Source organism: Aedes aegypti, chromosome 1 (genome assembly GCF_002204515.2).
Source record: "Aedes aegypti strain LVP_AGWG chromosome 1, AaegL5.0 Primary Assembly, whole genome shotgun sequence".
NCBI lineage: Eukaryota > Metazoa > Arthropoda > Insecta > Diptera > Culicidae > Aedes > Aedes aegypti.
In genome coordinates, this window is record NC_035107.1 from 158079025 (window position 1) to 158132721 (window position 53697).

Sequence of the window (53697 nt, forward strand, 5' to 3'; positions counted from 1 at the left end):
CAGTACAGCTTCTCGATGATTTTGGCCTTGCTTATGTACTTTCATTTTTTCGATGAATATCTGCCGAAGAACCATCCGCTAACGGATAGATTCGTCGTGACTCCGGGTAGGAATTTGAATCATTTTTGTTCTGGTCAGCGCAGAAGATTTGCCCAACAAAGTTACTCGCTTATCTGTGATGGGGAACCAGTCAGCAGGATCACTAGATACTGATTCAATCAAGGATGTCGAAGTCCCAGGTTCCATTTTATCAACACGTTCCAATTACCATCCCAGCGGTATCTTCACTACAACTGTGCAGGTTCTGCTCTAATACCGTTGGATCGTTACATGAGACAGCGTGGTTCTCAGGTAAAGGGAGCTTTGAATCATGTTCGGATTTGAACCTGCAGAGAAAAACTCGAAAGACGAGGAGTTTTCGCGAGCACTGCTGCATCCTTGTCTGCCTTTTGCTTGGCAGTTTTCCTTTTCTGTGCACCGGAAAGTTGGATCGAACGAGACATCGTTTGCAAGGAGCTAAAACAAAATCATTTGAAGAAACATGCTAAAAGCTGGTGTTAGGTTTATGATCTTACGGAACTATCTTTACGCTTTCAATAATTTTGATGAATCGCCGTGTGGAACGTAGTTTTCTTTTAAAACCTATTTCAAACAAAAAAGAATGAATCAATTATTCTGAAGAAAAAACTGTTTTGTTGACAAATAAACGAACTTCTGGATTGTTTTCATGTTCATCGATAAACTGACAGATGAACACACTGAAAAAAAAACAGTCATATTTTCTTGAAAATATAAGACAATTGATTTGCACTTGCACTAAAATAATGTTTAAGGAGATGACCGGGCCCGCCTAGGAAGCAGTGTTACGATTGACGGGGGATACCTTCGAGGTGGTGGACGAGTTCGTCTACCTCGGATCCTTGTTGACGGCTGACAACAATGTTAGTCGGGAAAGAAGAAACTGCGGTCAAGAAAGATTCGCCCCCGCACCAAATGCACGATGTACAAAACGCTCATAAGACCAGTAGTCCTCTATGGGCATGAGGCGTGGACTATGCTCGAAGAGGACTTGCAAGCCCTTGGGGTTTTCGAACGCCGAGTGCTAAGAACGATCTTCGGCGGCGTGCAGGAGAACGGCGTGTGACGGCGAAGGATGAACCACGAGCTCGCTCAACTCTACGGCGCACCCAGTATCGTGAAGGTAGCTTAAGCTGGAAGGATACGCTGGGCAGGGCATGTTGTAAGAATGCCGGACAACAACCCTGTAAAGATGGTGTTCGCCACGAATCCGGTCGGAACAAGAAGGCGTGGGGGCGCAGCGAGCTAGGTGGATTGACCAGGTACACCAGGACCTGGAGAGCGTGGGTCACAGTCGAGGATGGAGAGAAGCGGCCATGAACCGAGGGAATTGGCGAAATATTGTTGGCGAGGCTTTATCAAGATAATTGATGTAAAGCCAAATAAGTAAAGTAAGTAAGTAAGCACATGTCATTTTTATTGGAAAATGTATGTTTTATTCCATAGTCCAATCTACTGGTACATTACAACCATTGGTACCGGCACTCTATATAAATTGTCTGTATCCACTTTTTAAAATAAAATCAAAAATTTGTCTGAAGACAAAGCTTTTGATCTTCAAACAAATTTTAATTTTTCTTGTATGCTGTATCAATTGTAGTTGTTATATAATACCAGAAATAATACTTTGCAGAGGATTCAAAAATTGAATTTAAAAAAAAATCCTTCCTCCGTGGTATTGTACTAATCGGTTGCATAGATTATCGAATGTTGGAAAATTGGAACAAACGTCTAATACAATTATTAATAATTTTAAACAAATATCGTTGGCATTTTCAATTGCCACGATTAATTCTTTATATATTTAGGTTGAAATCGTTCTATTTTCTCTTATACGCAGGTAAATTCTAAACTGATACAGTAAATATAATGTTATATGTTGTTAATAAAATGTAAACTACAATTTACTTTCATTTTACTGAATTAGGATGAGTGTTTAGATTAAAGAAATGAATGTGATATTTGAATTGATGCTAGTTAAAAAAAAAATCTGAACCATCCGTTACATAAACAACTATGGCAATGGAGATAATTTTCTGTTATGTTACTCCATTCCCAGAAAAAAAAACTGGTTGTGTTGTATCCCATTCTACAGCTACGAATGAACCTACCTGATTGGCTCTGTCCTTTGCCAGGACGCGCAGCTGATATAAACTTTTCCTTTCATAGTCTAATGAGCCAACTAATCGTAAAATCCCTTTTCCATAGGTGGTTGATATAGTGAACACATCGTTATCCCCGTCCAATTCTTCCAAGTAGTAAACCACCTGGCCATATGCTCCTTCGTCACGGTCCGTTGCCTCCACCGTAGCAATGATTCCCGGTTTGCTGTCCTCTGACACTTCTACAGCCGATGTGTATGGCTAAATATTGGTTCGTTGTCGTTTATATCTTCCACAAGCAGCAACATGCTTTGGGTAACGGAAAATTCACCCAAGCGCCCATCACTTAGCGTTAATATTAATGAGTACTCATCTTTGGTTTCTCGATCAAGTTCTTTGTTTAAGTAAACATTAGCCTCATTCACACCACTTCGTTCCACTCTTATCACATCACTGTCCACCGCTTTACGGACTCCAAATGTTAAAGGATCCTCATCGGGATCGTAACCTTTCAATTTGTATATCAGTGAACCGACTGGCGTGTCGGGCCCTTCTTTTAGCCTAAGCACTATTTCTGAATGACCGTCGATCAAAAACCGAGGTGGACGATTACATGACACTATTGGAATGAACGTTAATAGCAATACTGCAACACACGGAACACTGCTGAGAATCCACTTTAATCGTACTCTTCGAAACTTGTAAGATGATGCCTTTCGTTTTCTGGTGGCATGTTTGCAAAAATCTGAAGTGCATGAGTTCCGTGTGAAATTAAGGCTGGTGGAATCCATTGTTGATCGTCGTTCATTGTACCACTTCCAATATAAGCGATGATAACTTTATCTGGAAATAGAAATGTGATACGTAAAGGCATTAGTTAAAACCTATTAGTGAAAGCAGAGTGATACGGGTTGAGAATAATTTCCGGGTGTTGGGAAATTACTATTTCAGTTGTAGGGGGAGATCCCCCAGTATCGGACCGCACCCAATACCGGACAACGTCGAACAATGTTCCAAACTAGATGGTGTATTAGAAGAAAAGAAAACTATTATCGAAGGCAATGTTTGTGTAGAATAACACATCCTTGTCATGTGAAAACTGTAACATATCAATGGCCGAAATCGTGAAAACATATTTTAGAACAAAATACTGAAATTATATCTAATTTTATCAGTCTTAGTAATTGGTGATAAACTTTATTGTGAACCTATAATAATTTAGCTGCTCTGCAGACGTCCTTAAAAAACAAAAAACGCCCGAGATCATCTAGAGTTCGTTGTTGTGCACGACCGTTGGAATATATGAGAAGGATCTACTGCTCCTCAAAGAAATGTAGGAGAAATTTTTTGATAGATTCGAAAGTTTACTTTAGACAAACTGCTGAGAATTGCTGTAGTAATTTTTGGTTAAATTCAAGGAGGAATGCTTTGAAAAATCTATGAATATCTTCAGGCGTATCCCTTGCGAGGGTGAGGGTGCTGGGATAATTGCACTTTAGGGACAAACGACTTTTTAGGGTTTAGATGATTTCTGTATAAATCACGCAAATTGGTAAAGAAACGTATGTTGCAACGTATTTTTTTTTCTTTAAAGTGTTTGCATTTGGTACACGTAAGGTACTGTGGGGTAAGTGGATACAGAAAAATTAATAGTCAACTTCATTGTAATGCACAGCTAACATGAATTATGTAATTCTAACTTTTTTCTGTGGATAACAAATGAGGGACTAATATACTTCAAATCGTCATTTATTTCGATTTTTCTGATTGTTATGTACTGAGTATGAGAGACTTCAAAATTTGCGCCAAATGATCCACTTGCCCCACCGTGGTGGGGTAAGTGGATCACCAATAAAAAAAAATCTGTTCTCAAACAAATGCGGTGTAATTATGTTTAGCAAGAATGATATTACTCTCGTTCTTGTTATTGCTAGTGCTTGTAATGTTACATTTAAAAACTTTAAAATTAAAAAGTATCTTTATTTAATTAAAATATAATGAAAAATTTGTGTACATTAATTCACACTAATTCGAACATAAAAAACATTGTAACTAGAATAATTTGGCGAAAATTCATCCATTTATACACATAAGTTATACAGAAGTATTGTAGGATTTTTCCTAAAGATGTTTTCGAAGAACACTCATAGTTTAAAAATATTAGTTACATTTACTTTTGAATAACGAACTGAAATCCTTCTATTCTATTTATCAATATATTTGTATCAACTGTCTAGAACAATTTATATAGTCAAATAAGGTACGATAATATGATTTCAATTGGAAAATTAGAATATATTGCACTTTTGCAACTCAACTTAGATAAACCACGAAAAGTTTCGTGTGAATTTTGAAATTTTTATTTTTTTATTTATTTTTTTATACCAGAAAGGTTAAACAAACATTTAGGTGGATTAATTCATATTTTCTATGGTCAATTTGACAAATTCAAGCTGGGAATGAAAAAAGTTATAGGAAAACAATATTTGCGGATATTAAAACTTATTAAAATTCTTGTAAGCAGTCGGCCAATAAATGAAAATAATACTTGATCCACTTACCCCACCCCAGTAAAAAGAAGGGGTAAGTGTACCATGTATAATATATCTGTATTTATTCATAAAAATCACATATTTCTCATTGTGATTCATTCAATTAGAACTGAAATGCTCACCATGTGTCGAAAAAAGTAATAGTTTTCGATTATAGACAGAGATACAATAAATTTTTGATTGATGGAAAACAATTTTAAAATTAATTATTTTTTGCAGCTAACAAGTTTGTTTGTGTTAGTGTGCGTGTAGTACCAGTTTTGCAATAGTATCAGTGTGGGCGTGAGAATATAACCAAAAACGAAGCGATGGTGCGAAAACATTCAACATATTCAAGGATTTATGCTTAATAATGACAAATGATCCACTTACCCCACTGATACACTTCCCCCACTGTACCTTATATTTTTTGCCGTTCATAGCAAAATATATTTTTGTAAAAAAATGTGCATTACCAAAGACTAAGCAAATGTGTTAAAAAAGGTGAGTCAATAGAAAGTGCCCATTAGGTATATCATTCCTTTATCAATATTTCTGGACAAACATTTGAAAAGGGCCCAAGAGGTCTTGAGCCTTTTTTTAGAAACGTTGCTGTTGAGCCCTTCTTAGCCCGCCCACGCAAACTAACACCACTATCAGAGAGATTGGCGTTTGCTCTTCCTGATAGTGATATTGGTGAGCGTGATCGAGTTGAATTGGGCTCAACAGTGTCTTGCAAAGCCAATGTTTACCAATGTCGATGTGCTATTTTGAAATGTTTGTCCAGATTTTACTACTATTTAATTAAAATTGTTCGTCACAATTATATTGTTTTAGCTAATTAATACTTTAAGGAGTTTCTCTCAGTAGTGCTACTATAGGAACAATAGGTTTACTTTAGGCGCAAGGGATTTCAAAATTTAAGCAAAACTAATTATTTCGATTATTTTTTGAACAAAATCAAGCTGTGTATCAATGGTACTTAGATAAATAGCTCCTGACCTTCATGTCAAAAAATATTTTGAAAAGATTTATAGCAAAACGGCCGTAAAAGGCCACTAGTGCAACTATAGGGGACTGTCCACTAAGGGAACACCGACCCTACTACATCACTATCTAAAACAAATTGAAAACGGTACGGTGGGATAGTTGGATACAGAATAATCAATAATTCACGCAATTCTAACATTTTCAGGTGGCTAATATACTTCAAATCGTTATTTGTTTCGATTAGCCTAACTGTTATGTCTTGAGTATGAGGAACTTGAAAATTTGCACAAAATAATCCACTTGCCTCACCATGTTGGATATGGTCATTATGTATCCATAAATACATAAATACCGTAAAACGAGGTATCTTTGATAATGCGGGTATCTTTAATAGTGCGTTATCCGCCATCTACTAGATCAAATATAATAATTTCTGTTAATCGGTTAAGTAAAACGCATGCAAAACTAAAGAATATTAGTATGACACTTCATGTAAGAGCGGTTTTCATTTGAATTGAGAACATTTGACGCTTTATACACGAATTTTTAAAATTGAAACGATTTTAGCATTTTCGAAACGCTTACAAACAATCTGTTCTACAATCACTATTTGATGTAGTTTTGAATAGTTCGTCACTTATCTTTGACAGCCTAGTTTTCATAGAACATGAATATGGTCTCAAATCTCTTAGCGTGAACCATTTTCACAAACTGGGATCATTTTTGTAATCTATGTCAGAAATTTCCATATAATGTTAAACGCCTAGAGGTATGTAATGCCCAATAAATGTTACATCATTCATTCGAGCACTCGTCACTGAAGAAGTCTGTGCAGACGAAATAGGCCTATCTGTCAAGATAAGCAACACATATTAGAGTTTAAAGGTATTTGCTCGCCTTACTAGTGATTTTAGTATACAAAAATATATTATAAAATTATAAATATATATATTTTTTTTTTGTAAATCGAGCATTTTCATGTGACTCGTCTGTAGGTCTCAGGTCTGTAGTCATTGTCGATCAAAGTAAGCATGCATATTTTAGATGTCACCCGTCGACTGCCATAGTAATCTAGTCACATTAAGTGACAACTGTCGAAAAACTCGAGTGACAGAGCCGTGTCGAGCGAATTTTTCGGTCGACAGTGACTCCAGTCGAGTCATTTTAATCGACTCGACTTATAAAATAGGGCCCTTATTTTCTGCAAAAAGTGAAGTGTTAATGTTCAATTAGTAGTTTTAAACATACTCTAATAATCCCTCCCCTAAATTCAATATAAAAAAGTGTAGTGCCAGTACTTGTTTTATAAATATAAACTATAATTCTTTGAAACAGCATGCATAAATATTCAAGTTTTCTTCGAAAAAACTATCAAAGTTACCCCTTTTTACGGTACTTCTACTCTTTCAATTTCAGCGCCGTCAATTTCAAGTTCGAATTCGCCGGAATGAAACAAAAGTTAAAGGAAAACAACATTTGAGGATATTGAAAGTTATTCGAATTCGCGTAAACAGTCCGCCAATATATGATAATATAATAATAGGGAAACCTGGACTAATACGGACTCTGTTCTAATTCGGACCATCAAGCTGCCGTGAACGCAAGTCAGTCCCATCTGTATAACATAGGCATTGAGAAATTGGCCTGAGAAGTTCATAAACTCGTTTTCATACGAATATTCAAAAAATTCCAGAAGATTGAAACATGTTTGAATTTTAATGAAACTTTCACAATTTGCTTCTCACACCGATATCCTTCGGAGGAAAATATAAAGATGACCAAAACATGTCTCAATGTTGTGTTACACAGTGCAGAAACATGTAGTGGGACTGACAATCTGACTTGATGTTTTTTTTTCTAATTTTACCGACGAAAAAATTAGATTCATTTCTTATATATGTTCAATGTTAGACAACACTATCATCCTCATTTGGTATAACAAAATTAAGCTTTTATTAACACTTTGTTAACAACAAATTACATTTCATATGCCGTAGCAGTTACGATTTTTTACAAGTGAGTTGATTTCACCTGCTTATGAGAGAAAAGACGCTTTCAATTTATTTAACTTAACTTAACCTAAATATATAACGCATTAATCGTGGCAACAAAAGATTGCAACGATTTTTGTCTAAAATTATTGACTTTTGTATTTGACATTTGTTCCAATGTTTCAACATTGGATATTCTATGTACAGTGTGGTCTTGGGGGCCCGGGTCAGATTTAGCGAGGGGGACCCCATTGGCGAACAAAGTTCAGTGATATTCTGAATGAAACATTGCACCAGCTTTCATGTTGTTATTGTTTTATTTCAAATATAAAAGTAACAAAAATAAAAAAACATACAAAATCAGGCAAATCGTTGTCTTCTTCATTTCGCGTTTGAAAAGTAGTTGATAAATTCTTCAAAATCAAGGGAGGTACTAGCGGCTCTTTATTGCTACCCCAACGTGCTGCTGGTTCTAAAATGTAAACAATCATACAAAATAACGACCAAACAATGGTGATGGTGTAATCAATTTTCTCGAAAACATCAATTTTGGGAATTAAGCAGAATTTGCTGATTAAATTGCCAACAGCGCACTACAATAGCACGTAGCAAAAAAATGCTTGCAAACGATATGTTTCAAGCACATTGATTACCTGTAATTTTGCGAATAATTATTTCTACTTTTCCGCGTTAAGCCTCAAAACTGGTTCTGGACTTGGGTTGGCGGCTTTTCAATTTTGCTCCTATTTGACAGCCGCCCTCCACCCTTGTTCAAAATCAATCGATTTTAGAACATCGCTTTCGATATTCAGCAAGCAAAGTGAAATTAACCTTTCGTCAGTCATAGTTGTCCGTAGTTTATTTTTAATCAACGCTAATTTGCTGAAAGATCTTTCTCCGGAACAATTAGTAACCATTAAGCTTATATATATCCGCAAAGCAATACATGCGTTCGGAAACGTATCAGCAAGATCTTCATCGTACAATAAAACTGCCTGTTGAGATGATGTGAGACACTTCCTTATCTTCCTTATCCTTTGCGAACGCAGCAAATTGAACAATTTCATCCGCCAGCAGATTCGTTGCATCATGGGGATATGTAGAAACCAGCTTCATTGCTCTGCTTCCGAAAGACTGCATAGATCAACAATAGCTTTGAATTTGTCATACACCGTTTGGTACGCTTTCCTTCTGTTTTTTTAATGCTTGTTGAAGTTGTTGAATGATGACATTGAACTTGAGGCGCTTAAAGTTTTCTTTACTAGATCCTTCAGATAGATTACGGGGTCGTCCTTTGGATGGTCTGTATTCTGCATTATTACAGAGCGCAATTGCGGATTGCTCCAAATCGTCGAAATGGCTTTGTTCTCCTTGCAGAAACACATCTAGCGAATCATACAAATCAACCACCTTTTTCAAATCGACCTGAACGCCCTGCATGGCCTTGCTTGTCTCATTGAATCGTAATAGTATTTGACTCCAGATTTGAGTCAGTAACGCAGTTTCAAGGCGATCCATTCTTTCTCCAAGAGATCGTGCCTCGTATTTTGTTGTGGGGGACTGGTCTTTTGTATCTTCGATGTGCTTCAAAGCTTTTCGAACATTACTGTATCCTTCCAATAAAGCTTCTGCTGCATCGGCACGTGCAGACCAACGAGTATCAGAAAGGGACTTGATGGTAAGATTCCTTTCGTTGTCTTACAAATTACTTTCCAACACAGTCCAACGCCAGGTAGATGCAGAAAAGAACGTATACAGTTTCTGAACAAAGCCAACGTAACCAACAGCATCTGTACAGCAAGAGACAGCCGCATGACCTACTAAATTTAACGAATGTACTGCGCAAGGCACAAAAACAGCACTTGAGTTTCTCTCAAGAAGACGAGCCTGCATTCCTGAATATGGACCAGCCATGTTAGAAGCATTATCTTAAGATTGTCCGCGACAATCATTGAAATCAATTCCTTGTTTTTCTAAGTATTCCAACAAACTGGTAGATAAGTCTCCAGCTTTATGAGAATTTGACTGCAAAAATGTGAGAAATCTCTCCACCGATTGTCCAGAAATGACATACCGTAAAATTACTGTTAGCTGATCGGTGTGCATCAAATCTGGCGTAGAATCCACAGATACAGAGAAGTACTTGGCTGCCTTCAATTCCATCACAATATGATTTTGCACACGCTTTGCCATCAGCATCAAAATTTCTTCATATACTGAAGACGACAAATATGATTCTCGTCCACTTCCAGAATTTCCAAAGCTCTGTAAGTGGCCCATCAAAAGTGGGTCGAATTGTGCAATGAGTTCAATAATCCCCAAAAAATTACCGTTGTGTTTAGAACCGATAATCTCGTCACTTCCTCTGAACGCCAAGCCTCTCTCCGCCAGAAAGGTGATAACTGCAATAGTCCGGCGCAGAATTTCTCGCCAGTACTTCCTCTTTTCGTTTGTTTGTTTTTCTAGATCTTTGTCAACGCGACATGAATCCGAACATCGAAGATTGAAGTTCAGTACAGCTTCTCGATGATTTTGGCCTTGCTTATGTACTTTCATTTTTTCGATGAATATCTGCCGAAGAACCATCCGCTAACGGATAGATTCGTCGTGACTCCGGGTAGGAATTTGAATCATTTTTGTTCTGGTCAGCGCAGAAGATTTGCCCAACAAAGTTACTCGCTTATCTGTGATGGGGAACCAGTCAGCAGGATCACTAGATACTGATTCAATCAAGGATGTCGAAGTCCCAGGTTCCATTTTATCAACACGTTCAATTACCATCCCAGCGGTATCTTCACTACAACTGTGCAGGTTCTGCTCTAATACCGTTGGATCGTTACATGAGACAGCGTGGTTCTCAGGTAAAGGGAGCTTTGAATCATGTTCGGATTTTGAACCTGCAGAGAAAAACTCCGAAAGACGAGGAGTTTTCGCGAGCACTGCTGCATCCTTGTCTGCCTTTTGCTTGGCAGTTTTCCTTTTCTGTGCACCGGAAAGTTGGATCGAACGAGACATCGTTTGCAAGGAGCTAAAACAAAATCATTTGAAGGAAACATGCTAAAAGCTGGTGTTAGGTTTATGATCTTACGGACTATCTTACGCTTTCAATAATATTTGATGAATCGCCGTGTGGAACGTAGTTTTCTTTTAAAACCTATTTCAAACAAAAAAAGAATGAATCAATTATTCTGAAGAAAAAACTGTTTGTTGACAAATAAACGAACTTCTGGATTGTTTTCATGTTCATCGATAAACTGACAGATGAACACACTGAAAAAAAAACAGTCATATTTTCTTGAAAATATAAGACAATTGATTTGCACTTGCACTAAAATAATGTTTAAGGAGATGATATTAATGTTGTGTAAGATATAAACATTAATGTATCGTCTTATTCTTCAAGCCCATGTATTTTATAACTACGAAGAAGTACTAAAAAGGTATTGGAACATTTTTTTTATTTGAAATATAAAACTTCAATTCCACGGGGGGGGGGGGCTTAGCGAGGGGGCCCGGGGAAATTCATGTCTACTTGAAGGTTTCAAATAAAGTGCTTTTGGTTTATGTGGGAATATTATTAGTTGAGTTTTGGAAGCATTAGGAAAAATATTCGATTTTTGCAAGTATAAAGAAAAAATATCCAAACTTTTTTGCAATCTACTGCAGATGACACGCAGGTTTCGTCCTTTGGCGGAGAGTTCTGTGTCATCAGTAAACAAAGATTTTTGACATCCCTGAGGTAACTCAGGTAAATCAGATGTGAAAATATTGTATAATATTGGTCCCAAAATGCTGCGTTCTGAAAATTAACCTGAAGTGTACAATTTTAAAGATAACTTTGAATTATTCTAATAATAAATGTTGAAAAATTAATGTTTTTTTTATTTTACAATCATGCCTTCATGCCAAACACTGTGGAATGCTTTTTCTATGTCTAGAAGACCAGTTGAATAGCCTTCAGATCTGTTGGAACGGATCAAATTTATTACACGTTCCTTCGGAAGGGAAGTAAAGCCGTTGGTCCCGAGATGAACTAGCCCAGGGCTAAAAATCTCGTTAATAAAGATAGAAAAAAAAAGAATTTTCGTTGATGTGGACCATCAATCTGTTCAAAATTACCTTTTCGAACAGTTTCGAACTACTGGAGGAAAGCAAACTGGTTGGACGATAGCTAGAAGCTTCTGTAGGATTTTTGTGTGGTTTTAGAATCGGTACAACATTGGATATTTTCCATTTGACAGAAATATATGCCAACTGTAAACATTTGTTAAATATATCAACCAAAAATGATAAGCTACTCTCCGGAAGTTTATTGATGAAGAAGTAGAAAATTCCATCAACGTCAGGGGCTTTCATATTTTTGAATGTTTAATAATAGTTCTCACTTCTTCCAAATCAGTCTTCAAAATCCTGAAATTCTTCCAAATCAGCCTTCAAAATCCTGAGTAACTTGATTTTCAATTGTATTAGTTAGTCCTACGTTAAAATTATGCGCGCTTTCAAACATAGCAAGTTTTTGAGCTTTTTCGCAATCAGCTAGTAATAAATTGTTTTCCTCTTTCAATGCCAGAATCGGCGTCTGAGGTTTTTTTTTCAAAATTTTGAATAATTTCTAATAGGGCTCCGGTCAGCTCTAAAATAATTAAGTGTGGAGCTGATATGATTGAGAATCGCTCCATGGAATATTTGAAATGTAAATTGCTCCAAACTGTCACCCAAAAGTTTTGTTTAGCTAAACCAATATTATTTTTTAAAAAGAAAAAAATAATTTGGTCACTGAAAGCAAAATATTGCTAGGTAAAGTAAACACCAAGGGGCGCTATTACGTGATTATAACCAGTTGGGCGGTTTATTTTGGCGATGACTGTATTTTTGTCTGGCCGATAAGCCATTTTTACCTGGAAAACTAGTAAAAAATTAGGATGCGAAATTTTGTCATGATTTTTAAATCTAGACCAATGTGTGACACAATCATGTTATAAATACGAGTAATTGGGACAATCTTTAAAAATTCAGACACAAGATTATTTCCGTAGCGATTTTTTTTCATATGCAAAGAGGAGGCTACGTTATAACTGCACATCTCTGAAAAATGCATCAAGATGAGTCTGAAAAATAACATAACGTTATCTCGCATTCCTATACATAAGCCATCCTATGTGAATAGCAGATTATTTTACCACGCCATTCATCACTGGAGAATATTGAACTCAAGTTCTTTACCACGAAGTGGCCCAACATTGCGGATGGCTGCCGGCTGGCATCTTTGGCATATTTGCATAGGTTTACTTGAGCTCTGATGAAAGGGAAAATCTTTCGCAGGTTACGGAAATCTCACGATAGCCATGTTGATGGAACTAAACAAAGTAATATTACGCCATTGTGAGCATCAAGTTTTCCCACTGACGTTTAGTGGTAACAAAATAGACAGCGTTAATTAATATTATTTGTTTCATTTGAGCTCCTCTTGAAATCGTGGGAAGGTCAAACCCGCTCACGTAACAGTTTTGAGCTGCACCACAAGAAAGATTCCGACAGGGTTGATTTTTTGTGGAACAGGTAAATCAAATTTAATTATGCTGCATTGTATGAACCAAAAACTTTATACATTCTAACGTTTATCATACAACAGATGGTCAACGAATGATGAGTTGATAGGTGTTTAATGTATTTTGAACATATGATTTGTAGGGTGAGTGTACGAATTATGGATGCAATACGTATAAAAATCAGATTTTAACCGCGTTTCAAAAACGTAAGCATGACTTGTTGATGTTAATTACTAGTTTGAAGTTTTGAAGCCTTGCGAAATAGTTAAATTAAAAACAGGAGTATAACATTGACTTGAAGCTACTAAAAATTGGTTTTAAAAGTGTTGTCTTTGTACCAAATATGGCAATAGTGTTCCTAGCATTCGACATAAGAATGTACCAATAATGGACTATCAAATATTTGCACGAAATGTACTCAAATGCCATCCATAGTGAATGATAATGCAACGCTAATAAGTAATGAAGCGATTGTTCATAGTGGAAATAACTCTATTTTCTACTTAAAATGGTAAATTTAATTGCTCACCAGCTAAATTTGTTCATTTGTTATCACTAGGGAACATACAGGGGATAGGCAAAATGATTGAGATAGGTAAAATTTTGCCTAAATTCAAATGCTTATAAACTTATGAAATGATGTTTCCTGCAGCATATGCAGAACCATTAGACACACTGACCACTCTATAGTAAGTTCCAGGTGCCCTGGGGGAAGTGGAATTGTCCACTTCCATCGGGGTATATAGAACCTACCATACAGCGGTCACGGCAGCCGGTGGCTCTGGAAGTGCTTTTGGAAGCATCATCTTCTAAAATCGTGATATTTGATAGAGTAAAGTGGGGCAAAAGTTCGAGTGGGGTAAGAGTTTCTTTTTAAGATTTCTAGCTCCATTCAAAACAAATCTTATAAATGTCTTGGTGGTTCGAATGCTATTCAAGTAAGAGACTTTCAATCCAAATATCATAAAAATCTACTACTTGTTGTTTTTCGACGTGAATATTGTAATTTTTGGTCAAACTTTCGTTGCATGGAGCCAATTGAAGATAAAATCTTTTTCAATATTTTATGTAAGGGCGTTTCTAGGCCTATCATAAAGTTGCTTTGAGGTGTATTAGTTTTTGCATAAATGCCTGAAAACAATTTTTGGCCCAGTGGACAATATTCGCATTCCATATAGAAAGGTGACAAAAATACTAGGAGTGTACTTCGACAGACATCTTTCGTTTAACCATCACTTCGAACAGCTAAAAACCAATCTGAAACAGAGAAGCTGTTTAGTTCGGACAATTAGTCGGTGTCAATCCACCAGTAACCGGAAAACAATCATGAACATTGGCAATAGTCTGATTTTGTCAAAAATCTTCTACGGTGTAGAAGCAACATGCCGCAATACTGAACAATTAAAAAAATCGCTTTCACCATTTTATAACAAAATGGTACGAGAAGCCTCAGGATTACTCCCGTCGTCACCAACGAAATCATCGTGCGTAGAAGCTGGACTTCTCCCATTTGATTCTTTGTTAGCAAAAGTTGTTGCCACACGTGCAACATCATATGCCGAAAAAGCGAAGCATAAATCTCCCCAATGTCTTTTATCAACGGTTGCTAATAATTTGTTCAAAAATCTAACAAGAAGTCGACTACCAAAAGTTCTACAGCTGATCCGAATAACCGATCGCATATGGAACATGCCCAGCCCTAGAATCGACTGGGGACTGAAACATAAACTCTCAACAAAAGATTCTCCACTGAAAGTACAAGCCGAGTTCCGCTCAACAGTAGAAACAAATTACAAATCCCACATTAAACTTTATACAGATGGTTCGAAGCTCGGAAACAATGTAGGCTTCGGGGTATATGGTCCGGGTATCAACAAATCGCTTCGGTTACCCAATTATTGCTCCGTTTTCTCCGCTGAGGCAGCCGCCTTGAAGCTAGCCGTTGAAGAAATGTATCCATCAGATGCTCCTGTAGTGATTTTTACTGACTCTGCCAGTGTCCTAAAGTCAATCGAGAGTGGGAAATCACGACATCCATGGGTACAGCTCATTGAAAATAAGTATAAAAGCAACATATCATTCTGCTGGATTCCTGGACACAAGGGAATTGCTGGCAATGAATTGGCTGATAGACTCGCAGCTGTCGGTAGAACCAGCCAGCGTCAAAGCACCAAGGTACCAGGTGACGACATTCGAAAATATATTGCGTCATCTATAGAAATTGCCTGGAAAGTTACGTGGTCGAAGGAAACTGACCTGTTCTTGAGGAAGGTGAAAGGAACTACAGAAAAGTGGAACGACAGAGAGAAGCGCAAGGAGCAAAGGATTTTATCCCGTCTGAGAGTTAGACATACAAAAATAACACACGCCCACTATTTAGGAAGCGCTCGTGATGCTCCTGAATGTGAAGTATGCCTGTGTCGCCTGACAGTGGAGCACTTGCTTGTATCCTGCCCAATCTACGACAACTATCGGAACGATGTTAACCTACCTGCATCAGTACGAGATATTCTAAGTAACGATTCTAACACTGAAGAACAACTGTTGCTGTTTCTTAAAAATAGTCAACTTATTGATAAGATTTGATTGTATAGGCTAATGCAAAACCAATTTGTTTCCTTTTTCTTCTCATAAGAGGTGAATGAATTTATAAAATTTAAAACCTCTTAAATATAATAATAATAATAATTTTTGGCCCATAGTGGGGCAAAAGTTCGAATCAGTGCACAGTGGTTTAAAGCTCAAAAAACACGATCATCAGCTTTTTCAGTATCAACGAGTGAAAATATTGCCATACTATATTCGGCAAAGTTACTGCATATGTTAAGCAGCAACTTTTGACATTTACAAATTTTTGATTAATTTACTCATAAGTTATATAAAATTTTTATTTTCTCTGTTTGTCGTTAAAAGCATTTGGTGTCCTCGACAAAGTTGTTGGAATTGTTAAATGAAGAGAAGTTGTCGAAGACACTTTAACTCTATCTATTAAAATAAACGATGTATAGCGATTTTCATATAAAAACCACTTCAAAAGTACAAATACTCACTTAACTTTTTTCGTAGCAATTTTCATGGCTTACAATGTTCTAGGACTATGTTTATATTTTTAAAATACAAAACTTTGCTGAACATACCAAGACAATATCTTCATTTTTTCTATAAGTTATAAGCATTTTATTGTGGAAAATTCACCTCTTTTACACTAATATATCTCGAAAAGTTGCAAAAAGTTGCAAACAAAATTACATGCATTAGAAAGGCCAACATCTGTACTATGTTTTCCAAGTAGACTCATCCGTGTCTTCGCGTGTCTTTTCCACTTTTCTGCCAGTTGAAAATTTGAATATTTGTACTTATAAGTATTGATTATGTGTATCTGAGCACTATTTATAACTAGCGCTTAATTACGCATAATTGAGATAACCATCATTCAGAGCTTTAAGTATGACGAGTTCGAAGATTTTGAAAAAAAGTTATTATTTTGTTCATCTTGGTAGTTTATTTGTTACATATGTACACGGGAAAAAAATCTGGTAAATATTACTATTATAGCTGACTATGCCCATTCCTTAAACTACCATGATATTTCTGAACAATTTACTACGTTAATAGTAAACTGGTACATTTGACAGGAATAAATTTCATCAATCTGATTTCGACTACAGACATGGTAAAATCAAGCGCTCTTCTAGTCTGGAAAATTGCTGGTGCGAGAGCTCAAGTGATCCCCATCAAATGGTAGTTCTTACCACACAATTTCTTTACGTGTCGATGTGTACTATGCAATCGCCGAAACAAATTCATATTATTCAATTAATTATTCTTACTCGAGTGTAATAAATATAAACATCCAAATTTGGTTCACTCAGCTCCCTCCTCACCTGAATAATCAAGTTTCTTCATATACGCTATATTCGATACTAAAAGCTAAGAAAACTTCAATGTCACTTTTCTTAAGCTCATCACCATCAACAGATCCGACGACTCTAGCATGCGATTAAGAAGATAAATTCTTGCATTTCCCACTATTTGTCTGTTTTTTTTTTATATAAAACAGGGTTTTAGAACGTCCAACGACCATGTACGCTATGCCAATTCTTCCAAACTTCTGAATTGAAGGAAGTATGGATTCAAAGGGGTATGTGTTTTGCAGAATTAGCAGAAATATATCCTTTTAGATAGCATTTTATTGCTTCCAATGATTGCAGAAATCACCTTGTCAAATAGCTCCTGAGCAATCAAAGCAGGCTGTAGGTTCGTTAATTACAATGACAAACAGCGGTTCAGATTGCAGCAAATATAAAGCAATATAACCAACTTTAGTTGACTCATAGGTGACAAAGATACGTGAAGACACGGATGAGTCCACCTGGAAAACATAGTACAGATGTTGGCCTTTCTAATGCATGAAATTTTGTTTGCAACTTTTTGCAACTTTTCGAGATATATTAGTGTAAAAAAGGTGAACTTTCCCCAATAAAATGCTTATAACTCAAAGAAAAAATGAAGTGTCTTGGTATGTTCAGCAAAGTTTTGTATTTTAAAAATATAAACATAGTCTTGGAACATTGTAAGCCATGAAAATTGCTACGAAAAAAGTTAAGTGAGTATTTGTACTTTTGAAGTGGTTTTTATATGAAAATCGCTATACATCGTTTATTTTAATAGATAGAGTTAAAGTGTCTTCGACAACTTCTCTTCATTTAACAATTCCAACAACTTTGTTGAAGACACCAAATGCTTTTAATGACAAACAGAGAAAATAAAAATTTTATATAACTTATGAGTAAATTAATCAAAAATTTGTAAATGTCAAAAGTTGCTGCTTAACATATGCAGTAACTTTGCCGAATATAGTATGGCAATATTTTCACTCTTTGCTACTGAAAAAGCTGATGATCGTGTTTTTTGGATTTTAAACCACTGTGCAGTGGGGCAAAAGTTCGACCCATGTATAAAATCACGGAAAAATTTGCAAATTGCCTAAAATCCACATATTATCATCAAATTTAGTTAAATTTGTCTGATCGTGAGAAAACTGTCACCAAAATTTTACATTTCCACTAAGTTTTGCGAAAAACTGCTATTTTTTACAATCAACCCGGTTTTGGGCAATTTTTTATGAAAATTTAGTGTGTATTTTTCGTCAAACTTAAGTTTACGGCTGGTTTAAAGAATGCCTGTCATAAAAGGATCGATATTTTGTGTTTTAGCCAGCCAACTTTTGCCCCACACTAGATTCGAACTCTTGCCCCACCGGTGGGGCAAAAGTTCGAATAAGACAATCAATTTTGAAACTGTTATAACTAAAAATGGGTAAATATTTTGACACAAGTTTGTTCAGCAAAATTATAGCCAATATGTTGAAGGTTCACTGTATGGTATTTGTTTTGTTTTAACTGCTATTGCTTTCCTGGAAACTTTGATTATACCACTAAGGTCGAACTTTTGCCCCACCTTACTCTACCCATATATATGTAATTCCCGACATGTTTTAAATTGGCCACATCCTCCGGGATACCTGGAACCAACTATAGAGTGGTCATTGCAGTCGGAGATTCTGCAAATGCTTCCGGAATTATCATCTATAAAAATCTTGAAGTTTGATGTCCATACTGATATGGTTCCAGATATGTTCCTAACTGGCCACTTTCCCCAGGGCACCTGGAACCTACTATCGAGTGGTCAGTGTGTCTAATGGTTCTTGGATACCCAACTATGGGTACATAACAAAATTATATCACCATATGTTATTATGATATTAAGATTTCATCAATCACAGGTGGTTACAATTATGATGCAGGATGTTGTTAAAATAACTAAAATTGAAATGTATAATAAATATAACAAAATAAGTTTTAAATATATCAAAAACATATCAAATCCAGTTATAATTTTTGGTACAATGTATCAAAATTATAATACTGTATAATATACGGAGTAGCTTATTTACTTACGAATTTTTGATCAATTATATAAAAATTCTAATAAAATATATCATATTTCGAGCAACAGGCAGAAAAAATGTATGTAAAAATCGAAAAATCGTAAGTCCAGAAAAAAAGGTAAATTTCCAAATGTTACAACTTATTTTTTATATTAATAATGTACTGCTATGTATTTGATTTAATTATAAAATTGTTAATAAAAAAAAAAAAAAAAACAAATAGAAACATGTTCAAAATAAATATAACATATTAAGTTATATTTATGTTCTAATTTTTCTGTGGATAGCTGTGTCTATCAGAATTATATCACAATAAAATGTGTATATCATATTCTGATAAAATTTTATTTTATTTTTATGATATGCCTCTAGTCGGGTATAGCTCCAGATAACATATACAGGTATGTTCCGTTTTTATCAACACGATCAGCAATTTTCAGTTGATAAAAACGGAACCGTGACAAAAACGGAATAATTTTCTTAAACAAAATATTTTACAAATTTGAAAAGAAAATTGCAGGAATTTTGTCAGGATAATACAGATTATCATCATAAAAATGCACAGTATTGATGTTTATGAGCTGTGAGGAGCATTGAAGTAGGTGTTTTATTCTTACAGGCTCGTAATGAAAATTGATTGCAGACTCCTATCAATCAATATGATTTTGTAATAAATCATTATTAGTTTTAGTTTTCTTGGTTGAAATTTCAATGAATGTTATTTAGAATATTGAAACGACAATCACATAAATGTCATTTGCATGATAAAGAGCATCATATTTGTGAAAAATAACTGCAAGGAAATGGGTCAAGCTGATCTTTGTATTTTTAAGAAGAATTAAACATCTCTTTACGTAAGATCACAAATAGACCGGAAATAAGCTAACCTAAAGTTCTAGTTTTTTGTTAAGTAAAATTAATATTAAATACTAGTGGTCCCGTCAAACTTTGTTTTGCCATCAAGTAGGCTGCTGAAAAATGGCATGCAATCTCCCATATAAAACGACAGATTAGTTTTCAATTGTTTTCCAGTTATTTAAGAGAATTTTACAAATCTTTTTCTTCACTCAAACACGTGACCAATGCAACAGTGAAATAATCATGTAATACTACGTTCAGACTAGAGCTGATATTATGTAATATAGGCTATCTTGACATCAAATGTCATACTTCCTATTTCCAGTGAAAATTAGATGTAAGGATTCTGATATCAAGAAAGCCTATATTACGTAATATCAGCTCTAGTCTGAACGTAGCATAAGTCTATTGGCCCCTCCTTAAGCCATTTCGTAACATACAAACACCATTCCATTTTCATTTATATAGAAGTTCATCAAAAACACAAAAGTGTACAATCACTAGAACAAGCATCACCAAATAAGATCTTTTTTTTTGCGTTGCGTTATGTGGTAACGAAGTATGTCGTAGATTGCATACTGAAAACTGTTATGTTGATTACTACACCACTTATATTCAAAATATTTAAGGAAAACTATTTTGGATGGAATAGCTGTTTAATCGGAAGTCAGAGACATGACAATTTCCATTGCCGACCGCGTCCATGATAATATGACACCTACCTAAAGAGAGGCCAGCAACTCACGGACGCCCTCATCTATGTCAAGGAGCTGGATAACAGGCTTGGGAACTGTGACCACAATTTACCACAGTTCATCGATTCTGTCGGCCAATCAAAACACCAAGCAGCAGCAGCATCAATACCATCAGGCGTTGCGCTGCCAACGGTTCATACACTGCTTGAATGTTTTTGTCTCTCCACTATGATCGTTTTCGGGCAGCCATTCCGAGGTGAATGATTGAAAAAAAATGTTAAATAATTCATTCGCTAATATTTCGCTTTTGTTTTCAACAAATTGAAATTTATTAGCGCTAACAGCAAGAGCACAATCATTCGGTTGCGATACATATAAACAAGTTCAACTTCATGCTGCCTTTATCGAACAAAAATGCAAAACCCCGAAAACCGAAAAAATCGTGTCACCACTGTGCTCGAGTCATTTCGCATTCGGGTTTGATAAAACGTAGCGAAGAAGAAGATTACAGTTTTGAAGAGCCGTGACATTTTTTGTTTTGAACGGCCATGGTTTGCTTTGGATTTTGATGGTCGTGTAGAAACATGTGAATGTCGAGGTGGTAAATGTTTGCTACAGTACATTTCCCATCCCTGCTGGATAATAGGGAAGGGTATGGTCAAGGATTCACTATAAGCGAGTGATACGACCGGATTTGAATTGTTGGGAGTGACTTTGCTAAAAAAAAATAATGCCACTTCATAAGCAAGTCTTACAGGGATGGGACACAGGTATTTCCACCTTTTGTTTAATTTTAAGAGCTTTGGTTTAAGCGCCATCACTCGCTCTCCGAAACGAGAAAACAAATTGACCCTACGCTCTAAAATAGCCCTAGTTTCATTGAAAATAAGTACTTCAATTGGAACAAACTCTCCAAATCCGATTTAAGCAAATGATTCTGTTTGTCACGCAATCGGTCATCCCCAAAGCAGCGCGCTGATGCCGTGTATAAAAACGAGTTTTTCTTTAAAATAAACTCGATCATATCTTTTGCCGTTGCCCAAACATTCTTGAGTTCATTCCCAAGTACATCCCTTATAAAATAGAACTGAACATATATGGGATTGTTCATTAATTACGTAAGGGGTTTTGGGGGGAGGTGGTGTTTGAGATATCTTGCGTGTCACGAAAAATATTATTCATTTCCATACAAGAAATCATATCATAGGGGGAATTGTCTCAACTGTCCAAACTGTCTCACGTAATTAATGGTCAGCCTTCATGTCTATCAAATTTACATACAAAACTCTTTAATATTAAAAAAGGAGAGGCCTCTGCAACTCTCTTAATTACGTATTCAACTAATCACAAATTCCAGTTGTTGCTAGCACGTGGCCAGGGCAACTCTCGATTGTTGAAGGATGGATCAATCTTGTCCAACAGACCATGCTGAGTTTGAAAACTCCAATTGATTAGTGGATAAAGAAGGACTCAAACCTTATTGCATTGTATATGACTTGACACCCACCATGAATCTTAGGTGCTCAACATTAACATAATGCGGAAATTCAACTATGATGCTATTGGAAAACATCTGAATTGCTTCAAAATAAGTATTCAGTTTGTATTCTAAACATTTTGCAAATTAAATAAAAATCATTTCTGTGTGTTGATAAAAACGGGATAATTTGTTAACGAAATCGGAACGTGATAAAAACGGAACATACCTGTACATGATTGGATACACAAACATGACTGCCATGGTTCCGGAACCTGTTTTACGGAAATGGCCATATTTCGGAGAATTTTCAACAAAACTTAATGCGTCCGCCGGCATTCAACTTCATATTCGTTCAAGTTTCTAGAAAAATTATAAACATCTTTACAAGTTTACACCGCATAGAAATACAAGCGACAAAAAAAATGCCATGTGGCCATGACCTTGGAAAATCCGGAACATCTCCGGTGTCCAGTGGCCAATATGTATAGCCAAGCAAGTTCCTGAAACTTGACCAAATTTACCGTCGACTGCTTCCAGATGCATCCAATTTGATCCATTTTTCATAAAGTTATAAGCATTTGAAATTAGGCAAAATTTTACCTTCTCAATCATTTTGCCTATCCCCTATACATTTATCGGTTGAAGCAGGTTTACCGGATGAAAACATAAATTTCGCAACGGGTGTCCTTTAGCAAACTGCTAAGAATGTGTGAGGTAAAATTTTCAAATATTCTTTTTTCGAATGTTCTTATCAATCAAATCATCAAAATCTTTCCTGGAAATATTAGCCGTTACATTCTAGTGAAACAATAAGAATAATCTCTTTTTGTGCCCACTATTGCCATAATTGGTACTTCTACCCTACTACTTTTGCCTTTTGCCTTTGGTACTTTTGCCATCATGTTCGAAATTGTGTACAGTATGGCCCATAAAAAATGCGAAAATTGTTTGAACGTGAGTTTAGCATACCTGAGCGTTATTTTAATTGTTTTCGTGAGTGAATGTATTTTCTGATCACTCTGGTATATTCTGACATATTTTCGCTAGGGTAGGTGTACCAATTATGGATGCAATATGTCAACAGTACGGATAAAAATCAAGTTTTAACCGCGTTCCTAAAACGTAACCATGACTTGTTGGTGTTAATTACTAGTTTGAAGCCTTGCGAAGCAGTTGAATTAAACAGTTTTAGTACTAAATTGACTCTAAGCCTTTAAAAAATTGTTTTAAAAAGCATTGTCTTTGTACCAATTATGGCAATAGCGTTCCTAGCATTTGACATAAAAGTGTCCCAATTATGGACTATCGAATATTTGCACGAAATGAACTCAAACGTCATCCAGAGCGAATGATAATACAACGCAAATATGTAATGAAGTGATTGCTCATAAAATTTTCCAAAATTTTTGTGTTAAATACATGTTAAATCAATTTATTGCAATGGGTTCATGGGAGCAAATTAATTTTCGAAAAGGAGTCGAAATGTAGTGAAAACGCAAATTATGATGCAAAACAGCATTAATAAACTCCCATTACCTTTTCAGCGCCTAATTTTAAGGAAAAAGAGGGAAAATTCAAAAATCGAGTGTCACTGAAAACCCCTCTCTACCATGAAATTAGCATCTTCCGCTTGCAAACATTTTCGAACGTGTGATTGAAAAATCTTAGCAATTGAGTACAAAACATGAAGATAATGCCTTACCGAACCTTCCCGTCGTGGAAGTCACCAGTAAAACAGCTTTACTTCTTTTATTTCACTGATCAAAAAATGTAAACAAACTGCCTCCCGAGTATCGCCATAATTGGGCTCTCATACACTCCTTGTACCAGTTATCGACATAGTGGAAATAACACGATTTCCAGCTTAAAAGAGTAGATAAGGTAGCTCATCAGCTAAATTTATTCATTTGTTCTCACTAGGCAACATACATTATTCGGTTGAAGCAGTTTTTCCGGATGAAAACATACTTTTGGTAAGTGGTGTCCTTTAGCAAACTGCTAAGAAGGTGACATATGTGTGAGGCAAAATTTTCAAATGTTCATTTTTCGAAGTTTATTGCACGAATGTTCTAATCAAGATTTAGTTACCATCAAAAACAAATAGGTTTATCATTCCTATGAATATAAGCCGTAATTTCTAGTGAAATAATACGAAAAATCTCTTTTTGTTCCCACTATTGCCATAATTGGTGCTATAGCCATAATTGGTACTTCTACCCTATATAACACCATTTTTGTCATATTTCTTCAACCAACCTGAATGATGTACTGTAGCAAAAAAAAAGGTTTGAGAGTTTTGTTCCCTAGAAGGCAGAAAAAGTGTTTGTCTGTCGTATGCTCTGGTGATAAACTTTGAACCTCTGAAAAATACAATTAATTGTTTGGTACCAGAGGATAGAGGAGTTTTTAGACAACGTGTTTTTCATGCTCACATTTGAATATTCTGTCTTGGCCATGGTTATTGAAGCATTTGTATCTTATGGGTTGGATGTGTCTTTATTTTTTTATAAGTTTCAATAAAAAACAAATACAAAGGTCTAAAAGAGATTTTTGAGAAAGCAGTTTTTTCTTTTGGTTAGAGACAAGTTAGATGAATACAGGCTCATAGGTTTTCAGCAAAACAGAGCCGCTTATCACACTTTTATAAAGGATCTACAACAGCTCTCCAGAATGAGCCGTTTATTTTAAAATATGTTTAAGCGCACCAAGTATAAATCACTTTTATCATTTGATATGGGTGAATATTCGAGAAAAGGCTTGTAAAGAATCTCACACCATCGTTGAATTTTTAAAAGCTTCCATCACAAAGAGATTGAACTCAATGAATGCATGTTGAAATTTGAAGGTATTTTTCCAATTCCTCTCTAGTAAAAAGAAAGTAACAGATAAACATCATGTTCATAGCGAAAAGCAAAGTCTAAACCAGTGATTCCCAAAGTGGGCGAATTCGCCCCCCTGGGGGCGATTTTCGGGTCCAGGGGGGCGAAAATTTGTAAAACTGAATTTGGGGGGCGAAAACGCATAGGAAGGGGGCGAAAGTACTAGTGATGAGATTGAAAAATCATGCAAATTATAGGTCACTTAACTATCTTACCTCTATTTGTTTGTACTTTTAAATATACTCATTTTTGAATTCTGATAGAAAAAACTATATGAATGTCAGAAACAAAAAGTTTTTATTTTTAAAACTTGAATCAGACACTGAGATTTTATCAAAAGATAACGAAAATTTAAATCATTGGAAGTATTTTTGAAGTGAGACATTTGTTGAAGCTGTTATATCTTGTTTCAAAATCAGAACAAATATTTAGTAATTTTTGGAGGAATACTTAAGATTAGACAGCATAAGTTTTTTTTTGTGGAGTCTGGTTTTTTTACCAAAGAAAATGAACATTATTCATTTTGGAATTGTGGTTACACGTGGTCTTATCAGTTACGATGATACCAACTATTTTAAAACTTGTGTCAAATTTGACTGACAAAAATCGGGGGCTATGGATACAATCACGAATTGCCAAAAACGGAAAACTTCAAATAAGGCTGATAGAAATATTGATTTTCTTTTATGTTACACACCAACCAACTCCTACAAAAAGTCGAAAATTATGAAAATGAGAAAAACAATAATTATGTTTTTAACTCTCATAAGTTATTTAAAGTTTTTAAGCCCGGTAAAATGCCGATAAAAAATGGTACAAATAAAAATGCTATTTTTTCATGACTTTTTTCCATAGAATTTAAAATAAAATCTCGTTGAATTAGTTTTTTCCTTTCAATTTTTTAGTTCCTTATTTGTTTTGAACACGTTGCACATATCTGTAATGTGGTTGATATGCGCATATGTTTCGTTACGGGACAATTTGATTTAGTGATTTTCCTAATATTGTGGTATTGTGAGAGCAGCTGAAAGATCAATGGGCAATACGTTGAAAAATGACATCAACTCAATTTTAACAAACATGCATCGGACTGGTTTGCGATTCACGGCCAAATTACTACACTAGTAAACCTGAACTGTAATGTAACTGTTGTAATATCAGGAAGAAAGCTCTACATGGGATTCAAATTCAAAGTTTGAAATCGGTACTAAGTTTCCCTCACTGGTATAGCACTAACGAATTATCTATTAGTAGAACGGGGTCTCTTTGATAGCGCGGGTAATTTTAAATGGAACCCCCAATATATGAACTAAGTGCGGAACCCACAATATATTAAACGAAACAATATAATTTAAAACACTTAGAACGGTGCAAAAGTAAATAGTGTTAGTATATCACTTCATGTTCATGTCATGAGTTAATATTCAAATATTAAAAACTGATAAGAAGCGCTTGCAAACAATCTGTTCTACGATCACTATTTGATGGAGTTTTAAAATGTTCGTCACTTATTCTTGACAGCCTAGTTAGTATAACTTGAATTTGGTCTCAAATCTCTAAGCGAAATATTTTTTTCAAATTGGGGCCATTTTGGCATTCAGAGTCTGAAATCTCCATGTAATGTTAAACGCCTTGAAGTACACTCCCGTGCATAAGTTTGGGTTCACCCCCTCAAAAACATACAAAAGTGTTCTGTCCATATCTCTGTGATTACATGTCCAATTGAAACTCTTTAAGCCGCATTCGAAAGCCAAAGAGTTATTCTTACTTTGTATGTATTTTTCCAAAAACATGTTTTGAAATTTGTACACTAAATTTTTACTTAAAGTTGTGACATTTAAAAAAAAAAACGCACTGAAAAATCATATCTAATTTCCTAAGCATTGGAAACGACCAAAATTTTACATCAATGAGTCATTAGAATCGTAATCCTATATTCATTGAAGAGTACTCACGAAATTTTTGCGGAAAAATCTGAAAAGTATTCAAAATCAATGAAACAGTCAGTCAAGTCATCGTGTAAAAGTTTGGGTTCACCCCTCAGTATGATGCAAATCGTGCAAAAGTTTGGGTTCACCTGAGCCGCACGCACCTCATTTTTGTTAATATATCTGCCATTTTTCAATCGATTTCAATACTTTAAAACTTGTTCAAGCGCAAATAATGGCGCGTACATGATTAGTTTGAGATTTTACAGATTTTTCGAGTTTTAAATAAGTTAAGATGAACCATACCAAACCATACTGAGGGGTGAACCCAAACTTTTGCACGATGACTTGAATGACTGTTTCATTGATTTTGAATAGTTTTCAGATTTTTCCGCAAAAAAATCGTGAGTGCTGTTCAAAGAATATAAGATTACGATTCTAATGACACTTTGATGTAAAATTTTGGTCGATCCATTGCGTTTTTTGGAAAATGTCACAACTTTGAGTAAAAATTTAGTATACAAAGTTTAAAGAATATTTTTGGCAAAATACATACGAAGTAAGAATAACTCTTAGCGTTTCGAATGCGGCTTGAAATGTTTCTCTTTTAACCAGATGAATTCAATTCACCTTGAAAACTTCTACGGCATGTGGAATGTAATATGTTGTTAACTAAATGTTAATAAATCCTTAATTTAGTTTTTTTTTTTAAATTTCTTTATTAGTATCATTCCAAACATTACATTCATTATTTCTTATATCTAGGTGTTCTGTGTTATTAGACAACACTATCATCCTAATTTGGTAAAACAAATCTAAGATTTTATTAACATTTTGTTAATAACATATTACATTTCATTTGCCGTAGCAGTTCAGATTTTTTACAGGTGAGTTCATTTCACCTGCTTATAAGAGAAAAAAAACGCTTTGAATATACTTAACCTAACTTAACCTAAACATATAACGCATTAATCGTGGCAATAGAAGATTGCAACGATTTTTGTCTGAAATTATTGATTATTTTATTTGACATTTGTTCCAATGTTTCAACATTGGATATTCTATGTAACTCATTGGTACTACACCAGGGAGGAAGCCTCAGAATCATTTTCAAAATTTTATTTTGAATTCTCTGCAGAGCTTTCTTCCTGGTATTACAACAGCTAGTCCATATCGGTACAGCATACAACATGGCTGGCCTGAAAATTTGTTTGAATATCAAAAGCTTGTTCTTAAGACAAAGTTTTGATTTTCTATTAATAAGGGGATAGAGACATTTTACATATTTGTTACATTTGGCTTGAATGCCCTCAATGTGATTTTTGAAAGTTAAATTCTTATCTAGCATGAGCCCTAGATACTTAACTTCATCTGACCAATTTATTGGAACCCCTCTCATCGTGACAACATGTCTACTTGAAGGTTTCAAATAAAGAGCTTTTGGTTTATGTGGGAATATTATTAGTTGAGTTTTGGAAGCATTAGGAGAAATCTTCCATTTTTGCAAGTATGAAGAAAAAATATCCAAACTTTTTTGCAATCTACTACAGATGACACGCAGGCTTCGTCCTTTGGCGGAGAGGCCTGTGTCATCCGCAAACAAAGATTTTTGACATCCCTGAGGTAACTCAGGTAAGTCAGATGTGAAAATATTGTATAATATTGGTCCCAAAATGCTGCCTTGAGGAACACCAGCTCTTACAGGAAGTCTTTCAGATCTGGAGTTTTGATAATTAACCTGAAGTGTACGATTTGACAGATAACTTTGAATTATTCTAACAATGTATGTTGGAAAATTAAAGTTTTTCAATTTTACAATCAAATTTTCATGCCAAACACTGTCGAATGCTTTTTCTATGTCTAGAAGAGCAAGACCAGTAGAGTAGCCTTCAGATTTGTTGGAACGGATCAAATTTGTTACACGTAAAAGTTGATGAGTGGTCGAATGTCCATGGCGGAATCCGAACTGTTCATTGGCAAAAATTGAATTTTCGTTGATGTGGGCCATCATTCTGTTCAAAATAACCTTTTCAAAAAGTTTACTGATGGAGGAAAGCAAACTGATTGGACGATAGCTAGAAGCTTCTGCAGGATTTTTGTCTGGTTTTAAAATTGGAACAACCTTAGCATTTTTCCATTTGTCAGGAAAATATGCTAATTGAAAACATTTGTTAAATATATCAACTAAAAATGATAAGCTACTAATTAGTTAGTAATAATTTGTTTTCCTCTTTCAATGCCGGTATTGGCTTCTGAGGTTTTTTCAAGATTTTAGATAATTTCCAAAAGGGCTTAGAGCCAGGGTCCAATTGAGAAATTTTATTTTCAAAATTTTTGTTTCTTAAATCTGCAAAATGTTTCTTGATTTCTTTCTGCAAATCCTGCCATATAATTTTCATAGCAGGATCACGAGTGCGTTGAAATTGCCTTCTCCTCACATTTTTAAGACGGATCAAGAGTTTAAGATCATCGTCTATAATCACGGATTCGAATTTTACTTCACATTTTGGAATTGCAATGTTCCTGGCTTCAACAATGGAATTTGTTAAAGTTTCAAAAGCATTGTCAATATCAATTTTAGTTTCTAAAGAAATGTTAACATCAAGATTAGAGTCAACATACGTTTCATATATATTCCAGTCGGCTCGTAAATAATTGAAAGTGGAGCTGATAGGATTGAGAATCGCTTCATGCGATATTTGAAATGTAACAGGGACATGATCAGAATCAAAATCAGCATGAGTAACATGGCTACAAAGATGACTAGAGTCGGTTAAGGCCAAGTCAATCGTAGATGGATTTCTAGAAGAGGAAAAACATGTAGGGCTATCAGGGTATTGAATTGAGAAATATCCTGAAGAGCACTCATCAAATTCTGCCGTTGGAATTACTTTGAGAATTATTCCATGACCGATGTTTGGCATTAAAGTCACCAATGACAAAAAATTTTGCTTATTGCGAGTCAATTTGGAGCAAATTAACTTGCTGTCCAGAGCATTGAAAAGGCAAATAGGCAGCTATGAAAGTATATTTACCAGACTGTGTTTCAACAGAAACACCTAAAGTTTCAAAAACTTTAGTTTCAAATGACGAAAACAGTTGATGTTTTATACGCCTATGAATGATGATTGCAACTCCCCCATAGGCCCCATCAAGTCGATCGTTACGATAAACAAAAAAGTTAGGATCTCTTTTGAGTTTAGATCCAGGTTTTAAATAAGTTTCGGTAATAACTGCTATATGCACGTTATTAGCTGTAAGAAAATTAAACAGCTCGTCCTCTTTACCATTCAGAGAACGAGCATTCCAATTTAAAATATTTAAATTATTATTTGGATCCATTAGAAAAACGTAATCCAATAACAATTTGACTTGTAAATTTTACACCTACTTGGACTGCTTCAGTCATAGTGGTGGCTTTGAACATTGCATCAATCATTAGATTCAATTGTTCAGTTAGAAAATTAAAATCAGAGGCAGACATATCATCTGATGATTTCCCATTGGAATTTTCGGTAGACGATGAAGCGGAGTAGGAGTTACCTGTGGCGGTAGGGTTTTTTCCATTTGATTTGAAACAAGTAGAATGGGTACTCATGGAACGAATAGGGGAAGAGTTCAAATTACCTGCTACGATATCGGCAAAGGATTTACCGTGGGTAGATACATTCGAAATTGAAAGATTCGAACGGCTACCCGACGGATTAAAATTTGTTTGTGAATGAGCATGATTATGATCCTCCTGGTGGGTATGATTCCTAATCAAGCGATCGTTAACTGAAAAATGAGCATTATTCGATACTCTACCAGGCAAATTCCGGAAACGACCGTTATCGTAACGGATATTATCCTTCATCTGCCTGGCACGAGCCTCAACGACTCTTTTGCGTGAAGGGCATTCCCAAAAGTTAGCTTTGTGAGGGCCCTTGCAATTGGCGCATTCAAACTTTCTGGTATCTTCTTTCACAGGACAGTCGTCCTTAGCGTGAGAAGAACCTCCGCAAATCATGCATTTAACATCCATGCGACAATTTTTTGTACCATGACCCCACTTTTGGCACCGACGGCACTGAGTGGGGTTCTGGTAATTTCCTCCAGGTTTCTGGAAATGTTCCCACGTCACACGGACATCGAACATAAGTTTAGCTTTTTCTAAAGCTTTAATATTATTTAGTTCTTTTTTGTTAAAGTGAACTGAATAATATTCTTGAGAAAGCCCTTTCCGAACAATGCCAGATTGGGTTCTCTTTTTCATAATGATTACTTGGACTGGGGAAAATCCAAGTAAATCATTTATTCCATTTTTGATCTCTTCAGGTGACTTATAGTCACTTGAGAGACCTTTCAAGACAACTTTGAACAAACGTTCAGTTTTGTTGTCATAAGTAAAAAAATTGTGCTTCTTCTCTTCAAGATGTCTGAAAAGAAGTTCACGATCTTTAATAGTTTCCGGCAAAACGCGACAGTCTCATTTCTTTGCGATTTGGAAGGAAACCTTGATTCCCCTAATGGAGTTCAAGATCTCCTGCCTAAATCCCCCAAATTCGGAACAACTGACCACGATAGGCGGCACTCTTTGCTTCCTCACTTGAATCAAAGAGCCTGGGCTAGAGGCTGCTTCGATTTGATGTTCGGAAAATTTGTCTAGAGCATCGAACTGATTGCTCATTTCGATACAATTATTCATTTCACCCTTGGAAGAAACTTCGCATTCCGGGGAAGCGTCCTTTCTTCCATTCTTGCCACGTGTAGTGACAGTTTTAAAACCCACTTTTTTGGAAGGAAGTAGTGAATTCAGAGATTCACCCTTCCTTTTGTTAGTTGTTGATACCATGTTTAGTTAATAAACGAGAAAGACGAGACCTTCGAGAGGTTTTTTCCCAAGACGGTGTCCAAGAAGGATTACCACCGCTAGCTTTCGCCAACGGATCCAACGAAAAATCGAAGGCACGGGTCCAAACAAGGATCGTAAAGGGATCAATAGTAGAAAAAAAAGTACTGAAAAGTACTGTTTAAGTAGCACTGAAAAGTACCGTTTTTAATTTTAGCACTGAAAAGTACTGTTGATGTAGCACTGAAAAGTACTGTTTTATTGCTTTAGGTAGTTTTTAAGAAAACTTCCAAGAGCAGAGAGAATTCGTGTACGCACAGCACGAAGGTACGATGCGCACCCTTAATTTAGTTTTACCAAATTAAGATAATAGTGTTGCCTAACACAGAACACTTAAAGGAAAGGAATAGTCAATCAGCATGATTTTTTTTTGTGTTCAGTAGATCATGATGGAGATAAATTAATTTACTCGTCCAAATTGATTCAAAATATAAGAAACATAATTAATATTTCTTATAATTTTAATTCCTATACATCTAATTTGGCAAAGGTACTCTAATTTGGCTCATAAGAAATCAATTGGCCAATTTAGAAACCGAAACTAAAGCTATGGCCGGAACTGGTTCTGGTGGCCTAAATTGACCAACGAAATTTTTAATGCGAAAAAATGGTTTTAGCTCAGTTAAGATATTTTACGTTCATAATATGGATTGAAAGCTTTCATTTGACATATTTGTAGTATAAATAGGGCTACCCATATATTTTTTATTGAAATGTTCTCTTAGGCTGGGCAAAACCGTTGCTTTTACCCTATTAAAATTGAAAAAAATGTAAAGACAGCTGTGTGACCAAAACACCTTGAACACCCTATGATATGATGATGGTTTCTAAAGATGTGCATTATTACAGTGCCACTTTCGGCAAAACGCTTTGGAGGCAGAATAAATAAACACTCGGAGTAGCAGCTTTCCATACGTAATGATCAAAACACATTATGCGAACTGAGGTTTCCGATGTGAACCCATCAAACAACTTTTAGGGCATGAAAGCACTTTTAACCACACCTGCCCGTTGTGCGTGGTAGATATTTACAGCATTCATGCTTATTGATTATGTGTCTACCGGTGCACATGTAGATGCTCTCTACCCAAGATGATAAGTATACTGCTAAACGATTGCTTTCGCTTTTCGTCTGCTACGATCAAAGAAATTTGCTTGTTTTTAGACTGTTTGGTAATCACGAAAGAGAAGATGATGCCATACACCAGTGGAAAGTGAACCCATATAACGCTTCGAAGTAAAGTTAAGTTACACTAGCAAGTACGAGAACTCACTTAGGGCCATCGGCATTCCATAGCATACTTTCAAGGGCTACACATTAGGGACCATTCACAAATTTCATAACGCTAAAGGGGGTGGGTGGGTGTCCCCGTGGTGTTACGGCTCATACAAAATTTGTAAAATATTCATACAAAAAGCGTTACGAGGGGGTGGGTGGGTGTCGAAAATGGCCATTTTTGGCGTTATGAAATTTGTGAATAAACCCTTATTAGATACTTTTTACTTGACAAAAAAAACAAAAGCAGAATGGGTTCAAGTTTATTGCTTGCTATTATTCATTAAATAAAATTATGTAAAATTGAAAGATTATCATTTTTGTAGCGTACAGAAATAAATTTGAAAATGAAAACATGAATTTTGACATTGCATTTTGATGATGTGTTTTAGTACCAAACTGCCGTTATATGCATAATTGTCCCATGCTCCAAAATATGAAGCCGAGAAAAACGCGAATAAAGATTTTGGCACATTTATGCTCTGAATTAATACAGGTTATGGTAAATTTGAAAAATTTCTTCACAATAATATGGGAAAATGGATATTATTTAGAGTCAAGAGTAAGTTTCAACCAAAAAATATCAATTTTGCTATGAAATTAAATAAAGGGACGTTTATGCCTAGAAATACGGAATTTTGGGGGAATTTCTACGCATAATAGTCCCACTAACTGTAGCAGAATTTCACAGAACACTATTTTTCAAGTAAGGATGATAAGGAAGATATGGGACATTGGATTTTCAAACTTTTTTGAATTTTGAACCGCTTTAAGGTACACACAGGCTATCGACATCGATGGAGACACCATCTTCTATGGTGACAGAGGGCTCGAATGGCTTGTCAGATGGAGCAGACCCGGGACATCCTGTCTACTGCCAATCGCTGCAGTTGATATAGGGCATGTCCATAGACTGGGTACACAAGTCGCTTAAAAAGTATGTACTGTAAAAGTTGCAAAATCAGGCAACGAGGAGGCAGCCCCTCTAGCACGATGTAGGTAGCGCAGCCCTGGTTAGGTGGCCTATCGAAGACTCTTCACCAACCAAGAAAGGCAAAAGTAGAGCAAACGGATTGATTTTACGGCAACAGACCCGGCAACGAATAAAGGACAACGATTGGAAAGTTGGATCTTGGAACGTGAGAACTTTGAATGAACCCGCGCTTGTTGGGCTCCTGACTAGTGAACTGTGGAATGTCGGCGTTAACGTGGCAGAGATCCAGGAAATACGCTGGTCGAGAACCGGAGAATGCGAATTCCGAGCCATCGCCAACACTTCATTCAAGTATCACATCTACTTCAGCGGTGGCGACAGAGCAGAACGTGGAGTTGGCTTCATAGTGATTGGGAAGCAGATTAAGCGAATTATTCGGTGGAAACTGGTAAGCGACCGAATCTGTGTGTTGAGAATGAAGGGCAATTTCTTCAACTACAGCCTGATCAGCATATATGCGCCAACGAACGATAAGCCCGATGACGTGAAGGATGAGTTCTATGAGAGCCTAGATAAGGCCTACGGAGAGTGCCCAAAACAAGACGTCAAGATAGTCATCGGCGACGCAAATGCGAAGATCAGGAAAGAAGATTTCTTAAGACCCGTCATTGGAATGAAAAGCCTTCATTCCGTTACCAATGATAATGGCATGCGGCTAGTAACCTTCGCTGCTGCTAGAAGGATGGCAATCAGCAGTACCTACTTCGCATGAAAGAATATCCTCAAACACACCTGGCGACACCCGAGTGGCGATGCCTGCTCCCAAATAGACCACGTGCTGGTTGATGGGCGACATTTCTCAGATGTCATGGATGTCAGGACCTTCCGAGGCCCTTATATCGACTCGGATCATTATCTCGTTGTAGCTAAAATTCGGGCGAGGTTATCCAGCGTCATGAGTTCCTCAACAAACAGAACGCTGCGCTTCAATATACAACGCTTGTCGACTGATGGGGTAGCTGCGCAGTACCGTCAGCAACTAGACGAGCAGTTGGGAAGAATCATCGTTGCTGGAGACGTCGACAGCCTGGGGGACCCTATCCACGAAGCTGCGACAACAACGGCGCGGGATGTGATCGGCACTGGTCAACGACGAAGACGAAACGACTGGTTCGATGAAGAGTGCCAGAGGGTGACAGACATGAAGAATGTCGCCAGAAGCCGTATGCTTGTGGCCGGTACCCGACAGAACAGAGAGCGGTACAGGGCAGCTAGAGCCGAAGAAAAGCGAATCCACCGCAGAAAGAAAAGGCAGCACGAAGAAAGTGTGGTAGCTGATGCACAAGAAAGCATGAACCGGAATGATATGCGGAGATTCTATGCAACGGTCAATGGTGCGCGGCACTATATCGTACCCGTGCCCGCTATGTGCAATGATCGAGAAGGGAATTTGCTGACCGATAAAACGGCGGTGGCTGCCAGACGGAAGGAGCACTTTCAGCAATTGTTGAACGGTGAGAATGGAAATGTAGCGAGGAACAGGATGAACATAGATGATGACGATCAAGCTGTGGACCCACCTACCATAGGAGAGTTCAAAAAGGCTATCAGCGAGCTGAAGAACTGTAAGGCTGCTGGGAAGGACGAGATCCCGGTCGAGCTTCTCAAGCACGGAAGCGAGCAGCTTTACCAGTCGATCCACCGAGTACTTCTGAAGGTATGGGAGGACGAAGAATTGCCCACCGGCTTGTTGGATGGCCTCATCCGCCCTATCTACAAGAAAGGGCACAGACTGGAGTGTGCCAATTACAGAGGAATTACCCTGCTGAATTCAGCGTACAAAATTCTGTCGCGCATCCTGTTTAACAGACTGAGACCGCTTGAGGAGTCCTTCGTCGGTGAATACCAAGCTGGTTTTCGTGAGGGCCGTTCGACAACGGACCAGATGTTTAGCTTGCGAATGATCCTAGACAAATTTCGGGACTATAACTTGCAGACTCACCATCTGTTTATTGATTTCAAGGCGGCGTACGACTCAGTGAAAAGAAATGAGCTTTGGCAGATAATGTCTGAACATAGTTTTCCGGCGAAACTAATTAGGCTGATACGTGCTACGCTGGATGGTTCGAAATCAAGTGTTCGGATCGCAGACGAGGTGTCAACCTCGTTCGTGACGTTAGACGGTTTGAAGCAGGGAGACGCACTTTCGAATTTACTGTTCAACATTGCACTCGAGGGTGCTATTAGGAGAACTGGCACTATTATCACAAGGTTGCATGGTGGTGTAGGTGCTGAGGTAGTGCTTGATGGGGATGCATTTGAAGTTGTTGAAGAATTTGTTTACCTTGGAACACATGTGACATGTGACAACGAAGTTTCTCGCGAAGTGAAAAGACGTGTTGCGGCTGCGAATAGGGCCTTTTACGGACTACGTAACCAGCTTAGGTCCCGCAGCTTGCAAACGGAAACAAAATTCGCCCTGTATAAAACATTGATTCTTCCGATGGCTCTCTACGGGCACGAAGCGTGGACGTTGAAAGAGTCAGACCTGAAAGCTCTCGGTGTTTTCGAGCGTTAAGTGCTGCGGACAATACTCGGTGGGAAACTCAAAAATGGTATGTGGCGCAGACGCATGAATCACGAGTTGTATCAAGTGTACAAAGATGCGAATATTATCAATCGTGTAAAATACGGCAGACTTCAGTGGGCTGATCACTTAGTGCGAATGTCGGAAGAAAGAATTGCGAAAAAAATATTCAGCAGGGAATCAGGTAGAGGTCGGCGGCTTCGGGGAAGACCACGAATACGCTGGCTGTACGCAGTGGAAGAGGATCTGGCGACCCTAAACGTTCGGGGCAACTGGAGAAGTTTCGCCCAAGACAGACGAAAATGGAGCTCTACAATACGCCCGGCAATGCTACGCTGTAGCCATCAAGGTATCAAGGTAGGTATATTCCCAAACCAGATTTTATCATAAAAATACTAAAATGCTTATTTGGTTGAAATGATGAAATTTCTGGTAAACATAATGAAATTCCTATCTATGGAAATTGCCTTCATTAAGGCGTTTTCCGCGTAGTTCATAAAAGTTAATTATTCATTATTTCCATAGATATTGTAATGTTAAGAATCTAACAAGCATATTCGGATTCAGAGAGCTCAAATTCAGTATGTAGAGTTGTTTCAAAAACTATCAATAATCGTATTGTCAAATGATCAATTTCACCCCGAAATGGGGTATACCTTGTTTTTTTTTTAGAAATGTTTTTTACCACTAAAATTAAGTTTGTTAGAAAATTTCGGTACACGTACCATTTAGGGTCAACGTCGTACTTGATTTCCAGCATTCGATTTTTTCGCATTGTTATCATTTGTGAGAGCTGTTCTGCCCATACGTGTTGCTTTTATTGGCTCTGTTGATAACGATCAATAGTGCTGATTCAATTGCTTAAAAAGTGCAATAGTTGGTGATCATGAGTGAGATTCATGAGTGTGTGATTTCGACTTCGTTGTAATCTTCAAACGACAATAATCCGAAGAAATTAAATTGCACTCCTATTGATTACAATGGCGAAGAACTGCGAGAAATGCTCACTTTCTATCAAGTTTGAATGTGAGTTATATACAGTGTGTGAAGGAAATTGCGCCAAATGGTTTCATGCGGATTGTGTAGGCCTTACCGAAACCGACTTGTGTGTGTTGTCCACCAACATCGTTTGGATCTGCGATGCGTGCATGGTGTTATTCTGCAGGATGAGGGAGAAAACGAATGCCGATGCGACTACAAATACGGAAGCCTCTCGTCCGATTGAAGAGGAAATTCACGACCTGAAATGCACTGTAGCAAAGATCGTCAACATGCTCCAGAAACCAACTACCACTGCTGTGCTACCACATCATTCTACGCCTGTGTCGTCACCCAATCCTCCCGACGAAACAAATGAAGAGACCTCTCGCGAACCAGTACAACCCAAGCCATCGAATCATTCTTCACTAACATCGGAAAGTGAAACATTTGCGATCTACCTTTCTAATATCGATAAATGTGTAACCGAAAATGACATAAGTGTGATGGTATCACAATCTTTAAAGATTCCTCTATCTTGCTGTAACGACGTTGTTAGGCTTGTACCAAAACACAAGAATACTAATACATTGGATTACGTGTCTTTTAAATTAGTGTTGGAAGCGAATCTAAAACCAATAGCATTGAGCGCATCTACTTGGCCTAGAAAAATCAAATTTCGAGAGTTCGTAAATCGTATGAATGAAACATGGAAACCATCCTGAATAATGAACATCCTCAAAATTATACTTTCATAAAGTAAAAACATGTCAATTGGTTTTGTTTGTTTTGATATTTGTAAGTGCATAAGATGTTGTTCGTTAATATTTGTTGTATATAATTTAATGATTTGTTTTATGAGAGTTGGCCAGTGTAAATGAGTATTGAAAATGTATAGTGATGATAATAAATGCAAAATGTATGTTAGATAAATAATTTTAAGTTACAGTCTGTACGACTCGTAGTCGAAGACGGTGGAACAAATAAAATAAATAAATAAATTATAGAAAACAGACAAGAAAATGTTACAAATTATCAATTTCACACGAAATTACGGTATTCGTTTCTAAGACTCGATATTTCCATGAGCATGTTCGGTCAAAAGGAATTGTGTTTATATGTTTGGGCTGAATTTTGATGGCGAACAATGAATTTTAAAGGAAATTTGTATATTCCATCATGTTGAAGGAGTGGAGGGAGATGCCAGATCTATATATTCTAGTAAAACATTTTATTATAGCGTTGATACGTTGTGTTTTGACCACTCACTATATAACAGTGAGCCGTAAGTTGTGAGACCAATCTGGAAACTGATTGCGACATAAAATGGAAACGATACGACGAATTGAGAATACCGCAAGATGTATTTTCTTTGCATTTTTTTTCCAAAAATAGATCAAGATTTATCAAAATCTTATTGTAGAATGCTAAAGCCGTTTTCAGAAAGAAATGTTTGGCAATTATCATAAAACTAATCCTAGGTTTTAAGAGTTTTTCAAAATATAAATACTAATCGTAGGTCACGTCGCAAAGGTTTTTATAAATGATTGACTTTGACAAATGGATACATACATCAATCAAGAAGTCTCCATTGTTGAGGCTTATCGTAGTTGAATGATTTGCTGATCGTAAATAAGAGTGATAATTATATGTGTTTAATCTACGCACTCGTAGACGGTGCGTATTAATTTCGTACCCAAACATTTCAAACTGGTGACTAGGTAGGTATATCATTTATCCACTTGAAATGCGGTGACTAAAGTCGGCGGAACATGGACAAACCTCCACACCACGCCACTGTGGGAACAAGGTTAAGTGGCCTATTCTACTGTTCATAACACCGTTGGAGTTCAACCGCAGGTTCAACCGCAGTACGCTATCTCGTTGAGTAAGGCACCTTACGAATTATATTTCGTGGTTACGTCATTACCTTGGTGACTTACTTATTCTTGGGAAGATACTAGATGTGATAAAAAAAGATGTAAAATTTATTATGATAAGAGGATTACCAAATAAGAGGAAATTAATTGATAATTACACTGCGAAACACGAAAAACTGCGGTCTCTAGCATCGAAATACCTCTATTTACTTAATTAAGGGTTGCTAAATCCATTGCCGTTTTCAGATATTGATTGTTGAAAATGCAAAAATTGACTATTTCAGCCAACTTGCATGCAAGTTTGCCAGCTTCTAAGGCAATTTATTTGCATAATTTGCCACAGAATTCAAACTTTATGTGTATAACAATACTTATCATCAAAGTTTTGATACGGAAAAGTTATTTTTGATGGTTTAAAAAAGTATTGTATTTTGCCACATAAGAGAAACGAAGAATTATGTATGGAGACTGCAAGCATGTTGAAAAAATCGGTTTAATCTAAATTGAAATTTCAACCAAAATATATCTAAAACGAAAATTTAAGTCATCTTTTGCATGCTTGGTGGATGGTATCACAAAAAAGTTTGATAAAATATACTTCAAATTTCAGATATACATCAATAAAACCATTGTTTTATACAACTTTGGCGACCTGTAGCTTAAAATTGTGACGTGCTGGGAAATTTCTGAAAACGGCATCAGATTCAGCAACCCAAAATCTACTAGACACATAATTTGATCCTTGAGACACGCAAAAATGTCATTTTTGTTGCGCTGTGTTATTAAGGCTGAGTAGCCCGTCATTCGTTTTGACAACAATGATGACTTTTCAGCTTGCATTTCAAAGTGATAAAACTCAGTGTTGATAGTTTATATTGACCTTAAAAAGTATCACTGTACGCGGTAACATGCATAAAGTATGCTGATACTTTTTCAGCTGTGTCAGAGCAAACCCAACTGACTTTCTTTGATTGAAAATTGTGAGGTGAATTAGCAACAATCATTAACGACGCGTACAAATTTCAATGACGGCCTACTTCGCCTTAACATTCTGCACTATTTTTCTGATTCTAGCGGAGAGATGTTTGTGGCTTAAGGCCGCACGGGACGTCATCATAATCACCCTATCCATTTCAAGAAGCAAATCTCAAGAACCACTCCATATATCGATGCGAAAAATGTATCACTATGATTCTATATATGTAGTGCACAACCCGATACATTTTCAGCTTCATCGGTTCACTAAAACTCGAGATTTGCTTCCACAAAGTTTTGATGATAATTGTTAGAGTGAGACGAAAGATAGGGAAAATAACACGGTCTTCCGTGTCCCCTTAAGCCTGATTCGCTGCTGACAAGTAATTTCTCGGCCTATCTTGATGCATGGGAAATTCCTGCTAGGAATCGATCAAGGAATCGCTTTTTTCTGATCGCAGTACACAGTTGAAAAGAACTGTCAGTTCAAATGGGCGTCGCTGTAGAAAATTTCTGCAAGGAATCGGCGAGAAATTTCTTGAGCGATTCCTGTTCAGCAGCAAATCAGGCTTTAATAAAGACTTACGGAGATTTCCTATCAGATTCAGTCTCAAGGTGCAGTCATTTGCATAGTGCTGATCGTTTTGAAAAGCTACGTGGAAGCAGGTGCAAAAACTGCTACTCTCTGAACTGCAAGAGATTTTATATTTTATTGAGCTGATTCGTACAATTTCTTCTTTTGGAGGGTAGGGTAAAAGCACTGGTTTTGGCTAGCCTAAGAGAAAATGTCAATAAAAATTAAATGTGAAGCCGTATTTATACTACAAATATGTCAAATGCCAGCTTCCAATCCATATTATGTATGTAAAATATCAAAACTGAGCTAAAACCATTTTTTCGCTTTGAAAATCCCGTTGGTCAATATGGGCAAACGGAACCAGTTTTGGGCAGCGATTTAACTTCGGTTCCTAAATTGGCCAATCGCATTGATTTCTCATGAGGCAGCATCCATTAATTACGTAACGCTAAAATTGGAAATTTTTGACCCCCTCCCCCCCACCGTAACGCTTTTTGTATGAAAATTTTTAAATTTGTGTATGAGCCGTAACGCTTGAGCCTACTCCCCCCCTCTCCCTAGAGCGTTACGTAATTTGTGGATGCCACCTGAGAGTGGCAAAATTAGGAGTGCCCTGGCTAAATTAGGTGTATGGGAATTAAAATTATAAGGAGAATTAATTGTTTTTCTTATGTTTTCAATCAATTTGGACGAGTAAATGAATGTAGCTCTATCATGTGAATGTGATCTACTGAACACAAAAGTTTTCATGCTGATTGGCTATGTAAAACCAGTGTTTGGATTTCGATCAGAATGAGCCGATTGAACCATATTCGGAAAGTGTAACAGTTCGCGAACCATAGAAGTTCGTGGCACATCACATTCGGAGAGCCCTATGAATGTAAACATTCACTCTCTCGTTTGGTACGTGCCATGAGAGCGTTCGAGAGCAGCAACTCTCACAGATTGCAACAGTATCGAGTCGTTCGGGTGATTTATGTTGTGCATAAAATTGGTAATAACTTTCATATTTACTGATAATGCAGCCTTTAACAACCTAATTATAATCTATTGGACCATTGAACACCCCTTTGGTTGCAAACATAGCACAGAAAATAAAAAAATATTCGCTTCTGTTTCTTGATCAGAATGAGTGTGGATCAGCGAATGTTACAAGTGTTGACACACAGTGATCAGGGCCAAACATTGGGTGGTGTGTGTCTGTCTTGTTTTAGTTTATGGTTCGTTATCTTCAACGAACGTTAAATGTCATGCGTGTTGTATGAATGCAGGCGGATAAATGGGCTGAAAAAATGATCGTTAAATTTTCCAAAGCCTGTGTAAAACGATGGATAATCCACTATGGCTATAACTGGCATATGGCCAAAACCAGTGCTTCTACCCTACTGGTGAGGTTGCTGGACGAGATCGACAATGTTAACTACAGGCTAAAAACTCTAATTTGTAGACCTGAGACAATTATTTCTTTTACACACATGTAGTGCGACAATAGATTAAATTGCAAACCAAGAGCTTTTGCGTTTATGCGGAAACTGAGGAATAGAGTCTTCATCATGAAATTGATATTCCGTTTATTAGCGTTTATGAGCATTCAAGTTTGTAAAAAAATAGGTTTATCAGTTCGTTGCATATAAACCTTCAATATAACCCGGAACAAAATATCACAATAAATTCAAAATAAACATTGTTTATTCTGCAATCATTAATCTTGCTTTATGCCTGGATACTCGTTCGATTAGTTTCAGAAAATCTCGCACATTACTACTATTTTACTTTCAATATTCTAAACGATTCGAGTGCCACCCGTCCAGTACAATTTGATACATTTTATCACCATCAATCCTTGAGATCTTGAACAGAATATTCAATTTACTATTCTAATCAAATTTATTCCAATATTTACGATCAAAACTAAACAGAAAATTTAATGAATTTTCAATATATACTAGATTTAGTACTCAAGTGTCAAAATGGGAATATTTCGTTTTAAATAATTCCTTGCAGTTAATTCGCGATTTTAGTTTTACGCTGTTTTACGCAACATTAAGTGAACACCCCTAAGAAAAAAAATATACCGGGTAGAGATCCCATTGGGGATTTTGGCATTTTGGGAAAAAAATGGGCGATTATTGCTTTAGCACAGTTTTAGATTTTTTATATTTTCAACAACTTTACTTGAATTCAAAAATTAATTTTCACTGTTAAATTTTGATATTTAAATTATTTAACCTTGAATATCAGTGTAATACTATGCTCAAAGTGTTAGGACTGGATGGGTGGTCTAATGGCTGCCACTTCTGTTTCATAAACAGAAGGTCATGGGTTCAATCCCAGGCCCGTCTTTTTCCTCGTAATTTGTAGTTGTATCTTTCACGTGTTTCCATCTTCCACTCTTAATCCATCACAGTTGATTTATTCGTTTATAGCATTTGCTTACCCTGCGCTTCCATTCTTCCATGATTACAGCGCGCCTTTCCTCACGCGTGATACGTAGGCAGTATGTTAACCAAAAAGAAAGCCTCTCTGCCATAAAACCTTCCCGCATTCGCGACTACGGAGGTAATTACTACAATTGACCCTATGCGAGAAGTTCCAAGCAAATCAATTTTCAAATGCTTCTAGAAATTTCAAAACACAATTCAATTTTTTTATTAATATCATTCCAAACATTACATTAATTCCTTATATTTAGGTGTTGTGTGTTAGAAAACTTTATCATCGTAATTTGGTAAAACTAAATTAAGCATTTATTAACACTTTGTTAATAACATTTGCCAGCACTTTCAGCGATGAAATCCTTCCTGAACCACTTGTCACCACAGACCCGCCCCTGTCGTACTGCAAACATCTCATCAGTGACGATCAACATGAATTCATCTCTGGTATATCGACCACTACCAATCTCATGTGCTTCACGTTGATAGTTCGACCGAAAGAGCTGAAAGGGATTTTATGAATACAGATCTATCGGCGGCCTTCGATAAAATCCGGTAATATACTGGGTCAATTTAGTTCGTACCTCGCCGGTCGTAAATTGACCGTTACTTTCGGAAGTTTCAAGTTCAACGACTTTCTGGCCGCTTCTGGAGTTCCTTATGGAAGTCATTTGGGTCCTTCGATATTTCTTCTCTATTTCACCGACGTAAACTATGTACTTAAAGGTCCCAGGCTATCATTTTGCAAATGCAAATAACCTTCAACAATACCTGGCAATCTTCATGAAATTCGGGATCCAGTTATCTTCGCATACAAGCTGTATGCAACCGTGAGACCTGGGAGAGAGTTGTGCTGGAATCTCAATTGACGTTTAGACAACATGTTTCATATGTAGTCGAGAAGGCTTATAGAACCATGGGCTTTATCATCCGTATTGCTGAGGACTTCAACAATGTGCACTGCTCACTGGTCAGATCTACACTCGAGTATTGCTCAGCGGTTTGGAATCCGTACTATCAAAACGGTTCAGTTAGGATCGTATCTGCTCAACGGTGCTACATCCGTTTTGCACTTCGCCGGTTACCATGACATGATCCATTCTATTACCAAGCTACAGGAGTCGATGCCAGTTGATTGAGCTGGAAAGTTTCCAGTTAGGTACGTAGCAGAGGCGCGTCTACGTTCTGAGCCATCGGTAGGACAAACGTTGACAAAAATTAAGTGCATAGAGGTCAGTGCGCATCGTACCTTCGTGCTGTGCGTACACGAATTCTCTCTGCTCTTGGAAGTTTTCTTAAAAACTACCTAAAGCAATAAAACAGTACTTTTCAGTGCTACACAAACAGTACTTCTCAGTGCTAAAATTAAAAACGGTACTTTTCAGTGCTACTTAAACAGTACTTTTCAGTACTATTTTTTCTACTATTGATCCCTTTACGATCCTTGTTTGGACCCGTGCCTTCGATTTTTCGTTGGACCCGTTGGCGAAAGCTAGCGGTGGTAATCCTTCTTGGACACCGTCTAGGGAAAAAACCTCTCGAAGGTCACGTCTTTCTCGTTTATTAACTAAACATGGTATCAACAACTAACAAAAGGAAGGGTGAATCTCTGAATTCACTACTTCCTTCCAAAAAAGTGGGTTTTAAAACTGTCACTACACGTGGCAAGAATGGAAGAAAGGACGCTTCCCCGGAATGCGAAGTTTCTTCCAAGGGTGAAATGAATAATTGTATTGAAATGAGCAATCAGTTCGATGCTCTAGACAAATTTTCCGAACACCAAATCGAAGCAGCCTCTAGCCCAGGCTCTTTGATTCAAGTGAGGAAGCAAAGAGTGCCGCCTATCGTGGTCAGTTGTTCCGAATTTGGGGGATTTAGGCAGGAGATCTTGAACTCCATTAGGGGAATCAAGGTTTCCTTCCAAATCGCAAAGAAAGGAGACTGTCGCGTTTTGCCGGAAACTCTTAAAGATCGCGAACTTCTTCTCAGATATCTTGAAGAGAAGAAGCACAAATTTTTTACTTATGACGACAAAACTGAACGTTTGTTCAAAGTCGTCTTGAAAGGTCTCTCAAGTGACTATAAGTCACCTGAAGAGATCAAAAATGGAATAAATGATTTACTTGGATTTTCCCCAGTCCAAGTAATCATTATGAAAAAGAGAACCCAATCTGGCATTGTTCGGAAAGGGCTTTATCAAGAATATTATTTAGTTCACTTTAACAAAAAAGAACTAAATAATATTAAAGCTTTAGAAAAAGCTAAACTTATGTTCGATGTCCGTGTGACGTGGGAACATTTCCAGAAACCTGGAGGAAATTACCAGAACCCCACTCAGTGCCGTCGGTGCCAAAAGTGGGGTCATGGTACAAAAAATTGTCGCATGGATGCTAAATGCATGATTTGCGGAGGTTCTTCTCACGCTAAGGACGACTGTCCTGTGAAAGAAGATACCAGAAAATTTCAATGCGCCAATTGCAAGGGCCCTCACAAAGCTAACTTTTGGGAATGCATTTCACGCAAAAGAGTCGTTGAGGCTCGTGCCAAGCAGATGAAGGATAATATCCGTTACGATAACGGTCGTTTCCGGAATTTGCCTGGTAGAGTATCGAACAATGCTCATTTTTCAGTTAACGATCGCTTGATTAGGAATCATACCCACCAGGAAAATCATAATCATGCTCATTCACAAACTAATTTTAATCCGTCGGGTAGCCGTTCGAATCTTTCAATTTCGAATGTATCTACCCACGGTAAATCCTTTGCCGATATCGTAGCAGGTAATTTGAACTCTTCCCCTGTTCGTTCCATGAGTACCCATTCTACTTGTTTCAAATCAAATGGAAAACACCCTACCGCCACAGGTAACTCCTACCCCGCTTCTTCGTCTACCGAAAATTCCAATGGGAAATCATCAGATGATATGTCTGCCTCTGATTTTAATTTTCTAACTGAACAATTGAATCTAATGATTGATGCAATGTTCAAAGCCACCACTATGACTGAAGCAGTCCAAGTAGGTGTAAAATTTACTAATCAAATTGTTATTGGATTACGTTTTTCTAATGGATCCAAATAATAATTTAAATATTTTAAATTGGAATGCTCGTTCTCTGAATGGTAAAGAGGACGAGCTGTTTAATTTTCTTACAGCTAATAACGTACATATAGCAGTTATTACCGAAACTTATTTAAAACCTGGATCCAAATTTAAAAAAGATCCTAACTTTTTTGTTTATCGTAATGATCGACTTGATGGGGCATGTGGGGGAGTTGCAATCATCATTCATAGGCGTATAAAACATCAACTGTTTTCGTCATTTGAAACTAAAGTTTTTGAAACTTTAGGTGTTTCTGTTGAAACACAGTTTGGTAAATATACTTTCATAGCTGCCTATTTGCCTTTTCAATGCTCTGGACAGCAAGTTAATTGGCTTCAAACTGACTTGCGAAAATTAACTCGCAATAAGTCAAAATTTTTTGTCATTGGTGACTTTAATGCCAAACATCGGTCATGGAATAATTCTCAAAGTAATTCCAACGGCAGAATTTTATTTGATGAGTGCTCTTCAGGATATTTCTCAATCCAATACCCTGATAGCCCTACATGTTTTTCCTCTTCTAGAAATCCATCTACGATTGACTTGGTCTTAACCGACTCTAGTCATCTTTGTAGCCAATTAGTTACTCATGCTGATTTTGATTCTGATCATGTCCCTGTTACATTTCAAATATCGCATGAAGCGATTCTCAATCCTATCAGCTCCACTTTCAATTATTTACGAGCCGACTGGAATATATATGAAACGTATGTTGACTCTAATCTTGATGTTAACATTTCTTTAGAAACTAAAATTGATATTGACAATGCTCTTGAAACTTTAACAAATTCCATTGTTGAAGCCAGAAACATTGCAATTCCAAAATGTGAAGTAAAATTTGAATCCGTGATTATAGACGATGATCTTAAACTTTTGATCCGTCTTAAAAACGTGAGGAGAAGGCAATTTCAACGCACTCGTGATCCTGCTATGAAAATTATATGGCAGGATTTGCAGAAAGACATCAAGAAACGTTTTGCAGATTTAAGAAACAAAAATTTTGAAAATAAAATTTCTCAATTGGACCCCGGCTCTAAGCCCTTTTGGAAATTATCTAAAATCTTGAAAAAACCTCAGAAGCCTATACCGGCATTGAAAGAGGAAAACAAATTATTACTAACTAATTGCGAAAAAGCTCAAAAACTTGCTATGCAGTTTGAAAGTGCGCACAATTTTAATTTAGGACTTACTAGTCCAATTGAAAATGAAGTTACTCAGGAGTTCGAAAATATTCTCAATCAAGAGAACGTTTTCGAAAATGCCTGGGAGACTGATTTGGAAGAAGTGAGAACTATTATTAAAAAATTCAAAAATATGAAAGCTCCTGGCGATGATGGAATTTTCTACATCCTCATCAAGAAACTTCCAGAAAGTAGCTTATCATTTTTAGTTGATATATTTAACAAATGTTTTCAATTAACATATTTTCCTGACAAATGGAAAAATGCTAAGGTTGTTCCAATTTTAAAACCAGACAAAAATCCTGCAGAAGCTTCTAGCTATCGTCCAATCAGTTTGCTTTCCTCCATCAGTAAACTTTTTGAAAAGGTTATTTTGAACAGAATGATGGCCCACATCAACGAGAATTCAATTTTTGCCAATGAACAGTTCGGATTCCGCCATGGACATTCGACCACTCATCAACTTTTACGTGTAACAAATTTGATCCGTTCCAACAAATCTGAAGGCTACTCTACTGGTCTTGCTCTTCTAGACATAGAAAAAGCATTCGACAGTGTTTGGCATGAAGGTTTGATTGTAAAATTGAAAAATTTTAATTTTCCAACATACATTGTTAGAATAATTCAAAGTTATCTGTCAAATCGTACACTTCAGGTTAATTATCAGAACTCCAGATCTGAAAGACTTCCTGTAAGAGCTGGTGTTCCCCAAGGCAGCATTTAGGGACCAATATTATACAATATCTTCACATCTGACTTACCTGAGTTACCTCAGGGATGTCAAAAATCTTTGTTTGCGGATGACACAGGCCTCTCCGCCAAAGGACGAAGCCTGCGTGTCATCTGTAGTCGATTGCAAAAAAGTTTGGATATTTTTTCTTCATACTTGCAAAAATGGAAGATTTCTCCTAATGCTTCCAAAACTCAACTAATAATATTCCCACATAAACCAAAAGCTCTTTATTTGAAACCTTCAAGTAGACATGTTGTCACGATGAGAGGGGTTCCAATAAATTGGTCAGATGAAGTTAAGTATCTAGGACTCATGCTAGATAAGAATTTAACTTTCAAAAATCACATTGAGGGCATTCAAGCCAAATGTAACAAATATGTAAAATGTCTCTATCCCCTTATTAATAGAAAATCAAAACTTTGTCTTAAGAACAAGCTTTTGATATTCAAACAAATTTTCAGGCCAGCCATGTTGTATGCTGTACCAATATGGACTAGCTGTTGTAATACCAGGAAGAAAGCTCTGCAGAGGATTCAAAATAAAATTTTGAAAATGATTCTGAGGCTTCCTCCCTGGTATAGTACCAATGAGTTACATAGGATATCCAATGTTGAAACATTGGAACAAATGTCAAATAAAATAATCAATAATTTCAGGCAAAAATCGTTACAATCTTCTATATGTTGTTAACAAAATGTTAATAAAATCTTAGATTTGTTTTACCAAATTAGGATGATAGTGTTGTCTAATAACACAGAACACCTAGATATAAGAAATAATGAATGTAATGTTTGGAATGATACTAATAAAGAAATTAAAAAAAAAAAAAAAAAAAAAAAAAAAAAAAAAAAAAAAAAGTGCATAGAGGAGCAAAGAAAAAATTTAAGCTGTTGGGGACACTGGCAACTCTACCCCAGAAGCTACCACAGGGCTCACCGTTGATAGGCGACTGTCATCTGGATCGATGTCGTATGTGCCAATACCATAACAATCAATGTCTGTTCAATTGTAGTATGTTCTATTGTCTCGCAATGAAGAAACCAAGTTTTAAAGTGTCCCGCGAAATAAACTTCTTTAGGTTGAAACGTTAATTTATTATAAATTTATTAGAGTAGTTTTCACCTTGTCACGTTACAACAGTGGCGACGAGAACGCGAGTATTTCGTGAGTTTTGCCGAGAAATTCGCGTAGGGAAAACGCGATCGAATTTTCACCAAGACGCCGCCGCTGAACAAAAGAAAGCGCACTTTCAGCACAATGGACGGGCAACAGCACGTGGATGACAACCAGGGACACGTCCCATCTGGTCGGAATCAACATCCAAATGGACATCCACAGTTTCTTCAACAGCAGCAGCTTCCTCATCAACCACCGCAAGGCCCGTGGAACAGTCCGCTTCATGAGCAGTGGCAGAATCTTGCTCGAGAGTTCAATGCTTGCTGCGTTCTCGTGCAAAATTGGAACGCGTTCAATTCACTTTTGGCTCGCGTTCAGTTTGAAATGAATCACTGCCCCTAACACCTATGAGAGGTCGTAGAGTTCTCTGCATTTTTTTAAGTAGGTGTTCAATCAATCATTCCCATTCCCCAGCTTTCGCAAGAACTTGGCCAGGACAGCTCTCGATTATTGGAGGATACGTCAATCTTGTCTAAGAGTAAGAGATTAGTCTCAAACTTCTGACTTTGGTAACGGACGGGAAGGAGACAACCCTCATACAATGATCAAGGACTGTACCACCTACGAATCTGTGCAAAATGCTCAATGCTAATGCTAATGCAATGAATAAGAATAAGAACTTAATTTATAGTTGCCAATAATATTTGAAAAGCGGTATATTCACTTATCAATCCAGAAGTTTCACAATTATATATTTTTTTGCAATCCATTCTTTATTTGTGAGACTGAATTCTAGGCTAAATAGGTATCATGATATCAATCAAAACTCGAAATTGAAGAATCAGTTTTGTTCTGTGATTTCAAAAATGACTCCGAATCATTCGAATCGGATTGAAAAGAGCAAGCTAACCATCATATAGCAATTTTGTTTCCAGTGATACTTTTTACCTTCAAGATATTGTAATGTTTTTCTTTTAAAAATACTCAAAACCAGGGACGAAAATACTCAATCTACCCTCGCCTATATCGACACTTGCTGGGTAGAGTCTACGTTGATCTTTATTTGTTTTTATCCTCACCTTGACAACACAACAAAGATTGGCAAAGCGCTTGCCGCAGGATTATATAGCATAGTGAGTAGTATAGTGAGCATGATTTTTTTCGTCCCTGCTCAAAACAATGGGAATTACAAGAATATAAAATATTTTAAATTTATGAATGAGAAAGTTTTTTAACTTTAGCATACGCACGCGGTTCCCGAAATTTGTTGAAATCTCAAATCTTAAAAATATGTGGACCCTTGAGTAAAACTACAAAATTGCCATACCAAATTCAAGAAAAGCTATTTTGCAGCTCACTGTCCCAAACAAAATGTATGGGAAAAGTTTCGTTGACAGAAAATTGTAAAAATGTCTGGGGAGCATGGAAGTTTAATAGTAATCGGCATTTTAACACCGCACAGTGATTCCTCTCCACACAAAAGTTGGAAAAAAGTCTTGAAATCGATTAATCATATTCTTATGAAGTTTTGTTACTCTGATAGACCAGATTGCACATTTATTGGAACTTTTCATTATCGTCGCATTGTTGACCCGTGTTTGGGTGATTTTTTATACAGTCATCCCTCCATGAGTCGATGTTCCATTACTCGATATCGACTCATGGAACCATACTAAAAACATAAAATCATGGTTACTATGATGGTCCCTTCAAACAGCTTACCAAAGAATAGCTGTTCCATGACTCGATATTTCCACGAGTTGATGGTCCCTTCAATATCGACTCATGGAGGTTTGACTGTATTATTTTTTTTATAGAATTTTATGTTTTCAAAATGTGATATTGGCTTCGTCAAGCTATACAGCACTTGAGCCCAGCTAATGAATGGTTTGAAGATGGAATCTTTCAGTACCGTTATATAAGTATCTTATTGAATATTTTTTGAACAAATATAGTTTTTATTGGCACCCAAACAGAAGTATTCATTACACTCATTATGTCCGTACTTAGTATTGTCGCATCTCAAAGTACAGAAAACATATGTTGCGCAAGTTTGCGCAAGATGCGGTTAGGATTAACCTAAACTTAACAGAAAAATCTTCATATTATGACCAGTGTGTGCTCACATTTAAAAACTAAGTTGAATTTCAATTGGTTTTCCCCATATGTTTTATATGTCGATCATGTTCTTTAAAGTGCTCTGAAAACTGCAATTTTCAATCAATCTTCTTGAAATCTTGGAAAAAGACTATTCAATTATTGTATAAAAGTACAAAAATATTTTAGGAATAAACAGTGAAACTTAGTTTTTCGACTATTTTTCGCCTTCGCATCACTGTGCACCGTGGAGGTAAGAATTAGTCAAACACATATGTGACATTCACATATATCTTACAGTATGCTCGATTGATAAGAAGATTTTTTCTCCATCTTTTGAAAATGCATCACGAAGAAGTTATGTGCAGTGTTTATCGTTCAAGTTCTTCGCTGTGTAAGTGTGATAGTTTTCAAACTTCCTGTTAAATGGTTCAAACGGTGTAGAGTGAGCATTTGCATTGTCTTAGAATTGCATAGAAGACGCAAATTAGCAGCCGAAGCATTTATGCATTTCCGCGTGTTTTAATTACCTTTAACTGCATGTCAACTGAAGAAGCTAGCGCAGCGTTACAGTAATCCGATAGTTGCAATTTCCGAGAAATCCAGACACCAACAACGGGTTTGAACTTTCCACCTGTTGCTTCATCCGATGAGTCAGTCACACACAGGGCACAGATTCTGGTATCATAACAGCATACCGGCACACAAATTAAACAGCAAACGGCACAACTTCTCCTCATATAGCGGACAACAAACCGCCAAACATTTCAAATTAAAATCACTTCCCTTTTCAAAGGTTTTTTTTTTCACACTCATTCAAACAACAATACGGATGCCGGCCATGTGCAGCACACAGAACATAACGTGTAACCTTAGGTGACTTTTTTCTCACTGAACCATGGCGAAGGTAACTTTTACTCTAATGTGAACTGCTGTTGCACTCCCTCGTAGAGAATTCTTCCAACCCTTGGGCACTGTTGAGCAGAGCTCTGTTATTGTTTTAGTTACTCATGTAAGCGTGAAGTTTTGAGCGCGCGCGCCGATCCAAAGCACGTTTAACCGCGTCCGGAGAATGTACTCGACTGAAAAGCGACTGACGCGAACTACACCTCTGGGGGCCCCGGAGCATTTTCAGTTTGAATGGGTTTTGTAGGGGCTACAGTTGAAGTTTTTACGCCGGCATGGAGCTACTGGGTACGCGCAAAGACAGCATAGGAATGATCAAAATGTGACACCACAAATTTATTGCGCAATATGGTTCTGGGGTCTTAAAAGTTAAAACGTACCAGAGGCTCAAGATTCGTATGACCTCAAAAAATTGTCCCAGCTACTTTTGGTGAGATGTTTTTTGAGTTTCAGTTCAATCACCGTAGAACTAGGTTACATTGATAGTATTTCAAAGAAAAATTGCAATATTGATGTTCTACATCTGAGAGTTTTACGTTTGATGTTTTTGAAACAAGTAGAAGGCGTTGGGACTGGAGGAAGCCAAGCTGATGATACTTAGCTTCTGTGCTTCGTAGAAAGACTGATTTGAGTCTTCAAAATATTGACACTTTTCTCTTTGCAAAGCCTCCTATGATCATTCCATTTTCAACTCATCTGAATGACCTGAATCTAGGACAGTTGAATACTCTATCCTTCTCAACATTATTTGACATCTCAATCTTAAATATCTTAGCTATAGAAAGATAACGCAGCGTAACAAAAATGACATTTTTGCGTGTCTCAAGGATCAAATTAAGAGTCTCTAGTAGATTAGGGATTGCTGTATCTGATGCCGTTCTTAGAAATGTTTCTGCACGTCACAATTTTTAGCTACAGGACGCCAATGTTGTATAAAACACTGTTTTCATTGATGTTTGCATGAAATTTAAAGTATTATTTATCAAACTTTTTTGTGAT

At 36.8% G+C, this 53697-nt stretch overlaps 1 long non-coding RNA gene across 1 annotated transcript; it reads right to left on the reverse strand.

Moving 5' to 3' along the window:
- Positions 1-2570: 2570 nt before the first annotated feature.
- On the reverse strand, positions 2571-52920 carry LOC110678771. The gene is made up of 2 exons (XR_002501928.1): positions 52323-52920; positions 2571-3023 (listed from the first exon to the last, which is right to left on the reverse strand). It is a non-coding gene; the product is annotated as an uncharacterized LOC110678771 (long non-coding RNA).
- Positions 52921-53697: the final 777 nt, after the last annotated feature.